This window comes from Malus domestica, chromosome 05 (assembly GCF_042453785.1).
Source record: "Malus domestica chromosome 05, GDT2T_hap1".
Lineage (NCBI taxonomy): Eukaryota > Viridiplantae > Streptophyta > Magnoliopsida > Rosales > Rosaceae > Malus > Malus domestica.
This window is the reverse complement of record NC_091665.1, coordinates 44088954-44152952: the sequence shown is the minus strand read 5'-3', so window position 1 is coordinate 44152952 and position 63999 is coordinate 44088954. Positions and strand designations below refer to the sequence as shown.

At 39.7% G+C, this 63999-nt stretch overlaps 6 protein-coding genes and 1 long non-coding RNA gene across 7 annotated transcripts in view; 4 read left to right on the top strand and 3 right to left on the bottom strand.

Annotated features, from left to right (window-relative positions):
- Positions 1–11049: 11049 nt before the first annotated feature.
- Positions 11050–12750, bottom strand: MYB36 (protein ODORANT1-like). Its single transcript, NM_001294094.1, has 3 exons — positions 12443–12750; positions 12179–12308; positions 11050–12014 (listed from the first exon to the last, which is right to left on the bottom strand). Exons 1-3 carry the CDS (start codon positions 12573–12575, stop codon positions 11219–11221), a joined length of 1059 nt encoding a protein of 352 aa, NP_001281023.1. The 5' UTR covers positions 12576–12750; the 3' UTR covers positions 11050–11218.
- Positions 12751–22328: 9578 nt separating this feature from the next.
- LOC103419663 (putative 3'(2'),5'-bisphosphate nucleotidase, mitochondrial) lies at positions 22329–25496 on the bottom strand. The gene is made up of 7 exons (XM_008357762.4): positions 25131–25496; positions 24802–25013; positions 24574–24633; positions 23425–23810; positions 23050–23128; positions 22919–22969; positions 22329–22689 (listed from the first exon to the last, which is right to left on the bottom strand). The coding sequence occupies exons 1-7, from the start codon at positions 25411–25413 to the stop codon at positions 22537–22539; spliced, it is 1224 nt and encodes a 407-aa protein (XP_008355984.2). The 5' UTR covers positions 25414–25496; the 3' UTR covers positions 22329–22536.
- Positions 25497–27809: 2313 nt separating this feature from the next.
- On the top strand, positions 27810–28588 carry LOC103419665 (uncharacterized). Its single transcript, XM_008357764.4, has 2 exons — positions 27810–28205; positions 28352–28588. The coding sequence occupies exons 1-2, from the start codon at positions 27936–27938 to the stop codon at positions 28514–28516; spliced, it is 435 nt and encodes a 144-aa protein (XP_008355986.1). The 5' UTR covers positions 27810–27935; the 3' UTR covers positions 28517–28588.
- A 1858-nt stretch (positions 28589–30446) lies between these two features.
- On the top strand, positions 30447–33071 carry LOC103427831 (vesicle-associated protein 4-2-like). The gene is made up of 7 exons (XM_008365909.4): positions 30447–31104; positions 31528–31598; positions 31747–31828; positions 32053–32171; positions 32276–32353; positions 32480–32599; positions 32695–33071. The coding sequence occupies exons 1-7, from the start codon at positions 30840–30842 to the stop codon at positions 32752–32754; spliced, it is 795 nt and encodes a 264-aa protein (XP_008364131.2). The 5' UTR covers positions 30447–30839; the 3' UTR covers positions 32755–33071.
- A 3982-nt stretch (positions 33072–37053) lies between these two features.
- On the bottom strand, positions 37054–40356 carry LOC103427830 (sugar carrier protein C). The gene is made up of 4 exons (XM_008365908.4): positions 40034–40356; positions 39615–39937; positions 37874–38503; positions 37054–37647 (listed from the first exon to the last, which is right to left on the bottom strand). The coding sequence occupies exons 1-4, from the start codon at positions 40164–40166 to the stop codon at positions 37174–37176; spliced, it is 1560 nt and encodes a 519-aa protein (XP_008364130.2). The 5' UTR covers positions 40167–40356; the 3' UTR covers positions 37054–37173.
- Positions 40357–44970: 4614 nt separating this feature from the next.
- On the top strand, positions 44971–49038 carry LOC139196284 (uncharacterized). The gene is made up of 4 exons (XM_070821972.1): positions 44971–45827; positions 45927–46266; positions 46669–48407; positions 48498–49038. Exons 1-4 carry the CDS (start codon positions 44971–44973, stop codon positions 49036–49038), a joined length of 3477 nt encoding a protein of 1158 aa, XP_070678073.1.
- A 14370-nt stretch (positions 49039–63408) lies between these two features.
- The window catches only part of LOC139196576 (uncharacterized), a 951-nt gene continuing 360 nt past the window's right edge, over positions 63409–63999 (top strand). Inside the window, exons 1-3 of the long non-coding RNA XR_011581640.1 lie at positions 63409–63617; positions 63701–63798; positions 63882–63979. This is a non-coding gene — a long non-coding RNA (uncharacterized lncRNA). The remainder of the gene's footprint in view (positions 63618–63700; positions 63799–63881; positions 63980–63999) is intronic.

Here is a 63999-nt window from a genome sequence, read left to right as displayed (position 1 = left end):
TATTATCCGCAGGCGAATGGGCAGGCCGAGGCAAGTAATAAAGTGTTGATCGGCATCCTCGAAAAAATGATAAAAGAAAGGCCCGGCATGTGGCATTTGAAGTTGAACGAGGCATTATGGGCATATCGAACATCGCCCCGATCGGCGACTGCGACAACCCCGTACGCATTAACCTACGGACACGATGCAATGTTACCAGTCGAGTTAAGCGTAAATTCGTTGCGATTAATCGAACAAAGTAGTTTGTTTAGCGCCGAATATAATCAGTCCATGAGACAGGAACTCGAAGATTTGGAAGAAGCACGACTTGACGCTTATAACTTACTGGTGGCACAAAAACGGATTGCCGAGCGAGCCTATAATCAAAAGGTACGACAGAAAACATTCGACGAGGGTGAATTAGTGTGGCAAACGGTGTTACCCGTAGGACTAAAAGACCCTAGATTCGGCAAGTGGTCGCCAAAATGGGAAGGACTGTTCATTGTGCATAAAGTATACGGAAAAGGGGCGTATCATCTTAAAGACCGGACCGGTTTGGTTCACAGATTGCCGATCAACGGGAAGTTTTTAAAAAAATACTACCCGGTCACGTGGGAAATGCGGGAATAGAAAATCAATTCATTAATATTGGTAAACATGTACAAGACGACTGAATTGATCATTTTTACATCCAAGTGCCTTTAAGGCGAAGAGGGTATGAGGGTGCCAAGCAGGGCCTTCAACTCCAACCACCGCACCTCGGCCATGATAACTTCAGCTTGCCGATTCCTCTTGTCCAGCTTCAACCGCTCGACCAGTTTTGTTGGTTGCCGCGTACTCAGTTAGGCAATCATTTCCGCCTGATTCGAAGTCTTTAGCAAGCTCGGAAGCAATGGCCGACCGACGTTTTGCTAGTTCGGCCATCTGACGGTCAAGCTCGGCTAAGGCATCTCCTTTTGCCCTTAGATCGTCGATTTTCGGACGGAGAGTGTCTTGAACGGCCGTGGCAGCTTGAAGGTCGTGTTCGGCCTTTAGAGCAGTCTGGAAGATACTAAATGTCTCCCGAACCCGCTTCAAGACAGACGATGCCCGAACGATGGCATCTCCGCTCAGGCGACCGTCGGCTCCAAGGTCGTTCAGACATACGCCAAGCAGATCAAGACCGTTGCGCTCAAGTACTTGCGACGTTGAAAGCGACAGGACTTCTCACAACTGAGTTAGAGCACTTGGATCGGCAGCTTCAGTCGTAGCGGCCGAATGACCGGACTCTGCAGTTGTGCTGGAGAGGAAGGCTTTGAATTCGACCTCCCACGAAGCCTGCACATACAAATCAGGTTAAGCTTAAAAGAAGTCATGACAAGAACAGCAAGAAGGTTTCATTTTTTTTAACCTGCCGAGAGGAGACTTCGGCCATATCTCCAGGATCGTTGCTCGAACCTAAAGAACTCAATGGCCGAGCCCAGTGTCTCAGGGTGCTTCTCAGTTCACGCGGCCGATGGAGGCTATCTACGTTTGATGGCCACTGAGGCGGCCAAGAAATATAGATAACGCCCTTCGGCGCGTAGAATTTTCGGTGAAAAGAGTGTATAGGCACCTGACATTTAGTATTTTCTTCGTTTAGAATTCTAAAGTAGAAAAGCAATCAAGGAAAGACGGTAGAAGGTACTTACGAAGGCCGAAGTAACCTCATGCGGAGGAATGTGGAAGCCCTGGTCTTGAGGATGAACGGGCGACTCCGCCGTTGCCTCGGGTTCCTCGGCCGGTCGTTTGCCACGGTCGGCTGTGGAGGGGCCGACCGGGACAGCCGCTTCGGATGAGGCAGGGACATCCTGGTCCTGAGAAGGAGCGAGGGGTTCGGCCACAGCTGTTGGTTCCTCGATCGGACGCTTGCCACGATCAGCCGTGGAGGGGCCGGCTGGAACCACCATCTCGAAGATTGGAGGAGGTTGTCGGCGAGTATGAGGACGATTTGCAAGCGGGACCTCATCGCTCCCCTCACTCTCTTCCAGAATGAAGACCGAGGGCTTTGGATTTTTAGGGGAAGTTCCCTCGGTCACAGAAACCGCCTTTTTCGGAACAGGTGCCTCCTCGACAGAAGGAGGCACAACTGGTGTTCCAGCCCCAGAAATAGGCCGCGTTTGAACTGTCCTTGCGGCCGGAGCTGGTTGTTTCTCGACCGAGGGTTGGCCGACGGCAGGAGAAGGGGAAACACTGGGAGTCGTCGCCCTTGAAGTTTGACTGGAGATGACGTGGATCTCCCGTGCGGCCTTCTTTGCCAGCTTTTTTACCCGCTTGGCAGGCGGTGGAGGTTCGACAGCCGGCTCGGCCTCTTGGCGAGGCCGTTTGGTCAGCACGGCCCGACCAGCAGTTTTATCCTTCTTAGCCACGACCGATTTTTTCTTGGCCGTAGCCGCGGCAACTGCCTCCACTTTTCTCAGTGGCCGACTACCTGAGAAGATAAAAACAAATTAGCAAGGCAAATCAGTAAGGCAAATCAATATGCAAAGTTGAAGGAAAAGAGGATAAATGAACAGTTACCTTGAGTTTGGGGGGCCGAGGCCTTCTTCGGTCGGTCACCAAAGAGTTTGTTCAGCACATCTTCGACCGGAGCACCAAAGAACTCATGGGTGTAATCTTCCCACCAATCACCGAAGGTGTCAGTGCAAAGGGTTTCTGGGGTGACCGGTCGAAGGCGGAATTTTTGGCAGTGCTCTTGGAACTCCCTCGTGGCAGTTTTGCATTCCTTCTCCGAGGAACGGGGCTCACGTCCACGGCTCAGGACTGTTCGGGAGGAGAGAAAGGGGACCGGGCAGCCCTGGAGATAGCCGAGCTGTCGAGCAAGGAAGTTAGGATGGTACACTTCCCAACCCGCTCGTTTCTCATCGCAGCCGAGAGGAAGGTCGCGAGTGAGCACAAACGACCCCCAGGACTGACGAAGGTCGGCATCTTCCCACGTGCCCCACATGGATGTAGGCAGTCTGATGGAGGAGGGATAGTCTCGACGACGACATATCAGGAATTCGTTGTTGGCAAAATCATCAAGAGCGAAGAGGTACCTAAATACCTCTTCGGCTTGGTGAGGAGGTGTCGGTCGGGAGGCCAGCTGAGGTCCAAGCGCCTCCGTTGGTGAGAAGTCGGCTATGGCCAGCCGAAGGGAGGCGAAGTAAACTTGTAACCAGAGTTGGAAGACCTAGAGGGGACCATTCTGGTGAGGGTCGATTTTGTGAAGGGTCGCCTCGGCCAGGCAGCGGAAGAGATGGGCGAGAATGTTGCAGCTCAGTGACAGGACGTGACCACTAGCCAGGGCCTCGGCTACCGGCATGTTCTCGACCAAGCATTTGTTCGACTTGGTACAACAAATGTACTTGTTGTACCAATAGAAGAGGAAAGCTTCATGTTCTCCTTCTCGCAGGTCCTCTTCTCTTCGGCCGGCGAAATGAAGATAGAGGGTGTTGTAATTGAAGAAGTTCTTGTGGAGCTTCCGAATGTCTTCTTTCGACGGGATTTGACCTTCACGGTTCAGCGTCTCGAAAGCCCGTCGATCAAAAAGCGTCTTCAGGTCAATATTCGACGGGTACCCAGAGAGTGCCGCGTCGATAGGGATCCCAGTTGCTGAAGTCCCCAAAATGGCGGTGACATCGAGAATGGTGGGACCGATGGGACCAAGGGGAAGAACCATGGTGTTGGTGACCGAGCACCAGAAGCACAAGGCGGCTAGGAGAAGCTCCTTGTCGAGAACAACATCCATTGACGAGAGGAGGATGGCGTCGTAGATGCCGAGGGCCTTCCATTGCTTGCCGAAGAGCCTTTCCATTCGAACAACCCAGGCTGCCCAGGTTGTGGTCGTCGAGGGCCAGGAGCCTTGGGGTTTCGCCGCATCCCATCTCGACCATTCAAACCCTTGGAACAAGGGTGTTAGGCAGTGCTCTTGGAAAAGGCCAGTAATGGTCGACGGTACGGCCGCCTTGAAAAGAGGACCCAAGATTTGATGGGGAGTGCTCATGTCACTTTCAAACCGTATGGTTTTGATTGAGCTCCGATCAAGAATTTTCTGATGCTGTTCACATTCCCTGGAAAGCTTAGAGATGAAGGATGCCGTTGTAGGAAGGAAGCACGGCGTAAAAAGTTTTCTGGGTTGGGGGAGTTGAAGACGAAGACCTGGGAAAAAGAAATGTGCTGGAGAATAAGGGCAAGAAATTTCAGAATAATTTTGGAAGCGTAAAGTATGAATGAGGATTTTCAGTATTTATAGGATTTTGGCAGGAAGGGCAATCGTTTGAAATTCAAAACAAAGGGCAAAATCGACCGAGGAAATCGCCGATCATGATGAACATTTGGGAAATGCAGTTGAGAAGATCGAAGGTTTCAGGTTTTGGGGGCGCACGATTGCGTGTGACGGCGAGATTGATGGCGAAAGACGTTTCGACGCCTGCACGATGACAAGTGGACTCACGGATTGAGGTAATGGCTCGCGGATTGAGGTAGTGGTTAAATTCAGCCATAAGGTTATAATGGCGAGACGGTTCAGGCAACCGCACGCCTTAGACGTCATTATTAGGGAGTGGCCGTGTTGGAGGACGCCACGTGGCGAGTTTGGTTAGCAGGATCAAGATCGTGCAATCATGTTCAATAAATGTGCCTTGGAACTCGGGCATTAGGGTTCTGAGTGACAAATTCGCTTCTTCAAGGCCGAAACTCGGCTGAAGAATTCAGGCCGAGGACCTCAGAAGCGAGGGGGCAATGTTTGGGCCCAAAATATTAGTTTGGCCCGAGGGTAGGAACATTCTCGGCCCGAGAGGCCGTGCGGCAAAAGGGCCATGGATCGTTCAGCTCGTGGGCTTCCAAGCCTAGGTCAGTTTGATCAGAACGCAAGTCGAGTCCTAGTACAATAAGGAGTCTCGACAGGATCAGTAATTCAGAAAGCGAATCCGGCTCAGTTAAGGACTAGATTCATAGTCTTAGTGAAGGTAGGACTGGTCGAGGTGGTGTTGATCCGAAGAGGAAGACCTAGTCCGAGTAGGATTTTAACTCGGATTCAGGATCCAGTGCTATAAATAGGGGAAGCTGTGCGTCAGAAAAGCCCCCTGCAAATCAATACAAAATTGCCCTGCGCAAATTCTCACAACTTGTGATTTTTCTTTTTCTTTTTCGCTGACACATCTTCCGTTGGCATCAACAGCACTGTGGAAGCAACCGGTGATATCTTAAGTCGGCATAGATAGCTCTGTCACCGTAGAATCAGTCGGTCGAGAAGGATTTCTGGCATCAACAGCACTGCGGCGAGAACGATTGATTACCTATCCAAGTCTCGGTCGAGAAGGATTTCTGAATCCTTATTGGTCGAGGTCATCTCATCAGCCTTCTCGGCGAAGTGAGGTGTTACAAGTTATTACATTCGGCACGTTAAAAGCCGAATTTGATATTGAACTTCGTAAAAATAGTAGCCTTGTCTTCAGGTTCGAGAGCCCAAGAGGCCGAGACGTGTTCCTTCCTCGGCCGCAATCGCAAGACGCAGAAGTCAGCCGCGCACCCAACGCAACATCAAAAAATTTACTCCTCGGCCGAGCTCGGTCGACGAGTTGGCACGCCCCGCAATCATCGAAGGACGTAGTTAGCTTATAGATTACTCGGCCTGCGCGCCACGTAGGCTTTGTAGTTTCTAGGGTCAACAACTTCACAATAACAGACACCATCAATTGAGCAACCATCACAGGATGATCCAGTAGTTGTAGATAATCCGACATAAAGATGTTCTAAAAAACTTTGATACCTTGAGCATCCTATTTGGGTTTATCATATTGATTGAAGTCATGTCTTAACTATAAATGATCTATAAACCTACCTCTTTGATAAAAGAAAAGTTTGCTACGTTACATATCTTGCCACCAAACTGTAGAGATACACATCAATCTAAACAAACAAAATTTTAGTTAGCGGAAACTTTGATAACTTAAGCATCCTATTTGGGTCAAGTCATGTCTTAATCCATCGTGCTTCTAGTATCCGTTTGATGGCCCCTAAAGTTTGATAGCTTTAAAAAAAAATTGAAAAATGAAAACGACATAATTATCAAATGGCTCCTAAATGAATGAATGATCGAGCTAATGGTTTCGCCACATGCAACTGGATAGTTTGGATTGCATTCCCCCTCCCCCCAAGGTTAGGACGTCGTTCCCTCCCCCTCCGCAACACATACACCAAAAATATAAAAATGGAAGGTTAGGATGTCGTAATCTACTATTCTGCAACCGGCATTGACAATTGAGAAACGAAGTTAATATAATATATTTCACCATTAAAAAAGAGATGAAGCTTCTGCTTGTGTTTATTAGGGTTCATGTGTGAACCCAGGCTCAATGCATCACCATCTTACACCTTAACTTGAAAGCCGCTTGAATTTAAAAAAAAAAAAAGAAGATGATGCTTCTGCTTGCGTCTATCAGGGTTCAATGTGAACCAAGGCTCAATAAATCAACATCCTACACCTTAACTTGAAAACGGCTTGAATTCTGACCAATGCAAATAATATTGGGAACCATATATATAATTAAAAGCAGCCTTGTGGTTGGATGACCTTCGTTTTCACTCATATGATCCATCGCGAAGGCCTTGCTAGCTTTTGCCAAAATTGGTGACGACAACGCATATAAGATACACTTAGGGTTTAAGGGGAAAAAACATCAAACGCAAAGGGAAGCTTTATTGAGTTAAAAATAAAAAAAAAGTTGCTCCTAGTCAAGGGGTTAAATCATACCCCTCGTAGTAAAGAGTTTTTGGAAAATAAAAGATGCAAAGAAAAGAGGAGGACGTAGAGTTTAACCCCTCTAAAATTTGAGCTTCAAATCTTTAAACTTGCAATACAAGATTCAAACGCCAAAAATAAACATTAATTTGAAAATAGGAAACAGGGAAAGCCAAGAAAATTCAAATGCAAAGAAGCAAAGACCGCTGACAGAGGGGGTTCATGCCACACCAAGGCTGAGGAATTACAATCCTATGATAGCAAAGTTATCTTCACTTACATTCTCTTCCCAGTAAATGTTAGATCATCTTGTTCCTCTTTGACCTCTTTGTACGCAATAATTTAATTGTTTAGCACGAATTTGTGAGACTATTGTTGCTGTCACATTGCATATTATATACAGAGTACAATTGGCTAAACCTTTTATAATTTTAATCCAAATCCGAATTTTTGAATTTCTTTGATTACATCGGTTTCCGTCCTATCGTTACTTGGTCTACATATCAAGTCACACATCTTCCAAAGTTCCAAACCCTAATGTGAAGACACTTACACTCAACCACAAATGTTTTAATTCTTAATTAAATTGATAAGGATCGTAGATTGCTCAGTGAAATGAATTGACAACGGCTTCTTGCTGAGTCGCTGACATTGATGGATGTTAATTAATATTTAAAACAAAAAAAATTGAATTTCCCTCCAATTATATCCCAAAGCTCTCTTAATTTGACTGAAATAGTCTTATATCTATGTAGCATTAATTCGATTATGACAAGAAGATGTGATATACGTTCCAAAACCCAAATTTCATCATCCCGCCGAAAGGCACATGATGAAGAAGAAAACTTCGATATACATTTTGAATGTCATTGTGCAATTACTCCATTTGCATAATTTTATTGCAAGTCTCAAATGTAGGTGAACATTTTATGTATATAATTAGGGGAAATTTTAAAATGTATGTTGAAAATTATAATTTTCATGCCACTACGATTTTGAAGTTTGAACATATTAGAGAAAGTTGCCTTGAGAATTCGACAACTTCCTATTGTGAAGAGCGAAAACTCATAGTTTTTTTAGTGCTGATTTGATGGACACAGAGATTATAATTAGTTGTGTTAAAATTTGCTTTCTATAGCTGCAACAGAAACCCTATATGTCTACGCCTCCAAAAGACAACTCATTCATTGTCAAAGATGCCGTCACACCTCAATGGAAAAATTGTCACGTAGACAAGACCCTTTTTTTTTTTCCTTTTGGAAAAGAGGATAGCCGGTGATTCATCAAAGCAGTTTATTCTTTCAGATGGTAGATGTATCTTTCTGGGTGGTAGAAAGATTCATTAAAATATTTCTGTCTTTTTTTAATCATTATTGTGTGATTTACTAACGCAAAAAAATAAATATAAAATATCTTATGTAGACAAGATTCAATTTGAATCTTATTATTCTCAACGTGCATGATTTCAATCTTTGTGCAAATTTTATCCGTAAAAGTGTATAATTGGTGCATTGTCAATTTCTCATCTCAGCAAGGTTCGAGTTCAAAAGAACTCAGGTGCTGAAAGACATACCCCCACTTTAGGAGTTTGCTTATTCAAAAGGTTCGAAGGGCTTTTTCTTTGGGCGGTCGAGGTGAAAGTGAAAGATATGGAAAAGGGTCCGTCTGACTCTATCATTTAGTCAAAGACCAGCCGGACTGCACCTTGTATTATACAAATGATTTATACAGAAGTAATTTCATATGTAAACTTTTTGAAAATTTAGTTTTACATATCAGACAAGTTGGAGACGCTGTCAGTTTGGCAGCTCATACATCATAATCAGCTGCCTAATTTGCCTTGACGTCTAAATGATGCACGGCTTACATGCATGAAGGGGTTAAATCCCTTTTACTCCCCAATTGTTAGATCAAATAAATTGAGAATGATCAAATGACAAGAATTAATAAGAAGTGTATGTGAAAAGTAAAAAGAGATGTGTGGATAAGTCATCCTTGACCTAATTGAGATTCAATAATTATGAGATCCATAATTGACCGTTTTATTGGCCTCTCCATCAGCACTCTCTGCCTTTGGATTGAAGAACCTCCGGATTTCATTGTAGATGCTTTACTTGAGGATTGTATGACCGAGCAATGATTGCTCTTCTTTTGTACTTTTTTCCCTATCAATGAAATCTTCCATCGCTTTGACTTCAAATAAAAAAAAAAGGGGGGGGGGGGGTTCGGGAATTCGGTTGAGAAAGTATTTCGAATTCGTATATGAATCGTCAGTAACTATAATCATACCACAAGGTAATTTCTCTGCAAATATGCACATTTGTGTTTGTGTCAAAGTGTCAATGCCTTGGGGAGGAAGAACTGAAGCTAAAATATTAAGGTTTACAGAATTTACGTCACTTGAAGTCTTGGATAATTGTATAATTAATTAGTACCAAGGGCTTCGAGAGTCTTGTAAATCTTTTACTCCCTTTCATTTCATTTTATACTCTCTTTGGATTAACTTGTAAGAGAGTCCATGCCATGCAAGTCTCGGACACAAGTCATGCATCAAATGATAAAACCAGTGGAGACAAATGATTTGGAGCCTAATGATTTGGTGAAAAATGTGCATAATCTCCCTCTTATCTATATGAAACAATAGTTTTGATGAACTTTTAAGTATGACAGTCATACCGCCACGTAATTTAACTAATCCATGTTTTATCATATTAATCGACGACATAATTGATATTTCACAAACCTAAAGTATATATTATTGATAAATAAAAACATAAACATACATAATGTGAGTACATTCGAAAACATATATGGTATCAAGGTTACACCAAAGAAAAAAAAAATGGGTGTGGTCATCTCATTAAGGCTAAACCAAGATTCGAAGTGAATCATGCATTGCGATCATGAGCTGTCCATTGATTCTGGGAAAATTATTGTATGACAAAAGTCCCCAACATATTATTGTCAATGGAAATTTCATGTCGATGTCTGAATTTTGGACAGTCAAATTTCCAAAGTGTTTGAATTATACTATGCACATGGAAAGAACAGCAAAGCGACCCCACTTAAGCTAATCAATAATTAATCATCATCCCCAAATTCTTATTGAAAGGATTTTATAGTAGAAACAAATTTGTAGTCAAAAGCCTAACCACCATACGCTTTCCTTGTTATTCTTCTTCTTCTTCCTCCTTCCGCCACTGCCCACAACGCCCACACTACCACTTCATAGGTTGTAAACTTTTAACTGCATAGGACCACTGATTTATCCAACCGGGGTCAACCGAACCGGTCCAACCCCAAGCTCATTTATGGGACCCACCTCTGCATCATCGAGTCCACGTGTCCTAGATGCTGACGCAGTTAATATTAGGTCGTAATGTTGACACTGCATGCACCACAGCCGCTAGCATAGAGATATCATACAGCAATTCTGCATAGCATTGAGATGGACATCAGATAAAAGATGACAAAACCGGCACAAGAACCACGACATGATTTTTCAATAAAGCTAGGGTTTCCCCTTACGTGGTCCCCGTAACGTAATAACACTCCCCGCTCAGAGGACGACACGTACTTTCCCCGTTTTGTCAAACTCGCATATTTCTATAACCTCATGAAATTATTACTTTATTAGCACGTGAAAACGACGCTCCGCCATACAGGTGGCCCAGACAGGTGTCGATCTCACGTATTCCGTCTGATCCCTCCGGCCTTGTCGCCGGAAGCTTGGACTCACTGTGGGGAACCAAGAAACCAAATCATTGAGCTTTTGTTTCTCTTTGGCCATTGTTACTACGTGCACGTTTCCCTTTTTGCCTTTCCTGAGTTTCCTCTTATAGCTAGATGCAAATAATATATGTTTTTGTGGCTCCATTTTTAATATATTTGTTCATTTGTGCGAAAGATTTTGCAGTATGCGTAGAATATATAGGCATGTAATTATACAATTGGAACCACTTGAAAAAAAAAAATCACCTAATTGTATAATAACATGTGGTATTACACTTCGTATTTCAGACACACTGAAAAATCTCCATTTGTGCAAGTAAAAGAAGAAAAAATGTTGTTTTGCTGCGACATATTTATTAAAATGTTATGTTTCTTGTGAGTCTACCAACTATTATGTACTAATTAATTGATTAATTATAATCAACGGCCAGATGAACAGATCCAATTCGATTATTGTATGTATTTGGTTTTTGTCTTCGTTGATAAACAGGCATCAATTTGTCCAAGTATTTGACGTGAATTTAGAATAAAATAAACATATTTACCAAAAATATAAAATAATACTTGATAAGATAAACTACTAATTAAGGAGATAATTATGGAAACTTTCCATTTAAAGAAGAAAAGGGACATGAAGAACTTGGAGAGATTCCGGATACAGTAAAAAACTAATGCACTGATTAATTCTTAGCAAATTCTACACGTATCAACAGCTTGATCAATCCCAACGATCAGTTCGAACCTGACAAGTAATAGTAAATAATATCACATGAATTCATTAACACCCAAAATGTCTGGGATCCCAAACTTTAACATGTTGCTACAGTAGCTTTCACGTTCGTCCTCTGTGCCGCTGTTGAAATACGTTGTCGAATTCGAATTCAAAGTCGTCGGGCTTGAAGAAGGCGTCGAGAAAACCGAAGTGAAGCTGAAGTTCTGGTTGCTGTTGTTGGAGTGAAAATTTGAATTCTCCGGCGAAAGGTCCAAAACAGTTTGATGCTGTTCAGACCCAAAGTATGCAAAACTTGGCAACTCAACGTACTCTTCCGTAAAATTTGAAGTCCCCACATTACTTTGCCACTCGTTGAGTTGAGAGTTTTGTGACCTAAAATCACTTAGGCTTGATGGGTACTCTACATTGGGCTGCTGCTGCATGAGTTGTGAAACTTCATTAGGGTATGGAACATTGTCTTGAACTGGTTGTTGAGGTTGGATTTGGGGGTTGCAGATTTGGTGGTAATCATTTTCTTGAGCATTTTGAAGAACAAAATTTTGGTTACTATTGTTTTCTCTACGGGATTGGATTAGAGAAGTGGCTAGCCTTAGTAGCTCAGGGTTGAGTCCAATTGGTTGCCCAAGCAACCTTGAAAAGTTGTTCATTTGATGGTGGTGATGAGATGAGTTGTAGAGAATGGATGAGAAGTCGAGAAGATCAAGACGGGGACTGTGGGTGACAGGATCAATTCCCATTCGGAGAAGCCTCTTCCTAATGTGGGTGTTCCAGTAGTTCTTGATTTCGTTGTCGGTTCTTCCGGGCAAACGAGCAGCAATAGCAGACCATCTATTCATGAAAATTAATTAATTAATTGTTTTGACAAAAAAAAAAATTAATTGTTGAATTCTGAAGTATAGAATATTAATTATTATGCTACTATTGAACAATGAAGTTCAAGTTTCAACATATTATATAAATAGAAAAGTAAAAAAGGAGGCTAGCTAGCTTACTTGTTGCCCAATATGCTATGGAGTTGAATTATTGTCTCCTCCTCTTCGAATGAAAACCGACCTCGTTTGATGTCCGGTCGGAGATAGTTTGTCCACCGGAGACGGCAGCTCTTCCCGCATCTTTGTAGCCCTACACAGAATTGAAAGTAACAAAACTTAGTTAAACCCTGTCACCTATTATTTGAACCATATATGTACAAAACAAGTTAATATAATAAATAAATTAAACATGAAGCCTCATATATACAATATATGACTAATTACCTGCATTCTTTGGGAGGGTTCTCCAGTTGCCATAACCATGTTTCTGAATATAATCCATGAGCTTCTGATCCTCCTCCGGCGTCCACGGGCCTTTCTTGAGGCCATTTTTGTCACAGCAAGGTGCTCTTCCCATGGTGTTCAAGTTTTTGTTTGAAAAAACTCTCTGGCTTTGCTTTTAAAATCCCAGTGCTCCGGTGCCCACAAGCTTAAAAGTACCGTGTGCTCAACTGTTCATGTACATTAATTGAGAAACATGGGTCAAAATTATGAAGAGTTTAGTGAGAGAGAGAGAGAAGAATGGATCGATGCAGATTAGATTGTAGGGTCTGTATCATAGACGTTGGTGTATAAATAGGAAAGCCAGTGAAGGCAATGAAATGAGATGAAAAAAAAAAGGAGGAAGTCAAAAGGATTCGGTGCCGTCCTCAGTTTATCAACATGGGTACGTGTCCCTTCTTTCAGAAACTCAACATATTGTCATCATCAAGATTCAATAAGTTTTCAACTCCAATCCCTCTCCCTCCCTTATTAATCTGATAAATCTGATATTTTAGTTTAGATTTGTCTGTATTTATATATGTAAAATAATTTTGTACCTACCCAACATCCATGACCATGCATTGCATGCATGATAAAATATTTTAATTAATTAATTGATGAATAATAATTCTATTTCTATTTACAGAAGAAAAAAATGTTATATAAATCATATTTTTACATGACATTTATAAATCATGTAATTTATGACCAATAAGAAATAAGTATGTTAATCAAACACTTAAGTAATAATTCAACTATCAACAAACGCGTCATATAATTATAAAATACAGATTAAGTAGATGATCCCTCCAGCATTACAAAGATCATGTGAGATCACTTGGGTCTGTATGTTATTATTTGTAATTATTAATTTATTGGATTTTACTTTTAGGGTTATCGTTTTCCAGCGGGATTGTGTTGTGTTTCTGTGGGTCGTGGCTTTCTGCATTCATATCAGGGAAGGGGCTTTCAGCTGTCATCGACATAAGAAGATAAGCAAGTATTGGTGCCACGTACCCCTCCTCTTGTGACTTGTGAGCTGACCAATATATTATCCTTACTGGAACTTGACATTCACGGCGTCGTGTCTTCTTTGTGCCTCCTGCATGGCTCGAGCCAAGACATATATCACGAGCCATAGAGGTAGGTATAATAAAAAAATTAAAGCTAACTCAATTATTGTGTTTAATTATATAAATTAAGACAAGACTTATTATTAGAGAAGCAAATTGGGGCACATAGATTGGCGATGTGTGACTTAAATCGTGAGCAAGATGTTGCTTGGTTTGAAGAATCGCCCGATATCATAGACTTAGACATCTCTCGTTTGTAAATTTTTGGTGTGGGCATATTTTTCATTCGACAGGTTTAAAAGTCTTGATAATGTTTTAACGTTGTCCTTCTATGCACATTATTTTCTTTGTATGTGTTCTTACCTTCAATCAATAGCATACTTTTGGTCGAAAATTATATAAAATTAAGATTGATTAGTACTAAGATAAGTTAAAACAACTATAAAGATTTGTGATATATATATAAAATAATATATTGGTATCTCTTGCAGAAAATGATGTTGTGGTAATTTCGTGTAAGTAGTTATAAGTAGAGGGCATGGCAGATTTCAACGTTTTTGAGAAATTTGTTACGTCTGTAAATTTGTTGTACGGACGTTGCCGACCGAGTAGGCAGTCAGTCCATGGGAGATTGTTTTTTTTTTTTTTTCCAACAAGCAACGATAGTTTGATATTTCATTAATTATCTCAAAATAATACATAGATGTCAATTAGGTACAATACTTCAGTGACCAAGAAAATGATATGGATGTGAATTTGCATAAACAAGACAATAATAGTAAAACCCCTAAACGGATACCATATGTACTAGAACTTTGCACATCACCCCTACAAATCTATCACAGAGTGATAGATATAACATATTTGTATTGGCGAATTCCAAATGGTCACCGTCGAATAGTGTGGCCATAAAGACATCTCGAAAGTGAGACCACATAAAATCATCATTAGTAGACGAGATCACATAACTCATCGCTCAAAGCGAAAAACTAAATTCAGCCATCGTTGCAGGGAGGCTACAACACACACTGGGCGAGACAATAAAAATAAACAAAACAAAACTAAACTACTCTGAGAAAGGAACCGCAACACGGCACAATCCGATGAACAGATAGAACAACTCAGGCAAAGACAACCACTGTGACACTGCACAAACGGGAGATTCTTTTAAATACGTGAAATTGAGGAGAAGCATTTATGTGAAGGTGGCAATAATCGAGTTTGGTAGTTGATGAAATATGGGAGCATTTATGTCACATTCCGACCTAGGCTCCACCACATCTCAGACGCCGTAGCATGATATTATCTGCTTTGGGCCCCAATCACGCCATCACGGTTTTCTTTCTGGAAACTCACGCGAGCAGAACTTTCCAGTGGGTCACCCATCCCATGAATGCTCTGGCCCATTCTTGCTTAACTTTGGAGTTCATACGGAACCCGAAGTCAATGAGCTTCCAAAAAGCCTCGTACTAAAGGAGATGGGCATGCACATATAAGGCATATATGATCCATTCCCCTGGCGATGTGAGATGTAACAATTTATTATACACATAACAAAGGTTATCCTGATTTTAATATAATTTTGTAAAAATAACAATATTGAACAAAAAAGAGGTGGTGAGGTAGTCACATTTTGGACACTAGCTAGTTCAAAAGACAAGAAGGGCCAAGTCTATGAGCAGTAGATAGCACATTTTTTTTAATAACTTACTGAATTACTGAGTTTTAACCTTTTTTTTTTGTTGTTTAGATGAATTAGTGTAAATTATATTATTGTTTGTAAAAAACCAAAACGACAAGAAGACCAACTCACCGGAAACAATTAAAAAAAAAATTGATGTCTAAGTTTGGTTGTTTGATATTCTGGATCTACTTCAGTTGGTGTACAGAGGTTGTGTGGATGATTAGGTGATGCGATATGCATCCTATTCGTTGTCCCACCATGATTTGAGACACGATATTTAACGGTTTTATTGATCTGTTTAATTTTACGATTCCTGACGAGCTCGGATAAGTACTTAAAGTTCACTTATTACTTTGCAATTAGTAATATTTTATTGTAAGTTTTTAAATCTAGTGTACAAGGATTCCTTGGAGACCGAGTAATTCATCATGTGGATTTCTAATGCCCTATAATCAATGACCGAAACATTGTACTTTTCCTAAAAAAAGTTTGATTTTACAGTCTATAGAAAACAAAAGTAGTTTGACTTTATCATTGGTTACCATGTTCCACTCTCACTCTCAAACATTTGGCTATCACGTCAAGTAAAATATCAAGAACTCAATTTCATTGACTTGAGGGGAACTGGTTGAGCAATAATTGTGTATGGTTTGCTTATAAAATTCCCGAAATGGATCGAGAATAGTATTATTAGGCTAATTATAGAAAGTGACTATACAACACTTATTATGTTCAGAAGATTTAACTTAAATGTTACGTTGAACCAGTTCCAATACATATTTGTATATGTTTTACAAGGAGATATATTTGTGTGACAAACCTCTCATTAACATGATAGAGATAATTACCACTAGATCAAGAATTAATTGACTATAAAAGTTGAATAGCACGATTAGATATCAAACTTATAAAAAAATATATATCATTTTCGCAATAATGTGAACTGCATAATAGAGATAATTACTACTAGATCGAAAATTAATTGAATGCCTTCTAGCCAACATAGTCTCTTAAATTGTCATAACTCCTCACTTTGGTCTCTGATTGTCTACCGTCAACCATCTTGGTCCTTCAATGAAAGTTATCCGTTAAATTGAAGAAATCACCAGTTCAAGGAAAAGTGTTGATTTAAAACAAACACCCCCAGTTTAATGAAGATTTATAAAAGAATGACTAAAATGATTGATGGTGGACAGTTTTAAAGACCACTTCTACCGATTTTAAATCTCAGAGATTAAAGTAAGGAATTATATCAATCTCCAAAATCATTTTGGATAAAAAAGCTTAATTGAATATGTATAAACCGCTGAAACCTATAGGTGACAATAAAATGATTATTATCTTCACCACTGAACCCACACTATTTGTCTAGCTTGATTATATATATAAAGAAGAAACATGTTTTATATTATTTTAAGAAAGGGATTTCATAAGTTGACCAATCACAGCCATATATAGCGACGGTCCCACATGAATAGAAAGAGACTGAATAAAATACACAAACATTTTCGAATTTTTTTCTTATTTAAGATGGCCTAAACCATTACTGAACAGAGATCGTTCAGTTAACTCGAAGCCGTCCCTAAAAGCTTGAACAAAATTCCACGAAACTCACATGCATAATCTCTATATATATGTTTTTCTTGCCAAATATGTTAGGTTAAATAACTCATAACAATAAATGTGTATATATATATATATATATATATAGAGAGAGAGAGAGAGAGAGAGAGAGGGGTCGATAAAAAATAAAATGCATGCACTGTTTGCATGACGATCTCTGGTGTACGAATTGAGCAAAATTCTTGAAGACATAAGAGTAGTTTAATCATCCAATTGATTACGTGGAATGAAACTGGAAACTTTGCATGTTACGTGTTTGAGCGCAAGACGTTAGTTCCCAAAGGGAGACCATTTAGAAGCAAGCCCTAATTATAATTAATCATAGCCTGCCACTTAAGATAATCCGACGTCTATTATTTACTCTCCAATAGTCATTCCCAACAACAAAACAAAATAGGTCCCTCCTTTTATGACGTATGAAAGTCTAATATGTACTTTATTAAATTTAATATCTCTGTTAAGTTTAATACATTATTTAATAGCTTAATCGGGGAACCGATGAATGTGTTTATGCGATGAGCTAGGGTTTCTTCTGTTAAAACTTCCTTAATAAGCCATCTGTTAATATGGAAGCATTTCGGTCATCCAACCAGCAGTTCTAGTGCCACCGCGTTTAGTCAACTTAAAAAACCCATTAAACTAATCTTTGATTTTTTAAACTTCTGCTACTACAAATTAACTTTTAACTGGACAGGTGTCTACTAGATTCTTACTGTTCACCTCTCTTATTGGTTTCAACAGTTTAAGGGATAATGTTAGGGAGAATAATTTTTTAAACCAAATTTTATAAACAATATGACGTGGTTGTTGATGATTGAATTATTACTTAAATGTTGATTAATGTGCTTATTTTCTAAGAAAAACTAATGAAAAGAGTTTGAAAACTTTTAATTTTAATGATAAGGACAAAATAAAGGGTAAAATGAATAGTATTATGATTGACTTTTAGTGTAAAAATGTAGTTTTTCGTTAAAGTGAACAATACCTAGAGTTTTTCGTTAAAGTTCTCAATTTTCTATTGGTGACATATAATATGGTTTATAAATTTGGTTTAAAAAGTTAATTTATCTAGTATTAACTCTAGTTTAAATTAAGAGTAATGATAGGTAGATTAAAATTTTAAGCCTAATTTGCAAACAATCTGATGTGTTACTAATAAAAAATAAGCACGTCAATCAACACTTACGTAATTATTCAATCGTTGACAACCACATAATACAATTGATGAAATTTAATCTAAATAGTTGGTCTTCTTAGCATTACTCTTGAATTAAACTGTAATATTGTTCATGTCGTTAAAATACAATGTCTTATTCACCCTCATATCTTAGGATATAGGAACCATGTACGGTCAGATATTAATTTAGTCGTCTACTAAGGTCTTCGCCTCAATCTTTTCAAGGAAACGCTGATAATCTCCAGGCCAATCACACACCTTTGCTTGCATGCCCTTCTTACCCATTACTTTTTTATTGTACCCTTGTGTTATTTTCAAACCCCAAATCCCCAAATCCCCAAATCTAGCTAGATTTATACTCAATTTATATAGTAGTCATCCAAAGGACAAGGGAGATGTCGATTGTAACCGTGGTAGGTCTACTCCTCTATCTAAAGAGTGATACAAATATGCTGGGTAGATATGAAGAATAGTTGGATTAAGCCTTAGTCAATGTGGAGACAACAGGTGAACAATGACCTAGTGTGGGTACATGTAATTAAGTAGAGCATTACAAAGTAACTGGATGCATGGAGATTAAGCTTAGTATTGGTGAGAGATTCATCTTCACCTTATGTTGAAGTCAAATTTAGCACACCTTAAATTCTTAGATTAATAAAAAAAAATAATGCTAAGGAGACCAAATTTCTAAACCAAATTTTATAAACCAAATGACATGAAAGTTGATGATTGAATTATTACTTTACCATGCTTATTTTTTATTGGTGACAAATCATTTGGTTTTTAAACTTAGTCTTCAAATTTGATCTACATAGCATTACTCTTTGTTAATAAGATCTCATCCCAAACAAGCGGGTAACAAAACTCACCTTCAAAGTTCTAAAAGGCGTTAGGCGCTAGTCGAACAGTGGGCAGGGGCCTTGCCTAGGTGTCTAGGGGGGCCTTGTGCACTGGGTACGACCTTTTATATAATTTTAACTCAATTTTGTTATATAACATATAGTTATACTGAAAAAAATTTACATAATTGTATTGAGATACATAAATTGCAAACGAAAATGACATGTAGATTATAAAGTATTAACATACTAAAACCATGGAAACCTAGGCGGTTCTAGGTGGGTGCCTAGGTGGGTTTAGACGGGCGCTTAGGCAGGTATAGGCGTCATTTCTTAATTTTCAAATTTTTAAATTTAATCGGGACGAAGGCTAACCGCCTAGGTTAGGCAGAGATTCTAGAACAGTGCTCACCTTCAAACATTAAACAATGAGTGAAAATGGATTAGAATTTAACTAGGTCAGATGTTTGGTTCTTTTGTATTGTAGCAAAGATAACAAGACTATGGAAGTTTGCGATAAACATACGCAACTGTAGACTCAGTATAATTTAAGGCTAAAATTGTCTCCATGTTTGGCCTCACGGAGATAACACCAAGTAATTAAGTAATCAAAATTGCTTAATTATTATGACTAATTGTTGATTTTACTCCAGCATCAGTACTTAAAATACTAAGCTCTGATGCTTACATATAGCATAATACTAAAACCTGTAATTAGTGGTCTAAAATCTTAGGGTTTTGCTTTGTACACTCATGTAACCCAAAGTAGTTGCCAATACGTGTAATGTTTGACTGGATCCCCAAAATACATAAATCTGGTAGATTTTTTAAAAAAAAAAATAGTTGTACACCAAACGTTGAATAATGATTAACGAGTAATTAATTATTTGCTGCCATGCAATTTCGTTGACAGAGTTCGTGTAAATTAAAGTATTCTGAGATACGAGATCCCAAGCGTTGCACTGTCACTGTTACAACTCATAAAGCAACGTATAAAATATGAACAATTAGGATACAATATTATCTTTCACTTTTTATTTTCTTCCTTACAAAGTGAGAGAGAACATTATCAGTGTTTTTTTTCCCCTTATTTACTACAATCATAATCAGTTTTTTTTTTTTTTGCTCGAAAATCATTATCGGTGTTTAAAATAATCGATACCAGTAGAAATATCGATATGTAAAATTTTGAAGATATCGATGAATATCTATTGCATTCAATGGAAATGATAGAAGTTGCTAAAAAAATGTGAAAATCCAAAATGAAACTTTAGGGAACGTATTAGTTTATCGATATTCAACCGAGATATTGAAAATATCGACGAAATTTGTCGATTTTAGGTGAAATTTTAGAGTTTCTCCATTAGACCATCTCCAACCCTGGGCTAAAAGCCAAATTACCCCCCCCAAACACTATCCAACCCATGCTAAAATTTTAGGCTAAATGCCAAATGCTATTTCTGGGCCAAATACCCCCCCAGGTTTCCCCCCGGGCTAAATGCGAAATGTTTATCGGAATTTAAAATTTTTTAGATTAAAATGTTCATAAAATTAATTTACAATAATCTACATATTTTTTTTTTTTTTTTTTTAAATTGATTTAAGAAAAAAATTTAGGCTAATTTCATTCTTTAATAATTCCGGGCTAAAATTTTAGGGTAGAATTGTTGGAGCAGAAAAGATGTTTCTGGGCTAAAAGCTAAATTTTCCGGGCTAAAAAATTTAGCTTTTAGCCCAAGGGTTGGAGATGGTCTTAGGGGCCCCCTTTCCATATCTTTCTCCAATTCTTCTGATATTTCTACGGAATTATTGATCTTATCGGAAAAAAAATTCAAACACTAATCACAACAGAGTTAAACACAACAAAAGATCAAACTCATTACAATTATTATACATTGTTACTGTTGTTTTTATGAGTTCAACTTAAGACGTTCCATCCAGTTAAGTCGAGGCTAGTAAGTAAAATATCCAAAATTTTTAAATTTCTTTTTTCTTATATTTACATGTGTTTTGTTTCTTTATTAGTACGTAGTCCCTTCTTTTTTGTTGGACAATAGGACGTGGTTCCTCTTCAATCCAGAGGATTCAAGAGATTTCTGTAGAAAGGGATTTATTAAATCGGATCTAGATTGGTGTTCAACGTAAGCAATCTGTGGGGACACGTAGGGCATGTTGATGGGTTGATGGAGGCCTCTGGAAAATGGCGACGGGATGAACACCATTCACGAGATCGGCGACGTGTCAAAAGGGCAGTGGTTTAAAGCGGAAATGCCCATGTATGACAGTATGAGTATTGATCTTCACTTTGTGTGGAATGGAACCTGATCCCGGACTCAAATAAACTGAGCTTCTTAAGTAAAAGATCCGAGCTATTGAAATTTAATAAAACGATTACAAATAAAGGTCCTTTAAAATTTATAATAATTGCAGTCATTTGATCAAATTTCAACCGTCTGAATCCTTTGATCTTTAGGCTCAGTTTATTTGGGTGCGGAGGGGATCCGGTTTCGTGTTGAATTGGATCCGCTCTAGACCTTAGTATCTGGAGTCTAGGGATCAATTCATCTGGGCTGCACGAATTGAATCAAATGGTCTCCATTAATTTATTTTCATGGCCTACCACACAAAACCAACGGTTCTGATTTCTTTTACACACTAATCAGCGATCCAGATGATTTGATCCTTAGGCTCCGGACACTAAGATCCGAAGCGGATCCAATTTCCACTTGTGTGACTTTCTATGTTCATGAACCAATGGTCTCACAACACGTCAATATGATGCGTTTGAATTCATCCACAAGAGTTTTGAGAAATCAGTTGTTCGAGAAATATTTCAATTTGCCAAAACACATGCCAATACATTAAATATCGTAATATTAATAGTTGGAATTTTATATTATTTTTGAAGATAATTAGAGCAATGGTTTCTCAAATTTAGCGCAGTAAGAGCTTTGGTCCCTAGACTAGAAATTTGTGATATTGGTCCTTAACTTGTAATAATGTGGAGCAATGGTTCTCTTGACTCCATTAGGACTTCAATCCATATTTTGCCCATTCAAACCCTTTATTGTAGATGGAGGTTCTTACAGAGTTAGTGAAAATAACCATTATTTTACATTATAACAAGTTCAAGGATTAATATTCACGAATTTTTAGTACAAGGACCAAAGCTCCAATTTGCCCAAAGTTTAGGGACTATTGCTTTACCGATTTTTTTTAATTATTACCACTTATATTATGATACTTGGTGTACTGACCAGGTTCCCGGCACACTTAAAAATCTCTCAAACTAGAGCCATAAATCAGTACAATGTTAATTGATGTAGAATTTACTGTAAAATAATCAGTAACAAATCAACAACTTAGTCAACTGACGCTAACATTCAGTAAACAAGAATAAAAAGTAGTTAAAAAGTGGTGCAAAGTCAGAAAAACAGTTCACATACTCGCATAACAAAGTCAATCCAATCAATTAGAGCAATTCAGTCAAAGTTTGGTTATTACATTGCCTCGTTAAGAATCTGGTATCTCATACAACGTGTATGAAGAATCAATATATAATATGAAATTCCAAAGAATGATTTTCATTCCCCTTTTTTTGACAAATTATTGCGATTGTATATTGAAACAACAAAGAAATACCGACGGTGAAATAATGATCACCGGGAAACAGTTGAACTGAAAGATATCATCTCTAAAAGCCGGTTATGCAAGGTGCCATTAGTCGCAAGGATTCCGCCGGAAGGGTATATATTCCTCCGTCCAACTTCATCCGCTGCTAGATTAAGTTCATCTCCCTTCCAGTCAGTCACCTGTTTTTACACGAGATAATTTTTTAAAACGGAGCAAGTTTGTCATTCCATGCATATAGAGCACTCAATAAAAAAGTTGCACAAGTTCTATAAGAAAAGCTCGTCTGCAATTTTTATCGTCTTCTGTTTCTAAATTTCCGTTAGTTAATCTCATTGCAGTTTCGTATCAATCCAACTGTTGAGCTTTGCAGCAAATTCATGATTGAGAAAGAGCCATGGAAGAATATACCTTCCCCCCTGCTTCGTGCACACATATAATACCAACAACGTGATCCCATGCCTATAAATTGCGACGAGTTGAAGTTAGTAATACTGATGTAGTTTCTATAGTCTATTGACAACTGGAATGAAATGCAATACCTTGGTAACTCTGTGAACTTTCACACGCTGCATATGAAGAGATACCACGCCCGAAGCCACCATCATATACTTGGATAAACTGCAGGCCGAAAAGAAGAAAGGTATAAACCCAGTAAGCATTGACGAAGAATATTGACGTTATTCATAATAGATATATTTGCAAAAGAGGGACTGTTAACCTTATTCTAATACATCAAGCTACACAACATAAAAATAAACTTTTTCTATTGCAAACTTGAGAATCCAGGACTATCCTAGAAAAGAGTTGGATTCAGTGATAAAGTCATGAAAACTCTACATTCTGTAAAAACTATGTCAAAAAATCTGAAAGGTTCTACTTTTTAGGAGCAGCAGTCCAGTAGGAAAACAACAAACCTTCCACAACAAGATTTTACAAGAAGAATTTCGCCCTCGTCAATGCTATCAGCGTTAGTTGATCTGAATAAAGATGATAGCGGAAATGACTCCCATACATCACTATCTGGGATAGAAAATCGTGCCTCTTCCATGATACAAGACCCATCAACAAAGCATTGAGTCCAAGAATAAGGCATTTTGGCTGTGGAATTTAGCACAGATGATAAACGTTTTGTCCATGTTCCACAGCCTGTATGAGCAACCATAATAATCCCTGATCCAGGTGGACTGATATTTTCTTCCTGGACTTCAGAGGTGGATTTGTTGGATATATCATTCTTCCAGTTTGGGCACCCCATGACACCCAATACAAGCTCCCCGTCAACAACAAGTGCCAAGCCAACCTGAAAATTTGAGCCATTTAATAGGCAACTCTTATAGTAGAAAGCAATCCAGTAAAACAGGACCGAATATCTAGAAAAAACACAGCTTGAATCATTTCTTTCCGCAACACATGAAAGTGCTATTACTATGTTCATTTGACACCATAGGCCTGCCTTTGTTAGATAAGAAAGCAGCATAACAACCAGAGTTACTTGAAAGGATATCCTTGAAGATTGCTTTTCAATCGGACCACTAAGATATTAAGTAATCTCAGAGTCCTCCACCATACGAAAACTAGAATTAAATAGATTTGTAAGAAGATAACTGGGTATAATATATCTGAAGTTCCTATTTAATTGGGTTAAGGTTCCCTCTTTTTATCTTTGCTTCTTAGTTGGTACTTGCGTAGTGTAGATTTCGCGTCTTGTGCATATATCTGATTCTATTCACAACCAAATTACACAATTTTGTGTCGATTTCTTGCATTCGCTTTGGAAGCACAAACTGTTGAGTGAGTATAATTTCAGTAGTGTCGACTTAACAGCACTTGACAAGCTTAGATATAAAAATAGTAATAGGCATCATTTAACATCTCATATGACACAATTATATAACTACAACTTGACGACCGATGAACAAATTTACCGTAAAACATCCATGTTGTATTCCATAGCAAAGTCAACTACAGGTGCCATCATATTCAAAACTTACTGTAATGACCAAATATCCGAAAAGCGAAAGATAGAAACTCAATGCAACTTTTTCTAAGTCAGTAAGACATACCACATATAACGCCGGATTTCCCTTCACGAATCCTTTTGTGCCATCAATGGGGTCAAGTACCTGCATTACATTTCTCAATTCAGTACAATGCAGCAAAGTAAAAATCCAACTGCGACCACCATGAATTAAAGCATGATAACCAAATAGCAAAAGGGTCACATACAAAGCTGCACATCTTGGGAACGTTTAATTCAATCATATAATGCAAATGCAAATCCGAAAACGAACCCAATACGTGGCGGGCTGAGCTCCGAAAGCAAGACCCTCCGGACCACCTCTGTCAATGGCTTCCAATACTTCATCAGCCGTCCATGGGTTCTCTGCACAACTAGATTTGTCAAGCACCGCATTGAGCACTGGCTCCACCAGTTTATTCGAACGAACAAACGCCGAGTCCTCTTCCGCCACCAATGGAATCAAAGGGAATCGTTTCCCAAGCTCTGCAACCACCACACGGTCCACACCAGCTCCATTTACAGAACTCGAAAACTAAATACAAATAATAAAAGGACTTGCTTTAAAAAAAATAGAATTAAAGGACTAATTAGCAATTTTACCCAAACTGACGAGAGCCTGGACTCCAAAATCCGCCACCGTCACCGGAGTCTGGTCGGTCTTTTCAACGACCCGCCGTTGAAGCACCGACGACTGGATGTCAACGCAGAGCGCGCAAGCTCTCTCCACGGCATCGACGGCAGCTTCCAGCTCTCGATAGTAGTTGGCCTTTTCAGTTCCGAACGGCAAACTCGACCTCACGCGGAAGCGCCGCCGGCGGAGTGCCGAATCGGGCCGAGTGAATCGGACGGTCGAAAAATGGCGGGCTGAGTGCACAAAAATCATGGCGAATTTTAACCGCCGGCTGTAAATGAGTCGTTGAAATCTCGTTGGTGGAGACTGCAGTGTGACAGTGGGCTAGAAATTGGGCCTTGTAAGTTCTGTTAAGAAAAAATATTGGGCCGAGTCGAAATTTCATAGGCCCAAAATCTAATGTTGTGCAGTCCTGCCCAATTATGAGTACAAAGTTTGGTAAAATCCGGAAGACAAACTAGCGAAAATTCGAGAATCCTCAACGGATATTTAATCATATCTATTTATCGTATATCATGCAGTTAGTTTTTATCAGGTATCATTTATATTTAATTTATAATAAATAAAAATTTACAATAATTTTTTACCATAAAATGTACGATAAACGGATGTGATTGGATGATTTTCTTTTTCAAGATGATAACAAAGAGGATCTGACAAGGATCCTGAAAATTCTCTTAGAGAAAATCCTACCTAGATATTGGGCCGTCGAAATTTAATAGGCCCAAAATCTAATGTTATGCAGTCCAGCCCAATTATGAGACTACAAAGTTTGGTAAAATCCGGAAGACAAACTTGCGAAAATTCGAGAATCCTCGACGGATCCTTTAATCATATCCATCGTATATCGTGCAGTTAATTTTTATCAGATATTATTTATATTCAATTTTATATAAAAACAAAATTACAATAATTTCTGACCGTAAAATATATAATAAACGGATATAATTGAATGATTTTCTTTTTCAAGATAATCACAAAGAGGATCTGACAAGGATCTGAAAGTCCTCTTAGAGAAAATCCTCCTAGATATTCTTGTCCTTATCCAAAACATTTGAGCTCATCCTCAGACACGTGTCCGTCGCACAATGAATCAGGCACCGCGGACCCCAGTTTTCCTTGGCAAAGTCCGCTGTGATAAAGACATCGCAGCCGTCCGCTGGCCACATCTCAGCGGTCAACAAACCACAGATTTCCAAAACTTGGGATTCATCTTCTACTTTCTCTCTCTATAAATGCAAGTAAATTATTGAACTCGCAGCTAATTTGATTTGCAACTGCAACCCTTCTGATCTTCTGAAAAAATTGTGATCTGGGTGATGAGCTTGAGGTACGCGAGCAGAGTGGTGTACCAGGCAGCTCTGAGGGCGATGCAGGGGATCAAAGACCAGGCTCCAAAGTGTGGCGATTCGACCGTTAAGTCCGCGAGGGATTCGAGCCAGGCGTGGCGGTTATCGGCGTCGCTGGATTCGGGTGGCGGTTTGAAGGGGGCCGGGAAGAGTAGTGAGAGGGTTAAGGAAGCGGAGGAGTCGCTCAGGACAGTGATGTTCTTGAGCTGTTGGGCTCCCAATTGATGATCTCTGCATGCGTTTTTATTTTTGTAAAATTTTTTAGAGGCGAAATGTGTGAGTTGATTTTGTGTAGGTTATATATAGGTGTATGTATGTATTTATGTATGTTATAATGTTAATGTATGTACATGAATTCTTTGGATCCAGAGCTTGATTTATTTTTCCTGGATTTGTATATCGATCTTACTTTTGTATAGTAGCACGTAACGTTTTTAGAATTTAAAAATATTTTTTAAAATGTTTTTAATTATTTTAAAAGTATTTTTAAACGAACGATCAATATATACATGAAAAATAATTCTGTATCTCATTTAATTTTAATCCAATTGCTTCGATGCCAATGAATGACATGGATGAAAAGTTCAAACATTGAGAAGTGGTTTTCACACATTTTTTTTAGTTTTTTGCGTTAAGAAAGATGTGTGAAAATTAATTTCCATTTGATTAACTTGGTCTCGTTTGCTTTCTAAAATTGGATCATATATAAGATATAAGCTAAAATAAATGTAGAATCTAATGATTTTTGAGAAATTAATCATTCTAATTATATCATTTGAGTGTGTATGAATAAAAGGGGAAAGTGATCATTTTCGAATCCCTTCCATTTAATCATTCTCATCAAACAATTCGGACCTCTAAAATTTGATCTAACGGCTAAAGTTATTATAACTTTTAGAGTGGACCCTGTTTTTAGCCATTGGATCAAATTTTAAGGGTCCGAATTGTTTGATGAGGAGGATTAGGTGGAAGGAATCCGGATATAATCTTTTTCCAATAAAAGGTGGTGCTGCTATCCATAAATTCATTTTTACTTTTCACATAGGTTCTTAATTTCTCGTCATCGGATCTAATAAATTGAAGAAAATCAATGAACAATAATTAGTAAAGGGGTGTGAGAGTTAGCAAAAGTGTGTGAATAGCCTTACGCCAAAAAACACAATGGGCTTATTTATAAAAGAGAGATGTCACTTCTATTCATTTTGACCCAGTCCAAACCTATAGTCCATTCGTGCCACATGATCCAGTTAAAGCCCAATCTAATCTGGCAATCCAAATCCCAAAATCTCCCTCTCTCTCTCTTCAGCCTCCACCACAAATAATAAACCTTGAGAACAAAACCGATAAGCTTTTTCTTCTTCTCTCTCGTTCGCCACTGCAACCACATTTACCTCCAAAACCAGACCAAAACTCTTGGTCGAAACCATGTTCTCGCTGAAGCCTTGTAAAAGCCGTTGCAACTCACCCTTCCTCTCCAACCCACGTCGTCTTCAAAACCTAGCAAAACCGCAAAGTACCATTTTCTCCCCATGCAGGGTATTGTCTCCCCATGAAAGAAGACTTGGCGTGAGGGCAAATAGTGGAAAAGGAGAAGCAGAGAAGAAGGAAAGACGACCTTTCTTAACCCTAGAAGAAGCTGGTCTGGTAGAAATCTCCGGTCTCAGCACTCACGAAAGATTTCTATGTCGTTTAACGGTACTATTTTCTTTTGTTACATTTTCCACTTCTTTATGTTCCGCAACGATTTTCACATTTCACTTTGATACATCTGTACGTTAAATTTAACGTTTTAAAAGTTTATATTCAAATCTCGTAGATGACAAGTTTAATTGTGTACGTAGATATCGTCGTTGAATTTGCTGAGAGTGATATCAGAACAAGAAGGATGCGAAATTGAGGAGCTAAATGCTGGGAAGGTATGTGACTGGTTTGTGAAGGATAAGTTGAAAAGAGAGCAGAACTTGGACTCTGCTGTCCTCCAGTGGGATGATTCTGAGCTATTTTAATTATTTAAGTACTTAATTATTTGATTAACTTGTAAGATGGTATATTTATAATATTTGATACCATGAGCCAAAGATTTTGTGAAACTACATTCAGTTTTTAATTTACCTCTTTCGACTGAATTAGGGGTGGGATATTGTAGAATTATGACTCATCGAATTGATGTCTGAAAAATATTAGGATATAGGTTGAGTTATGTTAACCCCTATTTAGGTATAATCTTACACTCATTACAATTGGAAATTACATTCGGATATTACTGTTAGACCGAGTCAATCTTATCAGAAACTCAGCTCCGAAACAAACTCTTCATAGGATAAGATTGCTAGGTCAGGTTTTAGTTTGAATAGTTCAAAGATAAGGCTGTTGTGATTTTGTATTTTGAATTCAAAGATCTCTGTGTAAATAGGGTATTCAAAACCCTACTTGTAATATGAAATTGATGTGTATAAATATACTGCAACCCATCATTATACGGGTATGCAACTGAGTTGAAAACCCTAGTATTCTAAAGCTTTTACATTTACATGTTATGATTGTAGAGATGATTCCGAATTAATTAAGTCTAATCTTACACACATCTCAATGGACGAGTTGGATCAGACAAATTTGGAACAAAGGAGCCCATGACGAGGCTGATGAAGAGCTCCAGTGAGCATGATGAACCAGATTAGTATCAGGATAATTGACACTCAAATTATCACAATGCAATAAAATAGGAGTAGACAAGCGGACACCAAGCTCACCAGGAAGGAAGCAAGCCCAAGTGGTCTCAACACAACCATGAGCAAGGGTGTGATATTTAGACTCAGCACTAGAGCGAGAATGGTTCTAAACTACAATTAATTTGGCTTCGTTCAATTTTATTTTTATGCAAACGACTAAAACAAACCGAACTAAACCAAACTGCATCATATATAATGCTTTTGTCACGCTTTGGACGTTGGGGAGCAAAATGTATTTAGCTCATTTTGATAGCATATTCACGGTTTTTGTTTTAGTTATATTTTTTAAGGAGTTGTGTTATCTAGACATTTCTTTTTAACCCCACACATCATTTTTAATTTTTAACCGTCAAATTTAATTTGAAAAATGGATTGTTCAACGCGTATTTGGTATGGAATGTATGACCTTTGAGTCTTATATTATTATTTGTTTTGGGCTTTAGTGGGTGGAATGTTACTACTTATGCATTGCATTCTATGCTATTAATTGAACACGACGCCTCCAATTAGGCCTTGATTGACTGCAAAAGTAAATAAAAATACTAAAAAAAATAGAATAATTAATCATATATTCAAAGTCCAAATTATTATTACGTCTTCTTGGAAAAAAAATAGAGAAAACTGCTATGATTTAGAAAAATAACTTATATAACACTGGTAATACAAATAAATGTTCTTGTATTATTGGTATGGAGCAACGTAATGGTATACCTTGTTATGCAAATTATGCTTCTGATATGACGTGGTGAAAATGATCGTATCACGATAGTTTTTCTCGTGCTCACAACCTATATTGGATTTAACTATGCATTCAAGAATTTTGTAAAACAACTAAGAATTTGATGAATACAACAACTCCACTAAGAAACTCAAGTCACAAGATGAGGTTTTCAATGGGGCAGTTCGACCATGTTCTTCGTATGATAACTCAAAAGACAATATAACATGGGTGTGATAGTGATCACAAGAATGAAGCAGTCAAATCTTCTCCCCTAAAATCATTACAATGACGGTGTCTCAAATCAACAACGTGTCTCATGATTTTTCATATCTAATAATGTTTTATTAATTTGTAATCAACAACCGTAATTACACGACATTTTAGCCAACAGGATCCTCTTCGAATTTTTTTGGTGAAGATGCTAGAGTTCTGTAAATCATGTCCGTTCATTGTACATGATTCACGGATCTCCGAATATTTTTTATTTATAACCGTACGATGTACGAACATTCACGAATTTTCAAAATCCTCACAAAGAGGATCCGACGAGAATCCGAATTCACATTTTAGGTTTATCTCCACTCGGCACCTGGTTTACACAAAGTCAACTCAACAACCATTCACGTCAACCCATTGGTTCACTTTAACAGAAAGCTAAAAAGCATTCTATGCTGTGTGCGACGTCGTTTTAATGGCGTTGAAGTAGAAAAGCTACAGAAGGAGGAGGGGGAGGAAGGACGCCACAAAGGTAAGCACAACAAGGTCGGACGTGAACTGAATCGGTCAAATCCAATTGAATCCTCTCCGTCAGTTCCGATTTGCTGCGCCGAGACCTACAGACATACGACGCCGTTTCGCCTCTGTCTAATGCTCTGAGAGATGGCCATCCCTGACCAAAAGTCGTCGTCGTCTTCGTCCGACGGAAAAGTCTGGGGCTTCTTCAAGCGGCCGTTTCGGACGTCCGGGAACGCCGCCGTTACGACGTCGTCCTCGTCGTCGCACAACGCTCCCCACCAGCATAGTAACGCTCACGGCGACGGATCGAATCAAAACGCCGCGAATTCGGTGTCGTCCGTCGCCAGGTCGCTGCTTCCGACTCGCCGTAGGCTCAAGCTCGATCCCCACAATAAACTCTATTTTCCTTGTACGTCTCTGTCCAATTATCCATTTTATTAATTTAATTTAATTAGTTTTATTCCATATTTGGTATTTTATGATTTAATTGCGTTTACCTGAAATAGCTGTGTGTAGATTGTGATTAATTGTTGTGGATTTATAGAATTGCTTTTGAATTTTAGATTTTGTTGCTGGTTTTAGGATCAAGGAAACTGTAAAAATGCATTTGCAAGTTGCAATTCGTGTTATTATGCTAATCACGTCGGTAATCCGGTGATTAATATTGTTTTTATGGATGCAATCGATGATTTTCGTGATGCTGTCGCGATTTTTCGAATGAGTTAGTGGCTATAGAGGGAAATCAAATTGGTTAGCTGATTTATTTCGGTGTTGGGTTTGTTGCTTGATGATTTATTTGCTTATTTATGTGTATGGACTCTGTTTCTTGAAGGTGAACCCGGGAAGCAGGTTAGGAGTGCCATTAGAATTAAAAACACCAGCAAATCCTTTGTAGCATTCAAGGTACCGTCTCATGTTTGCGGTTTTACTTCTGTTCTGTGGTTTCTCGGAATTTTTGTAATTTGAGAATGCTTGGTGAAGAATAATGTGGTTGACGTTGTTAGAGTTTCTTATCTTGATTGATTTTTTCTAACGAGTTTTCTTGCTTCAGTTCCAAACAACTGCACCGAAAAGTTGTTTCATGCGTCCTCCAGGAGCCATTCTTAGTCCTGGCGAGAGTCTTATAGCGACTGGTAATGGTTTCTGTATAACTTCCTGCAATTCAGTTCATTTCCCTTTATTTTATAGTGTTGGAAATGGTATTGCCCTTTTGTACGGTCTTCTGTTCTTCGTTAATGGAATTGTCTCTTATAAAATTAGAAGTACCATCGTTTTTATGTGGATAGTTTCTTCTCAAGCTTTAACTTGTTTTGGCCTTTTAACAAGTTTTTTTTGTTATTTTGGTTTGTTACGGTAGTATTCAAGTTTGTTGAGGTTCCCGAGAACAATGAAAAACTAGTGGATCAAAAGAGCAGAGTTAAGTTTAAAATCATGAGCTTGAAGGTGAAGGGACCAATGGAGTATGTACCTGAGCTGGTACGTAAATAGCATGCAACCTTTAAATGCTATCTCGAGTTATAAATTTCTAATTTAGTAGCTGGTCTTATAAATGTGTTCACTGGTAAATTTCTTGGTAAAAGTTTGATGAGCAAAAGGAGCAAGTGGCCGTAGAGCAGATACTACGGGTTGTCTTTCTAGATCCAGAGCGTTCTACTCCTGTAAGTGTGGTTGACATGAAATTAACTTGAGGTCAATATTTCTGTTTGTAAATGTATATCACGGATCTGCATTGCTTTCGCTTCACATTTATGTTAAGAGATTAATACTTTTTTGTTTCCTCAAAGGCTATGGAAAAACTGAAGCGTCAGTTAGCTGATGCTGATGCTGCGCTTGAGGCGAGCAAGCAACCTGCGGAAGATGCTGGTCCAAAGATTATCGGAGAAGGACTTGTCATAGATGAATGGGTGAGTGCATTGTTCTTTTGTCACACGAAAATTGCTTGTGCAGATAATACCTTCTTATGCGCTTCATTCATTTCCGCCCTTTGTGTCTTGTTTAGAAGGAGAGGAGGGAAAGATATCTTGCTCGGCAGCAAGGTGAAGGCGTGGACTCTGCATGAGCATTTGTTTCGCGCGGCTTTTTCTGATGCGAGTGCGAATCAACAGTCTACTTCGGTGTATCATTTGTAACCATCGTTTATTTTTATCTTTCGGTCATGTGAAGAACGTTGTATTGAAAATGAAAAGAAGAAAAAAAAGGACGAGGACGAGGACGAGGACAGTCCGATGTTATATACATTGATGTAAAAAAGAAAACATCTTGAAGTGGTCTCTTTGTAATTTTCGCGAAATGTTTTCGGCATTGATTTTCGCAAAATGTTTTACGTGAGCATTAAGGAATAATTAGCGGGAAATAAAAATTACAATTTGAAGTGGAGTCTCTTACATTTCTTGTGAAAAATGGAACCCTTTGATTTTCACAAAATGTTTTATGTGAGCATTAAATATTACTAGACCGCAGTTAGATCTGGCATTTTGGATTCGACGCGTTAATATTAGTATTTGGATGGATGTTTAACGTTAGACTTGGCATTTTGGACCCGATCCGTTAATATTAGTATTTGGATGGATGCTTAACGGGTCGAGTCGCTAACGAGTGAACCAGTTAACAACCCGTTAAATAACGTGTCATTTTGGGTCAACCCGTTAGACCTGTTAGTTGATGATGTTTTATTAATTTCAGTAAAGTTTTAACAACAAAAAATAAACTTTATGCAAAATAATAATAATAATAATAATAATAATAATTGTTAACGGGTTAAACGGATGACCTGTTAGCTTAACGGGTTGGGTTCGGGTGACCCATTAGCTTAACGAGTCGGGTTCGGATGATCCGTTAACTTAACAAGTCGGATTGAACCAAACCCAAATCGGATCCGTTTACAGGTCTAACCACAGTATAAGTAGCTGAGATTACTTGTCGTAACGCTGACTGACCAAACACAAGATGTATATGGTAGAACTATACGTTTGGCCACACTACACGTTTATGGCCAAGAAGCTTCGGCGACCACCAAATTCATAATAATAACAGGATAGCGTTAAACATGCCTATTTTTACTGACAAATGAATTGAAGAAGATTAATGATAAAAAATTAACAAGATGTGTCAGATGTAAAAATGAATGTGTGAATAACGTTATGCTGAAAACAAGACATCATGGGCCAATGGTAACAATAGAAACCACGGCTTCCTACCAATGGTTTTTAGTTTTAAGGGTTATCCAAAACCACGAAGCCCCATTCCTTCTAATACAGTGTGCCAACGAAGCCCCATTCCTTCTAATACAGTGTGCCAAGCTCCCTCTATATAATCTCACTTCTTCAGTAACCACCCAGTACATACCCAGTTCCAACAGACAAAAAAAGAAGGATAAAAAATCGAGTTCGTTGAATGAGCAAATACATCATGAGTTATCGGTTAGACGTGATCGCATGCACCTTGGGAGGCTGTTGTGAAATAGAAATGCCACTAAGCCGTAACGCCAAGAGCAAGCACGAGCAGATCAGTCGAAAGTTCTTGTTATCGTGCAATAGTAATCCGGCGAGTGGAGGTAATGAAACTGGATGTGGTACAAGAACGCAGGCCCAGGCTGAAGAGTCCCTTCACAAAGTCATGTACTTAAATTGTTGGGCACAAAGCTAACAACTTTGGACTTGGACAGGAAAAATCGTATCACAAAGTTCGATTATTTTGTACCATTTCGATATATATGCTTTTTAACTATTTTGTTATGCAAAAATATTAAGGAAAACTAATGAAAATGACTTGAAAACTTTGAGTTTTAACGATAAGGACAAAATAAAGGGTAAAATGAATAGTACAAGGTTTGACTTTTTAGTGTAAAAATGTGGCTTTTCGTTAAAGTGAACAGTACCGCGGGCTTTTCGTTAAAACTCCCAAAATATTATCCTTTACCATATTTTTTGTATCATATTTGTACTATTTCTTTAATAAGATAAAACCCACATGCGTTATCTATATGTCGCACCTCTCAAACAAAAGGTGGGATATGTCACATGTTAACCAGTTGAATTCAAATAAAATGTTTACTAACGGTCGGAAATTGGAATGGGGATGCTATTAATATTCCAAAAATCTCATTCTACACTCCTCACAAATGTATTTTTCTTTCTAATTATAAAAAATTTGAAGTACAAAATGAGATTTTTGAAATGCCAATTACAATTCCCATTGAAATATTAATTAGTTTAATTACCTAAATACCCCTGTACAAGTTAAACTTTACTTTTAGTCATTAAAAACTTGCAAGGATAATTTTGGTAGAAAAAGTTATAATGATTCATTTTCCAACCCATCCTCCTATAAGTAAATTAAATAATCACATTCCTTACAAATCTTAATGGAAATGCATTAGCCTACCAAGGGTGATGCTTAGCCTGGATGCAAATCTTAATGGGAAAAGCTCAGACTTTACGGCTCATTTGGAAGTGCATTTAAAAATACTAAAAGTGTTTTTAGTGAAATTAAAATTTGGATCCCAAAAACACCTTAAGTGCTATTTGGAAGAAGCACTGAAACTGCTTTTTCAAGAAACACTTGGATTTTTACTGAAAATTGGTTTTAAAAATATTTTCATAAAAAAAATTTCAATTATTTTAAAAACATTTCCAAACAAGCTCTCCCTCTCCAAAAGCAAAAAGCCTTTGAGAATTTCTTCTTCTACAAAAGTGCTTTTGAAACAAGGATATATAGTTAGCATATGATACCCAAGTTTCTATCCAATTCTATCCAAAAACATATCCATTTAAAAATCCGAGTCATGCGATTCTTCTTTTGATTCATCGCAAGGCCGTGACCAATTTGACAAACACCTCCTACACACCTCTCCTTTTGTTGCTACAAGATTTTGGCATGTGACATGTAATTCGTACAAGATTTATCTGTTTGGATTCACGTTCAAGCTTGGTGAAAAGGAGGTGGATTGTCTGCCTTTCATTTCCATACTTTTCTCGTTCCTTCATATTTGTGTGGTCACGGTTAAGCCACGTCAACATTTTATATTGATTTTTTTTATAAAAATAATAAAACAAAAAGTAATAGGAATATAAAATATTGACGTTGCTTAACTGTGACCACACAAAATAAAAAGAGATGAGAAGAGTATGGAAATAAGAGGGCATACAATCCACCTTCGAATGAAAATACCAAAAGTTTCTTGCAATCCCATCATTACACTGCAGAAAGAAAGAAAAATGGTAACAACCAAAACCATGTGTCTGGCACTTGATTCCCATCCCCACCCCCAACTTGAAATAAAGTTATGAGAGTGATGGCAACTTCATTTGGTTGTTGAATTCAGCTCCCCTTCCATCCCATTAACTCCCTTCTTATTTTCCACACAAATGATTGTTAGGGTGAGCTCAAGCCAACAGGGTTTCGTGTTTTGTGGGGATCAGGGGGAGATCGTCTATTTTCGTACGTAGTCGTACTCTTACTTTTCAAAGAGGTTGTTTCTAACCTATAACCTTTTAGTCACAAAGAAGCAACATTTCTGTTGCGCTAAGGCTTGCTCAAAGAAATGTTACTTAGGTCATTAAAAAAATTTATACAAGCAATTACTTACAAAATCATTTTCCAAAACACGAGAAAAACTCTCATGTCTCGTTTTCATTCATTTATAGTACTGAGAACTATATGCAACTACTATATTAAATGGAGAAAACTCCGGGTTCAATCCTATGATTAGCTCGTTGCGTGACTTACGCTTAAATTCGAACCAATATATCAAAAAGTTATTAAAAAAAAATCTCACTCAAGATGGTCCCAACCACCAATCCGAAAACTGAAAAAGCAAAACAGTTGGGACGTAGGTTATAGTCGTGTGCTCTTCTGCGTCTCAAGTGACCTTATATTTTGAAAGAAAAAAATTACATTCAAATCTTATTTTTCGTTCTTTAAAACTTTAAATGACTGAATAAAAGGAATTTATAGCAAAAATAAAATTGGACATAAATGCACAATAATTTTATATTAACCTTGCCGGTGGGAACAATAATATTCACTGCTACCAAAAATAAGAATGATGTATTCAATTAAGAGTTTAAGAGATTTTAATTCTTTTAATGAATTTAAGGATATTAAATCAGAATTTTAAGTAATTCTTTGAAATTCGACATGTATTTAATCAAGATTTTAAGATAATTTACTAAAATCCTTAGAAATCGAGGTGTGTTCAATTAGGATTTCAATGAAGTTTATAACATTCCAGATGTATTCAGTTAGGAATTTATTTTAAAGAATTTTAAAAAGTTGAGGAATTTGAGAGATTTCGTAATACAATTTAGGCATTCACAAATCTCATTTCTCCTCAATTTTTTCATGGAAACTCTACAAATCAATTAAACTCTCTTAAATTCCATAGATATATAAATCTATTAAAATCTCTCAAATTCTCAATTAAATACACCCCTCTAAAACTTGAAATTAAATGAGGCATATTTGCCCATATCTTAAATTACACATTTTTGACAGGTTGCGCTGCCTTGCCCATCTCATAACCTCCTCCAGCTTCCTCACTGACGAATCTCTTCCAGTACCAATGTGTCCTCCATACTTGTCCCATCTCTTCGATCGGAATCCCCTTTGTCTCCGGCAAGAAGTAGTAGACGAAGATTGACATCACAAACACAAAGAATGCAAAGAAAAGGAAGAGCCCGAACTTCAAGTGGCAGAGCATTGTCAAGAAGATTTGAGCCACGATGAAGGTGAAGATCATGTTGACTGAAACGTTGACGCTCTGTGCGGCTGATCGGATTTCCAACGGGAAGATTTCACTGGGGACTAGCCATCCGAGGGGACCCCACGACCACGCGAATCCAGCAACATATGTGCAGATGAACAACACCACCACAATTGCATACCACTTTGGCAATTCTCCAGGGTTCCCATCCACTCCAAACTTTGCTGCAATACAAGCTGTCACAACTGCCTGCAATTTAAGAAACAACATTGATTAAATCAACAGAAATTCTCTATGCATGACGTCCATTTGTTATCGAGGGGACTGATATGTATCATTCAAATGTGTCGATAACATGTCAAAATACGTTTTGTTAGTGACCATGATATCGATGCGTTGCCAATGACATATTGACAATCCGCTGTTTAATAAAAAACGGGAGTTCGTTCCATAGCGGAAGTAATAAAAATAGTACCTGGCAAATCAACATTTGAGCTCCACCCTCAAGGAAAAGGAACCTTCTTCCCCACTTGTCAACACCATAGATTGAGACCATAGTTGCAATTACATTAACACTGCCGGTGATCACAGCCGACATGAGCGAGGCATCAGCTCCAAACCCGATTGTGTTGAATAAAACCGGCGCGTAGAACATGATCACATTGATGCCAGTGAGTTGCTGAAAGAAGGGAATGAGGATGGCCATGCAGAGGTGAGGTCTGTACTTCTTCCTCAACAAGTTTCTCCACGGGTCCTCGATTTTGTTCGCCGCTTCACTAGCTGCTACCAGGTCACTGAACTCCTCCCTAACATCATCAACGCCGCGAATGCGTTGGAGCTTGGCCTTGGCTTCGTCGTGTTGACCGCGCTCAATCATGGAGTTGGGAGTGTCCGGCAGGACAAGTGAGCCGATTGTGATGATAAGGGCGGGGACCATCGCGCCGCCCAAGCTCAACCTCCATCCCCAGCCACCCTTTATCTTGGCAAAGAAGTAGTTCAGCACATTGGCCACAAGGATACCAACTGTGATTGATAGCTGGAAGCCAATGTTGAGAGCTCCCCTGAATCTGTAGGGCGCCATCTCAGACAGGTAGAGTGGCACTGACTGTAATCACAAAACAAACATCAAAATTAATTAGTCTAATTTACAGAGGGTGATTCGAACTCAGAGCGCATATAGGCAAACTGATTGACCCGGCCAACTGACCTAACTCCCGTCAACGAGATTTGCATTTGGATAATGACAGTTAACTTTGCAAACAATTTGATTAAAGTGAACAAAACGGTCATGGTCCAGGGCCACACATGGGTTTTAGCATTTTTGTGAATTCTTTTTATATTAGGAAGCAAAGAAAAGTGACAATTTGTATTAAATTTAGGAATAAACGCAGGCCCAAAAAGGGTGCAAAAGTGAAGTCACACACCGGACTACCAGAACATGGACTGGAACTTTGTGAAAAGTAGTTGCTGAAGACAAAGTTTCAGTTTTTCCAATTAAATTTCGCACACATGCCACACCCATTGTTTGGTTTCTGAGAAAACGGAATAAAAAAAAAAAAGCAAACTTTCTCTCCTACATTTTCTCAGCAGCCAAACAGTGTATTATGCCAAAAGCAGAGGAACAGAAAAAATCCATAAAGGCTTGAAATTTTAATTCCAATATTTGAATCAGAAACTGTTTTGTACTAAAAACCCAATTTTGTCATGTTCCAAGTATTTTCAAATCAGATCTGAAGAAAATGTTGGGTTTCGAGGCCTAAACAAAGCCTAATGATTTCCATGCTCCCGTTTTCTTTTGGTTAAAAAAACAAAAAGAAATTGCGAAAATCACTATTTGAAACAAAAAGAAAATCAATCGACTGACTTAAGTGTTGGAATATCTCTTGCAAGTACCCCGCTCAGATAAGCTATGGAGAAAAATTGTTCGGGAACGCCTCTTACGAGGAATTCGACGAACGTGAGCATTGTGGTTAATAAATCTATGAAGGTATTTCTTCCTGCAGGAAATTTCGCTCCAACAAATAGAATCTCATTAGGCTTTTGTTTTTGTTTGTTTTTCGAACAGTACATTTCTTGTTCTTTACGGACAACTTGCATTGATTGGACAATAATCAAACATAATGTAAAATACCAAAATTTCTCGACCCGGAAAATGATTTCCGCACACCCAGTCTAAACAGATAGATCATAATCAAAACTGTGTAGCAGTAGTCTACCTGATTGGAGAATCCGATGCCGAAACCGAGCAACATACGGCCGACAATCAACATCCAGACAGCTTTGGCAGCGCCGTTGATGATAGCACCGGCGCAGAACAGAAGACCGCCGAACAACATGGACAGTTTCCGGCCAAACTTACGCGTCACGGTGGCGGCCACAATCGAGGATATGAGAGCAGCCAAGTACAGCGACGATGTGAACATGGTCAACGTTTGACTATCATACTGACAGTACTGGTTCGTCGTCTTGTCCTTCTCCTTCTTGTGGTACACCGACGGAAAGAACTTCTTCAGGAACGAGTCCATGGACGTTACCCCACCTGATCATGAACGAAAATGACATAAATATCATTAAAAAAAATTTAGAAACTTTCTGACAGTGGAATTAAAACTGTGATCTGATAAATTTTAAGTACCGGAAATGCCGATATCGTAGCCAAAAATCAGACCACCCATGGCGGCAACGACACAGGTGACAAGAACGTAAGGAGTGAGATTTCCGACGTAGGCCTTGCCGTTCCCGCCGGCCGGGATACCAACAGCAGGCATTGTTAGGGTTCTTGGGGAAACTCAAATGCTAGGAGGTTTGATCTGAGAGAGAAGGCAAAGGGGTTTTAGAGAGAGAGAGAGAGAGAGAGAGAGAGAGAGATTTGGACTAGAGAGAGAGAAAGAGAGTGAGGACATAGGCCAAAGAGGAACAAGATGAGAGCTTTTGGGCAAGCAGGAGCTGCTGTATATAAAGAGAAATGTTATTCAATTTCTTAATTTACAGAGAACTGCTGAGCTGTCAAAAAATAATAAACAAAATAATTATCTTTTTATTTTCGCTTATTAATTAATTTGTCGTTGAAACTGTTATTTAGTCTTAATTTATTTTATAAAATTGATTTGTCCCATTTTGTCTCTTAAAATTGTCATTTTTTGTCTCATTTAGTTTTAGTTCATCCAATTTTTGTTTATTTCGTCAAATAGACGTTAAATGAAAGAGTTGTATGAACATTTTATTTTTGGCATAACTCTTAGCCTCCAACTTGTCTACTTAAACAATCTTAATTTTATTTTCGATAACTCTAATTCAATCTCTCATCTGTCTCTCTTGCAGATTAGTGTGGAGTTATAGATGTCGTCGTTTGTTTCTGTTTTAGGGTTAGGGTTTCTAGTCTTATGTTTTGAAACCTATCCATTTGATCTCGACCAACTATGTCTAATTTTTCTATCAAATTTATCATTTGTTTTCGTCTGTGGATAAAAACTAACAGAAAATTTGAAAATTTTAATGCTAAGGGTTTTAGGGTGGATTAAAATCAAATTAAAAAAATTTGCAAGTTTTCTCTAAATGTAAACCGTGTTATTGTCCAACAATTAAAATTTCAACTTGAACAAATTGAGAAAATGACCAGAGAAGGTTTGGTGGGTAAAAATACAGGCAGGGCATTCAACCATATGGAACTTCACCATTTAAATGTTTTCTTACCTTTTTAGCAGCAAACGTCACCTAACCATAAAATAGTAATTGCCTGCAGGATAACTCATAAGGATAAGGGTCCGTGACATCGTAACGAAAGATTTTTCAATGTGCCGAAAACACAGTTCAGTATACCATGTGTAATAATACAAAGATTTTTCAATGTGCCGAAAACACAGTTCAGTATACCATGTGTAATAATACAATTGCTTGTAGACTTAAAGAAAAAAATTCAACTGTATTATCATACTTGATGTGCAGAATAGTGTTCTCGTCAGACTGAAAAATTTCTTCATTAATGTTATACATCGGACATTACTCAGCAAAAATATTCCCCAAAAGTACCGGATTAGGATGTTAATTTTTTTTGTTGAGCTGTCAAAAGTTGTAATATCATTCTTGTTCTCTCTCTTCCCAACTACAACCTTTGCGTGGTTGGCTTGTTCCGGATAGTGTTTGGATACTTGGTTCAAACTTTGGATAGGATACTTTGGATAGGATTGGATTAATTAGTGCTTTGATTTTGATCACGGGACTGTATTAAAGTTGGAGAGTACGTGACTTAAAAGGCCTTTACAATTACAGAAAACCAGAAAAAGTAGTCCCGTCGGTCGAGTGCGATGCCAAAGGACAAATACACGAGAATAATACGAGTTCCTAATCCCGGGTGGCGGTATTGTAATAACAAGTAATACTGGGGCTATAGTTGGGATTAGACCACAGGGTGTGTTATTGGTTGTCGTTCCTCAAGTCCCGGAAAATACATCGGCCACTTAAAGCTGCTGTGTACCTACCTTCTTTTTTCATGCAATTCGTACTCTCGAGTAAGTCGAGCGTCCTACTAACCTGAGTAATTTGGAGTGTGCTTAAGGTGGCTTCACTGCCCGGTATGGTGGTGAAGAGATTTCAACACCAATGCCCTCATTTGGACTTATGCTTCATAACCAATTAATCAATTTAATGTCATGCTTAGTTATAAGTCTACGCAATTAGACTCGAAGATGAATTGATACTTTGAAGTACTATTATAGTAATTGTTGGAGATATGTCAACAATCTGTGATAAACTTATATATGCTAATAATAAATGTGAATAAATATATTACAGAGAATAAACTAAATGAAATAATATTTAAGCACATAAATAGAAGATACAGGCTTGCGTATAATTAATATAAAGATTGATGATTTTCAGTGAATAATTAATTAATAATTAATATAAGGATTGATGATTTTCAATGAATAATTAATTAATAATTAATATATAAGGATTGATGATTTTCAGTGAATTGTAAATTCGAAATTATATATTAATTATTAATTAATTAGTACATCCCAAAACCCAACTTCAAGGTTGAGCCCAATTTCATTCTCCATGATCCACCACTCCAATCACTATCTATAAGGGACAAAGCCTTATAAAGTGAGGAGACATTTTGGAAATGACCAATGTGGGACAATGAAATTTCTACTCAAAATTTCCAACATTAACGAGATGCAATTTACTATTAAGACGAACTATTGGGGTCGAACATTCGGAACTTATGTTTTATCTTATGCTCGATGAGGGACTGATATAGGCCAGAGTTTTAAGATATACCAAGAGTTAACTATCACGGGACCAAACCTTCTCCAATGGATTAAGGACTGATTGTTGTGGAGCCAAAAATATTCACTAGGTGACACGTGGACTTTTGAACGAAAGAGGACAAAAATACCCTTGAGGCATACCGGGATTCCTACGCGCAAGTAGTGGGTAATCATCCTCAACCAATTCAAAAATGCTCCAAAAGAGGTAACCAATTCCAAATTATCTTATTTTAGGTAATTATTTCCAAAACTTAATTTCTCTAATATATTATTTAGTTAATTAATTATCTAAATAATATATTCTTCCCATATCTCCTAAAATCATCCCTTAATTATCAATTTGAAACATCCACTCAAACCTAAAAAATAGTATAGGGCCGGCTATCCCATTCAAAACCTAATCCATCACCTTTTTTCTACCTTTTCCATCATTTCTTCCCTTTTATTAGCCAATCAATACCATAAAGTACTAAAACATTTCCTTTCATATTTAATTAGCCAATTAATTGGCTAATTAAACCTAAAATAAAACCTAAAACTCCCACCTAGTAGCCGGCCACATTCCCTCCCTTCTTTTCCTTACCTTTTCTGATTTCCTCCACTTTATTACTCAAATAAAGCTAGTCATTCAATTTGGTAACTTCCCATTTATTTCTATCATATTTTATTAGCCAATAAAGTGACTAATTAAACCACAAAATTCACCAAAAAACACACAAAGGGGCCGGCCACTTTCTTGAAAAAGTGGACCAACTTAGTCCTATAAATAGTCACCCATTTTTACCAAACACTCATTCCAAACCTCTTGCAAAAATTCCAAAACACTCTAAACACTATTTCTCTCTAAAATTCTAACTTTGGCATCGGAGGTTCTTCGGCCAAAGCCCCCCCCCCCATTCATCGTGGGCGCGTGAGGCTTTTGGCCTTAACCTAAGGTGCTAGTTGTTTTGTAGGTGCAAAATCGTCCAAGATCGAAGAGGTGAAAATTTGCATCCACAAATTGGTGCTTTCATTGAGAGCTGAAATCCATACTCGTAAAAGACTCTCGTGCAAAAAGGTTTTTTCTTCATTTTCTAGTCCATTTGAATATTTTTCATACGTTCTTATTTATAGAATTTTTTACTTGCAAAGGTTCTTTGATAAAACGTATAAGAAAAATATAATGGCTAGAATTTTAGAAAATACCATAAGTGAGAATTCAAATACTCAAGAAATGGGATTGCGGAGATCCACGAGGCAAAATACGGTCGTAAGCAGAGTGGCACCACCACCACGAGGTTCCACCGTGGCCCAAGCCGTGCCATTCAAGTTTGCACGGGCCCAAGCCCAAACTTCGCATTTGCATGCACCACGCACTGAGCAGCCTGCTTCCGTGATCCAGCCTGCTCATGCAACCCAGCCTGCTCCACTGATCCAGCCTGCTCCCGTGATCCAGCCTGCTCCGGCAACCCAGCCTGCTCTCAAGGTTTCCCAAGCTGCTCAAGTCGGCCCGGGACAATCTCAACCATCCGGACCAATCATCGAGGCTGGGGCATTTTCACCACATTTCTCCGTAGGTTTGACATTCCCCAACTCAAATCTCGTACTTGGAGCCAATCACCCTTCTATTGTTCAAGGAGGTGCATTCCACCCAAGTTATTCTAATCCGAATGGCGAACAAAACTTATCCCGACAAGTCATAGAGTTGATGAGTGCCCTTGCACTACAGACAACCTTGGTGAATCAACTTCTGCAACGCACTGAGATCCAACGTACCCCAGATGAAATATCCCGAAGTAGGACAAAGGCAGGCGAGGAACCTCTCAAGCAGTGTCCTGGAAAGTAGCCACTTAACCAACCACAAATGGAGCATTCAGGCAGTGCACACTCTCGATTGGGCCCCCGAGATAGCATATACTCCCGTCTTAGCGCACGGAGGATCGTGCACTCTCGACTGGGCCCAAGGGCAAGTATACATTCACGGTTGGGGCCACGCTTTGATAATCAACATGGGCAGCCTTCCAGACAAAGTATTCATTCGCGGCTAGGCCCGCAAGGAGTATCTTTCACATCACATCGGAGTAGGCAGCCTGACAAACCGAAGGAAACAATCGTTCAGTCCGATTCTAGTTCAACTGGCAGCCCGTGAAATCCTTCGCCTGCTAGGAATTCATCTCATACACCACAGCCACGACATAGACGAGCTGAGCGCATAGAGGAGCAGCCTAGACCGGTAGGTCGAGACCAGGGGCAGCCAAAGACTCCGCTACCCCAACAAAGACAAATCCAGGAAGAGGTAGAAAGGCTTTTCAATGAACGGATGCGTGATTTCCGACGCAACGAAATGGTTGACGAAGCACTAAGGCGAGATATGTCCAACATAAGTAGGTCACCTTTCACGGACGAAATCGAGCAGGCAGAGCCTCCGCGCAAGTTCAGCATGCCGCACTTCACATCTTTCAAAGGAGATGGGGATCCCAAAAGACACTTGAAGCATTACCGAAGTGCGATGGTCCTCAATCGGAATAATGACGCCCTTATGTGTAAAATATTCGCCACTACTTTACAAGGTGAGGCACAAGATTGGTTTCATACCTTGCCGGCACGATCCATCCGGAATTTTGATGATCTTTCCTTGGTTTTCACCAAAGAATACTCATCTTATCGTTCGATCAAGAAAAAGTCCGATCACTTGTTCAACGTAAAGAAAAACCCAAAAGAGTCACTTCGCGATTACGTGAAGAGATTCAAAGCAGAGAAGGCGAAGATCGTCGGATGCGATAACTCGATAGCAAGTGCAGCCTTCCAAAAAGGACTACCAGCAGACCACCCACTGTTTGGAGAAATGATCATGAAAGAAGACCTAACTCTAGCAGATTCCTTTGCTTTGGCAGATAAGCATGCACTTTGGGACGAGGCTCGACAAGCAGAAAAGGCTCCCGAACAGCCTCGAAAAGAGTTGACAGTTGCTCAAAAGAAGGATGAAAAGCAACCCAACAAGGGCATGCAGGAGGTTAAGCGCAGGGATAGACCCACAACCAAAGAAGGCCTGATAACCAATAACTATTCTAAATTCTCAATTCCGATTCATCAAATCCTTTGTGACATCAAGAATGAACCATGGTTCAAATTGCCGAAACAGTCAAAAGGAGATACTTCCAAGTTGGACCACACCAAGTATTGCGCATTCCACTGAGGTCCTGGTCACACAACCAACGACTGCTTCACTTAGAAGAACTACCTAGAGAAACTCGTGAAAGAAGGGAAAGTCGATAGATATTTGGACAAGCCAGCTGAGCAGCCAAAAAGGAATGCAGACGGAGATGAGGAGCCACCAACTAAGATGATTCGAATCAATGGCATTTTCGCTGAATCCGAGCATTTGGGGGCCACTAATAACTCCAAAAAGAGGAAAATCCAGCAGGCTTTACTAATTTCACAAGTTCAAGCAGTCGATACCCAACCTGGACCTATCATTGGCTTCACGGAACAGGATGCGGAAGGAGTTGACTTCCCACACGACGATGCATTAGTAGTATCTGTCCAACTAGCCCATGCTATAGTCGACAGGATGATGGTTGACAATGGAAGTACAGTCAACCTACTTCAACTTTCGGTCATTTAAAAGATGGGCCTAGAAAGTACAATCATACGCCGGGCAGAAGTACTTACTGGATTCAACGGACACACATCAACTGCCATCGGTCATATCACACTTGACGTAAAAACACCGCCAGTCGTCTCAAAGCAAACATTTACGATCGTAAGTGACCCGTCTCCCTACAATGGGATTCTTGGGAAACCTTGGTTGATCAAGCTGGATGCCGTCACTTCCGTCAAGTATCAAAAAATCTGATTTCGCGTCCCGAGAGGAGGAGTCGGAGAGATCAAGTCTGACCAGGTTTCATCCTGACGATACACTGTGCAAATGTTGAAAGAATCAAAGAAGAAGACCTTTACCCCCGTAGAGGCTACCGAAGTCCAAAAGGACAAAGAAGCTACCAAATAGCAATTACAGCATGAGGACCGAGAAGATGGCACCCAAGCAGACGAAATAGGATGGAAACCCGAAGAGGATGCCAAAGACATCATTCTTGATCCCCAGCAGCCGGAAAAGACGGCTAAAATTGGCTCACGACTAAGCCTAGACGAGAAGGAAGAACTCACAATTTTCCTTAGGGAAAATCGAGATGTCTTCGCATGGTCACCATCTGACATGCCCGGAATTGACCCCAAGGTGGCCTGCCACAAGCTGCACGTCGACCCTACTGCCAAACCGGTAATCCAAAAAAGAAGACATTTTGCACCCGAACGAGTAGCGATCATTGAGGCAGAAATCGACAAACTATTGGAAGCCGGGTTCATAGAAGAGGTAGCACATTCAGCGTGGCTTGCTAATGTCGTACTAGTCATGAAGAAAGAGAAGGGCAAATGGAGGGTTTACGTAGACTACACTGACCTCAACAAAGCATGCCCAAATGACCCTTATCCTGTCCCCCGGATCGATTTATTAGTAGATTCAACTTCTGGGAACCAGCTGTTTAGCTTCTTAGACGCATACCCCGGTTACAATCAAATAGCCATGTATGAGCTGGACAAGGAGAAAACCGCATTCGTGATAGAGCGAGGTACTTACTGCTACAAGGTCATGCCATTTGGCCTCAAAAACGCGGGAGCCACTTACCAAAGATTAGTAAATATGATGTTCAAAAAGCAAATTGGGGTAACCATGGAGGTCTATGTCGACGATATCATGGTAAAGGGCAAGCAGCGATCAGATCATATTCGTAACCTGGCAGAAACTTTCAATATCCTTAGAAAGTACAAGATGAAGCTCAACCCAACCAAATGCACATTTGGAGTATCTTCAGGCCGATTCTTAGGGTACTTAGTAACCCAACGAGGAATTGAAGCACATCCCAAGCAAATTCGAGCAATCCTAGAGATGAAGTCTCCAACTACTTTGAAAGAGATCCAAAGCTTGACCGGACGAGCAGCAGCCCTCAACCGCTTCCTCTCACGATCCACCGATCGATGCAAGCCTTTTTTCAAAGCTATCAAGAGGGCACAAATAGATAAATGGGATGAAGAGTGCGAAAAAGCTTTCCAAGACTTGAAGGAGTATCTCACGTCACCTCCCTTACTATCCAAGCCGGAAGCAGCGGAGGATTTATATATTTATTTGGCAGTCTTCGAAGTAGCGGTGAGCTATGCCCTCATACGAGAAGAGCTGGGGGCCCAACTGCCGGTATTCTACACTTCTAAAGCTCTTCTCGATGCGGAAACAAGATATCCGAAGATCGAAAAATTAATTTTGGCGTTAGTTGTTGCGGCTCGAAAGCTTAGACCATATTTTCAAGCTCATACAGTCATTGTCATGACTCAGTATCCCTTACGATCAATATTACATGGTCCGGACGCTTCGCAACGAGTGATGAAATGGGCATTGGAACTTGGCCAATATGGTTTAGTTTTCCGACCTCGCACAGCGATAAAGGCCCAAGCCTTGGCAGATTTCGTAGCAGAATTCATGCCTAGCCTAGGCGACGCAACAGAACGGCCCAACGATGCCCCAGAAGCAGCCGAGAGCACCTCAGCCACGCTTGCTCCATCCGATAAAGACTTCTGGAATTTGCATGTCGACGGAGCCTCTAACTATAAAGGCTCGGGAGCAGGTGTAGTCCTTGTTACTCCAGACGGCTCGATGCTCGAGCAGGCGATCACTCTAGGTTTCAAAGCATCCAATAACGAAGCAGAGTACGAGGCTTTACTAGCAGGCCTCCGAATGGCAAAAGACTTGGCGGTGAAGAAACTCGCAATTCATTCTGATTCCCAACTAATCACCAGCCAGGCTACTGGGGAATACACGGCAAAACACCCAAGGATGGCACAATACTTAGAGAAAGTACGCCAGCAGCTTGAGACGTTTCAGACTTACACTCTCACTCAAGTTCCGCGGGCGGACAATGCCCATGCAGATGCACTAGCAGGTTTAGGCTCCGTCCTTGACCACCAATTTAAACGCTCAATTTCGGTGGAATATCTAGACAGGCCAAGCATAGAGATAGAGCCGATTGCCGAAGTGTCGCAGGTTAGTGTAACTCCCACTTGGCAAAGTTCTATTATAGATTACTTGGTCAACGGCACACTACCCACCGAAAGATTGGAGTCAAGAAAACTCCAAATCAAGTCGGCACGCTACTATATGTGGAATGGTATTCTCGTTCGAAGGTCCTACACCGGGCCACATCTCCGTTGCCTAGCACCTCCCGATGACTTAAAGGTTCTAAGCTCAATCCACGAAGGCGTTTGTGGGAATCACTCTGGAGGTCGATCATTAACCCAGAAGGCTCTTAACGCATGCTACTACTGGCCTACCATGCACTAAGATGCTAAGGAGTTAGTACAAAAGTGTGACCTCTGCCAACGCTACAAACCGGTACCAGTGCTACCTGCCAGTGAGCTACACCCACAGACGAGTCCTTGGCCATTCATGCAATGGGCAATCGACCTGGTAGGGCCTATGCCACCTACTACGGGGGGCAGATGCATGATGATCGTGGCAACCGATTACTTCACCAAATGGGTAGAAGCAGAACCCATGACGACCACGACTCAGACAGACATAGAGCGCTTCATATGGAGGAATATCATTTGCCGATTTGGCATCCCGCAGTCTATCGTCACTGACAACGGCCCGCAATTTGTGGGAAAAGATTTGGCAAAGTTCTTCCAAAAATATGGCATCAAACAACACATGTCCACACCAAGATATCCTCAAGGCAATGGGCAGGCCGAAGCATCCAACAAGACGATCCTCGACTGCCTCAAGAAATCCCTCACTGACAAAAAGAGAAAATGGCCAGATGAGCTCCCGGGATGTTTATGGGCATATCGCACCACCAAAAGACGAGCAACCAGTAAAACTCATTTTTCTTTGGCGTTTGGTTCGGAAGCAATCATTCCTCCCAACATCATCGTGCCAAGCATCAACACTCTTCTGCCAAGCATTGAGCAGAACAATAGAGAAAGGGCCACAGACTTAGATTTGGCAGAAGAGAAATGCGAGCAGACCATCACCCGCATCGCAGCCTACCAGCAGGAGCTCCTTTCCAGCTATAATAAAAGGGCTAAGATCCGGCAATTCCAACCCGGAGATCTAGTCTTAAGAAAGGCCTTCATCACTGCCCGCAGAGAAGGTTAAAAAAAAATGGATCCTATATGGGAAGGTCCTTACAAGATCAGCAGAGTATGCGGCAAGGGTAGCTACACTCTTGCTACCATGAATGATAAAGAGATCGAGAAGCAATAGAATGCCTACAATTTGAGGAAATACCATGTGTGACTTCCTGCTGTATCAAGACCCGAAGACTCAAGCAGCTCAACGGGCGCCCCCTCGAAAGCCAAGGACTATCCAATCATCATGCAGTTTTTTCAAGCCAAGTTATTTGCTCATTTTGTTCATTTTTCAATAAAGAATTTAGAAATAATTTGTAACTTGGCTCGATTACATGTTTACAACAAATTATCTTCTCATGTACTTCAAAAGAAGATCGCACCCCCATTTGAGACTTACTGCAGGAATTGCACCCCCCGAGGGACCAACTATGCTCTCCAAGGCGGGGAGATGAACTCAACACTCCGAATATCCAGACGTGGATGAGCCTGGTTGCCCTAGTATAACTAGGTGCATGATGGCTTGCGCCGGGATTCCTAGAAGCAGCCACAATGGTCTTTTTCAAGGCTTAGCTAGCTAAAGGATTATGGGTCTATTGGCTTAATCCGCAGGGAACCGGGCCCTAGAAACGGAGGGGGCACATTATGCAGCACACCCAACGGGCGGCTGCCCTGGAAACCTAAAGCTGCTACCAAGTGCACTAAGGTAGCCTACAGATTCCGGAAGACTGCCTACGGCTTGCCCTTCGAGCAGTAAAGCCGCACTAGACTTATACAACCACACATTCTTGTGAAAGGTTAAACAAGCTAGCACGCATATACGAAGTTTTATCCACTACCGACATGCTACGTAGTCGATAAGCTTCACCTCTGCCAAGCACGAAACAACCTACACCAAGTCCTAAAATGTTGTGATACTTGCTACGCAACCTACGGAATTGGAGAAAGTCAAGGTTAGCAGCCTAGTGGTTACGCGGACTTGTCTGCTTCTGTAAGTAAGGCATCCGGCTGCCAACCCAATGGCTAACAACTTTGCAAAGTTCTACACCAATACATACGACTGCGTAGGCTATGCAAGTCTATCTGCTTATAGAAAAGTAGCACGCCTGCCACTGGTCTATAAGGTCTAAAGGTTAGGGCGTGGACAAAAAGAAGCGGAGATAAAGAAAAGCGAAGGAAGCAAGTTTATTAAATTTTCTAGCAAAAAATTGATAAACAACTAGCAAATACTGAAGGAGTTCAAGCGAAAAAGGAAAGCAAAGAAAATCCTAAATGATCCCTAGAAGACTATTCTTCAATAGCTTGGACATCTCATGACTACTCGGTCGTCACACCTTTAGCAGCCTTGATGTTCTCAGCAGCGGTATCATCCGGCTCTTTACCCTCAGCTGTCCCAGCCTGGACACCAACTTCTCCAACTACTTCACCGAAAGAAGACTCAAAAGTAAAAGCAAGCAAGTCTTCTGGAGAAATAGAGAAGGTCTCGAAATCTTTACCAGAGAATTCAAAATCAGACGATCGCCCATAGAGATGATCCACATAACCCAGCTTGTAGAAATCGGCTTGACTCTGAGTAAGCGATGCCTCGAACCCAGCCTTCTCAACTTTCAACTGCTCATTCTCCTCAAGCAAGCAAGCACGGACCCGCTGCAACTCCTCAATTTCCTTCTTCAGATTGTCATTGATCTTCAAAGTACTTTGAAGCTCCAACACTTGAGGCTCAAGCCTATCGACAACCTTTTTGAAATGGATCACTTGGTTGTAAACATCAATCAATTCTTCATCCTTCGCATAAGCAGCAGAGCGGAATTCAGAGATAGAACGCTCAAGATCTTGAATTTGAGGTATGTAACCCTCGATTTCCTTCTCTGCACCTTCGTACTTTACTTGGATCGCATCAAGTCTAGTCTTCAAATCCATGATCTCTTGGCGAGCGGCCTCAAGCTGCAGGGAAGTGGGGGCAGAAATGTTAGATCCCTTCAAAACAGCAAGCTCATATTCCAATTTCTTGATTTTTTCGACCGAGGAGTAAGCTTCGGCAGCCATGGTTCTTGCCATCTCTTTAGCATCCTTGGTATCCTCTTGGTCAAGGAACATAGACTCGGCTGCCAGAAGTGTTGTTTTCTGCATCATGGATAGCAAAGCAGCCTTCCTATACTCGGAGGTGTGCTTCGCGAAAAGACTCAGACCAACAATTTCCCTGACGCCATCAACAAACTTGGCACATGTATCCATGTCTTCAAGTAGATCTGGTTTCAAAAGTGCGCAAACCTCAGCAAATTCTCCAGAAACAGCCTTGGTGGATTCGCCAAGCTTGCCTGAACGAACAGTTTCCTTCTTATCAGTAGACGAGTTGGGTGCAGCAGCGGAAGAAGCAGGTTTTGGCACCACTTTAGCAGGCAGAGACACCTTGTCACTCTTCATAGTAGCAAGCCTCTCCAAATGTGAGCCAGAATTAGCTCCAGACGAACGCTTTGGCACAAACTTCGGTACCGGAGGCACATAGGAACTTCTGCGTTGGGCAATTTTTTCAGCGATCAAGCTAGCAGCCTTCGAAGCAATAGGCATCACCGGCACGAATCTAGCAGTTTGTTCTTTCTCGCCTTTAGAGGAAGTCAAGTCAATCACGATCTTGGGAATAACTGGAGAATCCCCACAAACAGTCTTCAGTTTCTTTTCAACAGGCGTCTCTTGGGCAGGCGGGGAATGTTTCTTTTTCCCACCTTCATTGATAGTAGGCGCCGGAGAATCCCCGCGAGCAGTCTTCAGTTTCTTTTCAGCAGACGTCTCTTGAGCAGACGAAGAATGTTTCTTTTTCCCACCTTCATTGATAGTAGGTTCCATCATAGCAATGGGACGAGCCATCGCGTCTGCCTTGATCCGTTTTATCTCTTCTTGTGGGGGCAGCCCACCTTTTTCCCTACGAAGAGGACTAAGCAGCCAACGCCACTCGCGATATTCGGAAGGGATACCCAGAGTGACGTGTACTTTCTTCATGTCCGGAAAAACCTTAGGAGTTGAGCCAAATTCCGAATCTACAAAAAACAGCGGAAGACAATCAGAAAGTTGAAGAGTAACTGGGCACTAAAGTAAAGCAGCCGAGAAGATTAAGCAGCCTGCTTACCAGATATGAAGGCCGTAGGAACACGCAGCTCGGAGGAAGAATCAGACTCCCATTCTCCACTTATCTCCAAAGTCTCTTTGGCCCAGTCGTGATCTCCTTTGCTGGAGCTATCAAAAAGCTTATGACGAGATCGCAGTTACCCAACTCCATCAATGTGACCTATGTCAAAGAAATACCAAAATTCGTTGGTGGTTAGTCCCAAGTCAAAGAATTGGTTCAAATTGTGGAACCCCACCATCACTCGGACCGCATTCGGGGAACATTGGGTGGGCGCACATTTCATGGAACATAGCACTTCTTGGAAGAAACGCGGCATAGGGAAAGTAAATCCTAACACAAAATAGTAAGGATGAAACTTGATAGCTCTCCGAGTTCCATTGCATGGTTCCCAGCTGCTACCATCCTTAACTCGCCTCACACGCACTCCCGACGGAATGGCATGCCAATACGCTTCAAGAAAATCTCTAAACAAATCGTCGGAGCTAATCTTGAGGTGAGCAGCTTTGAAGTAGCCAATCTTGCTCAAAGACCCGCCTTGACGATACAACGGAGGCACACCATCATCATTCTTGCGGCTTGAGGAAAACATGCTTGAAAATTCTGCAAAAGTACAAGGAAGATTTGTTAGAGAGTTGTTTAAAAAAAAAAAAAAAAAAGCAAAGCAGCTCTGGGCAAAAAAAAGTTGAAAGCCGCAGGAACCCAGCCAAATTGCCAGGCCCCACGGCTTGGCTAATCAGCAGCGCCCCAGCGCCCAGTAAAAAAAAAAAAAAAAAAGTGAAGGCTGCAGGACCCAGCCAACCCGCCAGGCCCCACGGCCTAGTTTGCTTCAGCACCCAGCGCCCAACAAAAGTCAGAAACTTTTCATCTATGGCGGTGCCATGCCAAAGTTCTCCAAAGCATCCAGTTACCAGTCCTCGATTCCCATCAAGCCAAATCTCAAGCCCCAAGGCATCAAAAAAATAAATAAAAAATAAAAAAATCAAGAAGACAAGAAAATTAATTTTTTCTTACCTTGAAGCAACGAAAAGCGATCCTTTACACGGGCAAGACGTAGAAGATTGCTAGAGGAGGGGGAACAAATATCCTCTAAGCTCTCTTTTTCTCTTGTAAGGATGAATAAGTTTCTTTCTAAAAGTTGATTTAATAATCCACTTAAGGTGGACTTAAATAAGCTTTGGGAAAATTTATTTCCTTTTCCTAGAAGGATTTAATTTCCTATTGAAAGAGAGAATCAACAACAAAATAGGAAGCAATTCAGAGTTTCCTAAAGCAAGAAAATCTCTACACCTATTGCCCTTTTCTGCAAGCAGCTCAACAGGTGTGGGGACATTTGTGGAGCCAAAAATATTCACTAGGCGACACGTGGACTTTTGAACGAAAGAGGACAAAAATACCCTTGAGGCATACCGGGATTCCTACGCGCAAGTAGTGGGTAATCATCCTCAACCAATTCAAAAATGCTCCAAAAGAGGTAACCAATTCCAAATTATCTTATTTTAGGTAATTATTTTCAAAACTTAATTTCTCTAATATATTATTTAGTTAATTAATTATCTAAATAATATATTCTTCCCATATCTCCTAAAATCATCCATTAATTATCAATTTGAAACATCCACTCAAACCTAAAAAATAGTATAGGGCCGGCTATCCCATTCAAAACCTAATCCATCACCTTTTTTCTACCTTTTCCATCATTTCTTCCCTTTTATTAGCCAATCAATACCATAAAGTACTAAAACATTTCCTTTCATATTTAATTAGCCAATTAATTGGCTAATTAAACCTAAAATAAAACCTAAAACTCCCACCTAGTAGCCGGCCACATTCCCTCCCTTCTTTTCCTTACCTTTTCTGATTTCCTCCACTTTATTACCCAAATAAAGCTAGTCATTCAATTTGGTAACTTCCCATTTATTTCTATCATATTTTATTAGCCAATAAAGTGACTAATTAAACCACAAAATTCACCAAAAAACACACAAAGGGGCCGGCCACTTTCTTGAAAAAGTGGACCAACTTAGTCCTATAAATAGTCACCCATTTTTACCAAACACTCATTCCAAACCTCTTGCAAAAATTTCAAAACACTCTAAACACTATTTCTCTCTAAAATTCTAACTTTGGCATCGGAGGTTCTTCGGCCAAAGCCCCCCCCATTCATCGTGGGCGCGTGAGGCTTTTGGCCATAACCTAAGGTGCTAGTTGTTTTGTAGGTGCAAAATCGTCCAAGATCGAAGAGGTGAAAATTTGCATCCACAATTGTGTTTTTGATACGCGTTTTCCAACAATTTTGGAAACTAATCCTACGTTAAGAACGTAGGACTAACTTTGCTATGTTAGTCAAGTGATTAAATATAGAAAACGACATCTTAATGAGATCACATCGTATTATCTTCAAATAGTAAAAACAAGAGATTTTAGAAAGATGCAATTTGATATAAACTCACTCAAATTAAAGGGATTAGCTACGATATACACGTACATGTGTTTAACACAAGTATCATCTAACATTTAAATATAATTAATGTGAATATATGTATTTAATATGACCACTACCTAATTATCGAGATGATGATTGTGATAAATACATGTAAGTCAGGTAGCTAAATTGCAATTTAAGTAAGCAATTTGTAAAGTTAAATTTTAAGTCCTTGTGCTGCCTCATAAAAGACAATGCAATGAATTCAAATAAAGCAAAAGCGACTAAATATAAAGAGGAAAAGAAAATTGAATAATCTCTTTTACTTATTCCCTGGCCCCTTAATCTTCTATCTGAGAAACTTCTCTACATGTCTTGTATGGTCTCTTTTTACCTTTTTATTTAGGGGAAGCTTGCTTTCAGTTTCATGCACTTTTCTGTATGATTTGTTGGGTCCAAAATCCAAATACATCATATGTAGACACACCTACAAAACCTAACTTGAATCAACCAAACCACCACGTTAATTATTTCATGAAAATCCTATATAATTCAGTGGCGGAAGCTTAAACGACAAGATTTTGTTCTAGTCTATGGTTATACTCTATTTGTTTTACAGTCATGAAAGTGCGTCAAGGCATCCTTTGGTCTATTAAGATCATCCCCACTACATACACGTCCTTATACCTATTATATAGAAGAAACTAATGAATGGGATATGCTTCATAATCGGAAATATCTCTAATTCTATCTCCAACGCACCTAATGAGTACAATAAACACAAACGCAAGAGAGGGTATGTATGCGCCAAGAGGTGAACTTGCAAGTGTTCAACTTGTGCTTGGTTTTTGTACCGTTGTAGGGTTTCCAAGCTGAAACGAAAAAAAGAAAAAGAAAATTAAGAAGCAAAAATACACTTCTAGGGTTTCATTTTTCAAACAAGGTTGGCTTGACTTTGACCAGTACAAAAACAGCGTCAAGCGACGGATGTGGGAACCCACTGCAGTTGAAAACTTGGAAGTTTGGCCGTCCAGTCATCTCATGATGACATTCTCATCATCACCGCCACTGCATTCTGCTCTCTCCAAATTATGCAGAAGCTTCTGAAAAGCTGTGATGATTCACACGTGCCATGGTCATGACTTCAAACGTGCAAGGAATCTTGCACAGTGATCGTTTGTCGTATACGAATAGAGCCGCCGACGACTTCTGCATGGTCTAAATACATTGTTGAATAATACTTGAAGGACGAATAACTCAAAAGTCTTCGTTATTTATACATAAATATTTGTGTTTATGATCAAAGTTGTCCACATTATAAATCATTTTATAAAAATTATGTATGCAAAAATTCAATTAAAACTAAAGTCGTTTAGTCATTAAATTATTAAGAACAAGACGGAAATAGTAAAAGTCTTATGATCCGTCTCTGTATTTACTACAGTTGATCGACTTAGTGACCTTGGTTTTAATTCATTTTTTGCAAAGATGATCTGTATAAAATTATTTGTATTATAAACAGTTTCGCTTATAAGCACAAAACTCTGTGAATTAGCCACAAATAATTTTGATTAAGAGCTCCTACTCATCTTTGAGTAGCCAAACATTGGTCTATTTTGTCATCACTTTTAAGTTTTAACAAAGGCTGAGAGAATTAGGATTTCCAACTTACTGTCTATCCTTCAAATCCTCTCTCCTTTCTTCTTCTCACCTTTTTCTTTGTCTTTCTTTCTTTATAAAAAAACCAATAAAAGATATTATCGTGGCTTAATTGTAAGCATTCAAATAAAATAAAACTATAGGGAAGGGAAAATGAGACAGGAGAGAGTCTGGATCCGAAACTTTTATATGAGATTAAGGAATAGCTTATGACACACCTCCACAAAATAAGTAGATTAATCCTAAAAATTAGTTAATTAATTAGATTTCATATATACTTGTAGCAACTGTATCAACGGCCAGCATGAGGCACTAGTTTGTTTCTTTGTCTAAATATCTCTTCAGTTTTATCTTTTCTTTAATCTTTATTCTATCTTCCCCTTTCTTTTCTTTTCTTTTCTTTTCTTTATACCAAATATTTTAGCATGAATATTAACATTTAAATATAAAAAGCATTTGGCTATTTATGTAAAAATATTAATCTTTGAATTATAAATTATACATTATACTGTAGGCTATATGTGTGTGTATCATGGTCTAAAATATCCATAATATCCCGATATTTCTATCGAAATTTTCGTGTTTTTGGACTACCGATATATATCCGATATCATCGATATTTTAGACCTTACTAAGTCACTCATGTATCTTACCATGCAATGTATAAAGTGTAAAATATTGTACTAATTCATTATATATAAATGATTATGATGTGTTTAAACTTCTTTCATTAATTACTACATGTTTTCTACACTCACAATATTTGCCAGCTCGCTATATAATCAACTTAAATCAGTTATATCTATCCTGCAATGCATTTCCTTCCAATTTTTTGTGATAAACTAATAGATAATTGACTAAATAAACATCTTGTAAAGCTTCAATAAAAATTTTCAAGTTTTTCTTATAATTTCCGTGGTTTTTATTCAATTTTTATCGATATCGATAATATTTCGATATTTCTATCGAAATTTTCGTGTTTTTAGACTACCGATATTTTCGATATTATCGATATTTTATATCTTGATGTGTATAGACCATGGAAGAAAATATCGATAATATCGGCGAAATATCGCCGATATTATCGGTTTTTCAGGTAATGGATATTTAAATAGGTATCCAAATGGTTTTCGGCAAAATATCGCGATATTATCGATAATATCGAGATATTTTGGAAATATCGCGATATTTTTTTAACCGTGCTACTCGGAGAAGAACGCCGGAGCTTCTACAGCTCCGGCCGACCACAAACAAGGGTTCTAGACCCCGATCTAGGTATCAAACAAAAGCACGAGACGAGAGGAGTGCGTTTATACCTTCCATTTGCCGTGAAACGACCCGTGGTGGTCGGAAAACCTCTCGACACCCACGGTCTCGCCGGAGATGGGAGCGGCTATTCCCGGGCTGATTCCGTGCTAAATCCTTGGTAAAAAAGACAGAATAACCTCAATAATCACATCCAAGCAACAAACCAACACGGAAAGAGAGGTTCGAGGCTTACCTAACCATAACCCATGAAGAACTCGCCGGAGGTTCTTGGGGTTTCGTCGAGTTGCGCAGCGACGGGAGAGAGAGAAAGAGAGAGAGAGAGACGACGGCGTGTAGAAGGTGATGCCGTCGACGGAGTACCACGAAGGGTGTGCGTGGGTGCTCTCGGGTGTGGGTCAAAGGGTGAAAGAGTGAGGGTCTTCGAGAGAGGGAGAGTGAGTGCAGAGAAGAAAGAAGGAGAAAGAGGTCACGGGTTGGGGAGAGAGAGATACGGGAGGGTGCTAGGGTGCTGCCATGTGGTAGCTTGAGAGAATTTGGAAATCAAGATGAATGGTCCAGATTTGGTTAAGATAGGGGACTAAAACGATAATTTCATAATTATTTGGGGAACCACGAAAATATATAAAAATTTGGGGTTGGGTTGTTACAGTGTGTCTGTGCGTGTGTGTGTAGAAGTGGGGTGCACTTTGAAGTGTGTGTGTGTGTAGAAGTGGGGTGTGTGTGTGTGTTATCCGAGAGAAGAAAAAAAAAATCCAAACCTGCTTTCAAAATATCCAGGCTATGTGTCAGTCTGTGTGTGTTATCTGAGAGAAAAAAAAATGCAATATATAAAGTGTAAAATATTGTACTAATTCATTATATATAATGATTGTGGTGTCTTTAAACTTTTTTCATTAATTACTACATATTTTTTACACTCACAATGTTTGCCAGCTCGCTATATAATCAATTTAAATCAGTTAAATCCATCATGCAATGCATTTCCTTCCAATTTTTTGTGATAAACTAATAGATAATTGACTAAATAAACATCTTGCAAAGTTTCAATTAAAATTTCCAAGTTTTTCTTACAATTTCCGTGGTTTCCATGTAATTTTTATCGATATCGATATTTTACCGATATTTCCATCGATATTTCCGTGTTTTCGGACAACCGATATTTTCAATATTACCTGTTGATGCACAAAATCAACGAAGACTTTGGTACAACAGAAAGTGTCAGGTTTTATGACCTTCGCTTGGTTGCTTCGGTCACTAGTGAGGATAAGTACGTAAATGAATAGAGACAGAGAAGCAAACACAGGATGTACGTGGTTCACCCAGATTGGCTACGTCCACGGAGTAGAGGAGTTCTTATTAGTAGTGAAGGGCTTACACAAGTACAAAGGATCAAGCTCTCAATTTAGTGAGTTCTTGTGAATGATTTCACACAAAATGGCATTAGGCAATATTGTGGGGGAATGACCCCTATTTATAGAAAAACTTGTAGCTTTGTCACATTGACATGTGTCATGTTATGATTGGTTCTTGATGTTGACACGTGCTGCGCTCTGATTGGCTTCTAATCTTGACACGTGTCGAGTAGTGATTGGCCTCCTGGTCGGAGGGGAACTCTTCTGGGTCCTTGACAGTATAGCGTTGGTCGGTGCTCGGTAGTTTCGGGATTGGTCAAGTATGGTACAAACAGTGCTCCCCTAAGTTCCCGAGTGAGGGAAACTCCTCGGTTGGGGACTTGCAAGATCCAATCCCTTGAGTAATCACGAAACTTCTAAGTACCGAAGTGTGGTCTGATCTTCATCTGCCCTTCTCTGGAAGTACCTTTCCTCCATCCGGGAATGGTGTACTTAGCTGATGTTGACGCACAAGGTAATGTATCAATTTCACTTGAAGCTTAGTTGTAGTTTCGGGCTTAGTCAAGTGTGATACGAACCCTATAGTAGGAGTCCCCCAAGTCGCCGAGCTAGGAGATCTGCCGAAAGAGGTGACAGACAAGGTAAGCAGTCAAACTTCCAAGTAAGCAACCCAGGATCAGAGGTTTGACGTCGGCTTCCGGTTGATTGTTCTCATTCTCCTTGTCTCTCATTCAACTGCCAGGATAAGGAGAAGCAAATGGATAAGAGATGATATGAGATACTTTTGCTTTTGAAGAAGTAACTTTCCACAGGCTTATTCTTGAACTGTGCTGGAGGGTTTTCTGGTGCCCTTCAGAGTATAAGGCCGATTCAAAAATTTGAGGGTCAAAACAAGTCCATCAAATCTAGAGTACGTTCGACCTTGATGATATGGGATACTTTTGCTGTTGACGGAATAATGAATGTGGTATGGAAAGGTGTCGTGCTGTAGTGATCTGTTTCAGCTCACCGTTGAACCTTCTGCTTCAATCTTTTGCATGGCAGAAGTGGTGTGCAACCTTTGCATTTAAATGGTCCTTCAGAACATTCCTTCATAGTGACTCATCCACGCTTGGCAGCTTCAGTGTAAAGAGCCAATATCTGATCAACTGTCATGAGGTATTTGCCGGTGGAATTCGTGACCTTGACAGCAGTTGAGGATGAGTACTCGAGAGCAATGCTAAGTAAGCAACCAGGCAAAGGCTCCAGGCAGTCAGTTCCAAATTGGAGGTTTGATTTCAGGTTCCGACTGACTGCTCTCTTTCTCCTTGTCCTGCAGGTGTGGACAAGGACAAAGACAAAGACAGGGAGAAAGCATGATATGGGATACTCTTGCTTTCGACCCTGATGATATGAGATACTCTTGTTCTTGGTGTGGCTTATTTGCTGAGGTATTATCGGGGGGAAATAAAGCTGAGTATTTCGAGAGGTTATGTTGAGGGTGCCTCTTCGAATGCGAGAAAGGGTTGAGCATTTTTGCAGGTTTGCCTGTCCGTTGAGGAGGGAGGTCAATGTATATAGGGATTTCCCAATAACAAGTAGTAATGCTATTCTTTTACCCTTCTTGGTCACATCAATGTAGTGGGAGCTGCCAGCTTCACGTGTTTTAATTTTGTCAGAGCACTTTGAAAAAGTGGTATGTGGTATCTGGAAAGCTGATGTTACGTGTGAAGATTACAGACAAGCTTTATCTACGGAAATCTGGCTCTCGAAGTTCTGAGAGTTGTGCCTCTTCGGTTTTCGAACAAGCAATCCCGTCGAGGATCTGACTCTCGAGATTCGGAAAGCGGTGCTACTCCGGTTTTTGAGAAAGTAATTATGTTGGGAGTCTTTTCTCGAATGTGAGTAAAGGTTGGACGTTCTTGCCAACCTGTCTTGCCGCAAAACACGGAGGTCGACACACATAGGGACTTTCCAGTTGTCAAGCAGTGGTGCTGTTCCTTTACCCTTATGGGTAATAGTAGGGTAGCTGGAACTTCGAAATTCTCGTGCCTAAACTTTGTCAGAGATCTTTGACAAAGTTATATGTGGTACCCGAGGTGTTGATGGTGCATATGGAGAGCGGTGATTGAACAGTAAGATTCACGTGCTTTCTACTTCACCAGAAATCTTCGACAGATTGCCCGTAATTTCCGCAAAGCTGAGTGTGCATGTGACAGGTGCTGACGAGGCTGAAAAAGCAGGTGCTTCTTCGATTTCTGAGATCAGCCCTCGTGGTCTCTGAGCAGCCCATCTTTTGAGAAAGCAAACGCCTCTTCGATTTCTGAGATCGGCCCTCGTGGTCTCTGAGCAGCCCAGCTTTTGAGAAAGCAAACGCCTCTTCGATTTCTGAAGCTCCGTCGAGTGCAGATTTTTATAGAGGCTGACATTAAGTTCCACAGCACACTTGAATCTGTACCAGTAGAAGCTCATTTCTTGCACTTCTAAGATCTTGATTTGTCTGACCTCTTCCTTCTTCAACACATTTGAAAATGTCTGGACCCTCCGACCGTCGTTTTGACTTGAACCTTGGAGAAGAGACAGCCACGCCTTCTCCAGACAACATATGGCGCCCATCCTTCATATCCCCTACTGGTCCTCTTACCGTTGGGGATTCTGTGATGAAGAATGATATGACCGCTGCAGTGGTGGCCAGGAACCTTCTCACTCCCAAAGATAACAGACTACTTTCCAAACGGTCTGATGAGTTGGCTGTTAAGGACTCTCTGGCTCTTAGTGTTCAGTGTGCAGGTTCTGTGTCTAATATGGCCCAACGCCTATTTGCTAGAACCCGCCAAGTTGAATCATTGGCTGCTGAAGTGATGAGTCTCAAACAGGAGATTAGAGGGCTCAAGCATGAGAATAAGCAGTTGCACCGGCTCGCCCATGACTATGCTACAAACATGAAGAGGAAGCTTGACCAGATGAAGGAATCTGATGGTAAGGTTTTACTTGATCATCAGCGGTTTGTGGGTTTGTTCCAAAGGCATTTATTGCCTTCGTCCTCTGGGGCTGTACCTGGTAATGAAGCTTCAAATGATGAACCTCCAATGCCTCCTCCTTCTGGGGTTTTGTCAAGTACTGAGGCTCCGGATAACCACCCTCCGGTGCTTTCTCTTTCTGGGGCTCTACCGACTGCTGAGACTTCCCCTAAGCAACCTTTGTGAAGGCTCCCTTTTGTTTGTTTATTTTGACTCATGTATATGTACATATTTGTGGCTTATCGAAAATATTAATAAATAAGCTTTGCTTCATTTCAACATATTGTGTTAAATACACCAAAGCCTTCTTCATAAAGTTCTTTGAATTTTTGCTTTTGTTGAAACCTGTATTGTTGAAGCTTTGTGAGTGAAGCATGTAGTCTGAGGTAGTGTTCCCTTAATTTCCCGAGTGAGGAAAACTTCTCGGTTGGAGACTTGAAAAATCCAAGTCACTGAGTAGTCACGAACTTTTGAGTACCAAGGCGTAGTAGCATATGGTGGGAGTCCCCCAAGTCTCTAGTCGAGGGAGTTGACGAATGAGGTGTCTTGCTAATAGTCCATGTCGTAAGTACCAAAACTTCATTCTTTTGTTTTCTAAGTGGTAGCCCCGGACTTTTTCTTCATAGATTTTGTTTATGAAGGTTGCTAGGCCCGAATAAGTGGAATTGCAGAAGGTGTAACCGTTGGTGCATTAACATCATAATGGAAGCATCACAATGATGGAAGCATCACAATGATGAAAGCATCATAATGATGAAAACACCATAATGATGAAACATCATAATGATGTTTCTTTGGTGGAATTGTTTTTCATTTCCCCTAACAACCGGAATTGTTTTTCAACATAACACCATCATCTGTAGGTCGAATCACAAAGTTGTCTTCATGAAAGTTGTTCGTTAATTCCTTAACTACAACATATCCAAATTGGAGAGCCATCGGAGCAGTACAACTCCAGAAATCCAGGTATGATGAGTGACTGTTTATCATTTGTCTGTCAACCCGTCAGATTTTTTGTGAGCTTTGAAACTCTATTTTCTCTTGCTCAGATCAGCATGCTTTCTTCATTGAAGTTGTTCCTCAGCTTGTGAACTACAACATATCCAAATTTGAGATCCCTCGGAGCTGTATAACTCAAGAAACTCAGGTATGATGAATGACTGGTTATTATTTTTCTGTCAAACCGTCAGATTTGTTGTGAGCTTCGAAACTCCATTTTCTCTTGTTCAGATCGGTATGCTTTCTTTATTGAAGTTGTTCCTCAGCTTGTGAACTACAACATATCCAAATTTGAGATCCCTCGGAGCTGTATAACTCAAGAAACTCAGGTATGATGAATGACTGGTTA

Excerpts from the sequence above, each read along its gene's own strand:
- LOC103419665 (XM_008357764.4), top strand. The coding sequence starts at position 27,936 with ATGTTCTCGCTGAAGCCTTGTAAAAGCCGTTGCAACTCACCCTTCCTC. Across the intron at positions 28,206-28,351 it reads GATTTCTATGTCGTTTAACG|ATATCGTCGTTGAATTTGCT; the intron begins GTACTATTTTCT and ends TTGTGTACGTAG.
- LOC103419663 (XM_008357762.4), bottom strand. The coding sequence starts at position 25,413 with ATGATTTTTGTGCACTCAGCCCGCCATTTTTCGACCGTCCGATTCACT. Across the intron at positions 25,014-25,130 it reads CCAGGCTCTCGTCAGTTTGG|AGCTTGGGAAACGATTCCCT; the intron begins GTAAAATTGCTA and ends TGGTGGTTGCAG. Across the intron at positions 23,811-24,573 it reads GAAATCCGGCGTTATATGTG|GTTGGCTTGGCACTTGTTGT; the intron begins GTATGTCTTACT and ends TCAAATTTTCAG.
- LOC103427831 (XM_008365909.4), top strand. The coding sequence starts at position 30,840 with ATGGCCATCCCTGACCAAAAGTCGTCGTCGTCTTCGTCCGACGGAAAA. Across the intron at positions 31,105-31,527 it reads CAATAAACTCTATTTTCCTT|GTGAACCCGGGAAGCAGGTT; the intron begins GTACGTCTCTGT and ends TGTTTCTTGAAG. Across the intron at positions 32,172-32,275 it reads TGGAGTATGTACCTGAGCTG|TTTGATGAGCAAAAGGAGCA; the intron begins GTACGTAAATAG and ends TCTTGGTAAAAG.
- LOC139196284 (XM_070821972.1), top strand. The coding sequence starts at position 44,971 with ATGCGTGATTTCCGACGCAACGAAATGGTTGACGAAGCACTAAGGCGA. Across the intron at positions 45,828-45,926 it reads TCCAAGTTGGACCACACCAA|ATATTTGGACAAGCCAGCTG; the intron begins GTATTGCGCATT and ends GAAAGTCGATAG. Across the intron at positions 46,267-46,668 it reads TCAACCTACTTCAACTTTCG|CATGAGGACCGAGAAGATGG; the intron begins GTCATTTAAAAG and ends TAGCAATTACAG.
- LOC103427830 (XM_008365908.4), bottom strand. The coding sequence starts at position 40,166 with ATGCCTGCTGTTGGTATCCCGGCCGGCGGGAACGGCAAGGCCTACGTC. Across the intron at positions 39,938-40,033 it reads CTACGATATCGGCATTTCCG|GTGGGGTAACGTCCATGGAC; the intron begins GTACTTAAAATT and ends GTTCATGATCAG. Across the intron at positions 38,504-39,614 it reads GCATCGGATTCTCCAATCAG|TCAGTGCCACTCTACCTGTC; the intron begins GTAGACTACTGC and ends TTGTGATTACAG.
- MYB36 (NM_001294094.1), bottom strand. The coding sequence starts at position 12,575 with ATGGGAAGAGCACCTTGCTGTGACAAAAATGGCCTCAAGAAAGGCCCG. Across the intron at positions 12,309-12,442 it reads AACCCTCCCAAAGAATGCAG|GGCTACAAAGATGCGGGAAG; the intron begins GTAATTAGTCAT and ends AATTCTGTGTAG. Across the intron at positions 12,015-12,178 it reads CATAGCATATTGGGCAACAA|ATGGTCTGCTATTGCTGCTC; the intron begins GTAAGCTAGCTA and ends TTTCATGAATAG.